The sequence below is a fragment of the Carassius auratus genome, unplaced genomic scaffold, assembly GCF_003368295.1.
Source record: "Carassius auratus strain Wakin unplaced genomic scaffold, ASM336829v1 scaf_tig00005214, whole genome shotgun sequence".
Lineage (NCBI taxonomy): Eukaryota > Metazoa > Chordata > Actinopteri > Cypriniformes > Cyprinidae > Carassius > Carassius auratus.
In genome coordinates, this window is record NW_020523638.1 from 2,516,145 (window position 1) to 2,584,869 (window position 68,725).

The 68,725-nt window shown below is 36.9% G+C and overlaps 4 protein-coding genes across 4 annotated transcripts in view; 3 read left to right on the plus strand and 1 right to left on the minus strand.

Annotated features, from left to right (window-relative positions):
- Positions 1-1,699: 1,699 nt before the first annotated feature.
- gck (glucokinase (hexokinase 4)) lies at positions 1,700-7,753 on the minus strand. Its single transcript, XM_026244194.1, has 10 exons — positions 7,590-7,753; positions 7,217-7,379; positions 6,331-6,485; positions 6,121-6,240; positions 5,842-5,937; positions 5,539-5,638; positions 5,167-5,350; positions 2,943-3,098; positions 2,567-2,800; positions 1,700-2,415 (listed from the first exon to the last, which is right to left on the minus strand). Exons 1-10 carry the CDS (start codon positions 7,662-7,664, stop codon positions 2,268-2,270), a joined length of 1,431 nt encoding a protein of 476 aa, XP_026099979.1. The 5' UTR covers positions 7,665-7,753; the 3' UTR covers positions 1,700-2,267.
- An 8,753-nt stretch (positions 7,754-16,506) lies between these two features.
- myl7 (myosin, light chain 7, regulatory) lies at positions 16,507-20,865 on the plus strand. The gene is made up of 7 exons (XM_026244195.1): positions 16,507-16,617; positions 16,887-16,988; positions 19,398-19,473; positions 19,574-19,678; positions 19,772-19,850; positions 19,932-19,980; positions 20,205-20,865. The coding sequence occupies exons 1-7, from the start codon at positions 16,615-16,617 to the stop codon at positions 20,307-20,309; spliced, it is 519 nt and encodes a 172-aa protein (XP_026099980.1). The 5' UTR covers positions 16,507-16,614; the 3' UTR covers positions 20,310-20,865.
- A 1,398-nt stretch (positions 20,866-22,263) lies between these two features.
- tbc1d10aa (TBC1 domain family, member 10Aa) lies at positions 22,264-36,457 on the plus strand. The gene is made up of 9 exons (XM_026244196.1): positions 22,264-23,160; positions 27,858-27,957; positions 32,253-32,360; positions 32,561-32,667; positions 32,766-32,880; positions 33,007-33,072; positions 33,590-33,779; positions 33,867-34,021; positions 35,077-36,457. Exons 1-9 carry the CDS (start codon positions 22,982-22,984, stop codon positions 35,854-35,856), a joined length of 1,800 nt encoding a protein of 599 aa, XP_026099981.1. The 5' UTR covers positions 22,264-22,981; the 3' UTR covers positions 35,857-36,457.
- Positions 36,458-66,614: 30,157 nt separating this feature from the next.
- Positions 66,615-68,725, plus strand: part of aplnra (apelin receptor a) — a 2,217-nt gene continuing 106 nt past the window's right edge. The window contains exon 1 of the mRNA XM_026244197.1: positions 66,615-68,725. This exon is cut by the window's right edge and continues 106 nt beyond it. Coding sequence (XP_026099982.1) covers positions 66,839-67,921 — 1,083 coding nt within the window. The 5' untranslated portion in view covers positions 66,615-66,838 and the 3' untranslated portion in view covers positions 67,922-68,725.

Consider the following 68,725-nt stretch of genomic DNA (forward strand, 5'->3'; position numbering starts at 1 on the left):
GACCAAGTGTGCATCAATCACATTGATTGTGTGTGTCCCTTCTCTTGCTAATGAAGTGTAGTGAAATAGTGTTTTTAGCTGATATGGTCACACTCAGGTGACCATAAAAAAAGGTACAAATCAGTCACTGGGGCAGAAGCCTATAAGATGCAAAAGCTATAAGGTACACCGTTCTACCTTATTTACCCCTAAAAGCCACATATTAGTAACCTATATTAGTAACCTAAAGGTACATAGTAGTTAAAAAGTACTAGTACCTTAATTATGCAAATGATTACCTGTTGAAATGTACCACTCCAGTGACAGTTTTGTACCTTTTTTCTAAGAGTGTTCTATTTTTCTTTAATAACCAGTGTTACAAGTATTACAGTGTTACAACGCATTACAAGTAATGTGAGTTACGTAATCAGATTACTTTTTTTCAAGTAGCTAGTAAAATGGTTTAGTATTCATCAAAATTAATTAAAACAGTGAAATGCAAACTCAGAATATGACGCAAACCTGCAATAATATGTTAAATAAAAAAAAATGTATCCAGTCCCATTTTATTAACTAATGTTTTTGCTGCTGACCTTTGATGTGCCAGTTCAACCATACTAAAATGCAAAAATGACTCTACATAAACTAACAATTATGCATATTTTATTTATTTTTTGAGCCAGAGGTTTATTCATTAGTCTTTTTAGTGTGAAAGAGCTTTTACATTTTCTAAAAGAAAAGAACTTCTTATATTAAACACAATAAAGCCCTGCGCAATTTAAAAAAGTAACGCGAAAGTAATGCAAAAGTAATGTAACACATTACTTTTCATTTAAAGTAACTATGAAACATAATTAGTTACTTTTTTAGGTAGTAACATAATATTGTAATGCATTCCTTTTAAAAGTAACTTTCCCCAACACTGCCTTTAACATGGTTCTTGCCTTTCAGCAGTGCATGACCACCCAGGATAAAATTAAATTAAGAGTCACTTAGCTTCTGCTACATAATTTCCACATACTCACAAGATGTGATGCAATATTACCAACACTGTCATTGTCTAGTGAAGATTTTCAAACTTTTGTTTGGTTAGAGCCACATCCGTAATGAACAACTGCCTGCTGCGACCACGAAAAAAACAAGCCCACTCTCTTGTACGGTACATGCACATGACTGGAATATTTCCAGAAGTTTGCATATCTCATTATTTCACTGCAGAAACAATATTTTTGTCTTGTTATCCATGATGTTTTTTTTTTGTTTTTGTTTTTTATGAATACAAAGTTTTAAAGTATAAAACGTATAGTTTGGCACATTGGATCCTTGCATCACAATGCAAATATTTGCATGTAAGAAGCAGCAGGTGGCAGTAACACATCAGGTCTCGTGTCATCCACCTGAACGCTGCTCCAAAACAGGACTTCATTGTGTAAATCATTAACATATATATGTATATGTAATAGAATGTTTATGACATTTTGTTTGACGTCAGTTTTAATCAAACACAATCATCCAGCAGAATTTGTGACTACTGCAAATAGTCCACAACAACTTTCTTACACTTTTGTCATGGTCCATCCTGACCCACGGGGTCTTGAGTATCCCTGAAATGTAAAGTCATTCTCATGGAGGAGGATGCAGTTTTTTTAATGTTTGAGTGTAATGTTAATTTAAAAACATTTTTTTATAGCAGACCTCTAAAAACAACAATTCCAGTCACTCAAATAGTACAGCAGCTTTATTTACAACAATGAATCACATGTGCAAAGAATATTCAGGATCTCGTTGCTCCTACATCAAATAATTTAACAGTTCTGATTACCACTGAATATAAACATAATTTAAAGTCAATAAATAAAACAAGCAATAAACAGTGCACAATCACCTTGCTGAACCTGACCAGTTCATATATTTACAACCACACCTATGTAGTTCCCTCCACGTCGCTCCTAACCTCCAAACAGTCATGAAGGTGCAAGTATGTGTAACACAACCTGAATGTGCTCAGGACAACAGCTAACAAGAAAAGATGTATGTTGTTTCTAAAAGCATATTTAACAGCAAACATCTGACTTTATGACATAAAATAATACATAGCTATGTTAAATATTTCAATGGGATGTATGCATGATGTTGCCAAATAACCCTGTAGCCGGCCACTTCACATATGCAATGCTGAAAAGGAGAGAAGCACTTTCACCATATGGAGAGGCTTTGAGAGGCCGCTCGATCATCGCGGGTCAGCTGTGATTCATGAGATCCACCTGACGAGGCCGGATCGGGGTTCATCACGGTGTCAGAATGCAGGCGGCCATCTTGCACGCCACAGCGGAAATGAGAGCCGCGCCCCGACCGCTCCCCTCTTCTGATTGGATGAAGGTAATCTCGCAGTGAGGGTTCATTTCCCACACAAGCTTATGGAACCGCTCCTTGAAACTGCATGGGAGAATTTGGAAAACACGTTATAATGGTGTTTATATCACATTGTTACTCATCCGTCAGCCTCCGTCTCTGTTTCCTTTTAATTTCCCCCCTCATTTCTCTTTGTTTGCCTTGCCATAACCCCTCTCACTCGTCTTATACTCACTGAGGGTGTAGTTTGTAGACAGAGCCATCGACTCCCACAGTGATCTTCAGCTGCTCCTGACAACGGCGTTCTCTCATTAGATTGATGACGCCAGCGAGGCCGGCCCCGCACATGTGAGCGGCTCGAGTGGACACGCTCTCGCAGACCAGACGCACGATGTCACAGTCCAGCTCCGATGGTAAGATACCCAGTGAGCTCAGGATGTTGTAGATCTGCTTTCTGTCCCCCGTGTCACTGAAATCGATCAAATAAACTGTATATTAATGTACACGCATACGTTTGTTTATCAATTCTGATTCTCTTAACCAAAACAATCCAAAACTAAACCAAAACAATCTACAGTAGATTTTCTCTTTTTTAAAATCCTCAGCCGTACCTCTCAATCTGGGAGACGAAGCGGGTTTCAAAAGCTCCTCGTGTTTTCAGCAGGTCTGAGGCGTCGCCATTAAACAGCAGATTTTCATTCACGAGCTTTAGCAGCACGAGACGCACAAGCTCCCCCATATACTTCCCACCGATCAGCTTCTCATACCTAGAGTCATCAGGAAAGAATATGTCGATGTTAGATCTCGCAAAGCTAAAACTGACATCGAGTCATCAATTTCAGCAGCACAAGAAAACATTTTAATGCTAGTAAAAGCCTGGGGATAATCATGAAAAACAAATGGCCTATAGTGACGTGGGAAGAGGAGCGGCCCATTGAGAATCTTCTAGCATACAGTACATTGTAAATACCCATTAGGCGAGCAGCTTTACTAATGACCTCCTTCCCTGGCCATTAATCCAGCCGTGTGTATTCCAGCACTGACGTGGCTACCGTCAGTATATACACATGTACAGAAAAACAACCCTTGTCACCTGGAGACCACATGAGAGCTCCAGGTTACCATATGAATAAGCTCTTCTCAAACTTAGAAGCATGTATGTAAGGACATCTGCGTTTCTGATTCACACTGCTGCGCCTAAAGTGTCTAATCTAGTTACAGATGTGATATAAATAAGGAAATTGTGCATGTATCTTCACATTTTAATCAGATTTATTGCCAAGTATGTCTGCACATACAAGGAATTTGATCTGGTGACAAAAACTTCAAGTACATAGAGACAAAAACAACACAGAGATGATAAAAAAGAAATGTATGTATGTATGTGTATACATATATAAACAAAAATTGTTGGTACAAGCAAGCTATAGATGGAATAGAATAGATTAAATATAGGGATAGACTAAGATGGGTAGTATCAAATAAATACAAGTGGTATTGCAATAAATTTATTGCACAATGGGGAAAGCATTTAACTTCATGACGAAAGATGGTCATAACTGTGACTGTTGTCTTGTATACATATTATGTGTCAAATACTGTACTTTCATAGATGAGGAGTTAAAATAATACAGTATATATTTTTTAAGTTGATATTATTACAAAATTCACTTTTTATAGTACATTTCATAAGTGTGCTTAAGTGTGTAAGGACTGAAGTGGTCTATATTTCACTTATGTGTTCTCTGCAAATTTTTTTTTTTTACTTAAAAGTACTTTTGAGATTTGAAGTACACAGAGTGCACATTCGATACAATTAAGTGCACTGATCATACTACAAAATAACGTGTCAAATATTTCTTTCATAGACGAGATACTGAAATAATATTTTCCAGTGATTGTTTTAGAAAGAAAATATCCTGAAAAAAAAAATCAAACTAAAATGCATATTTTTGTGAAGAATTCTTTAAAATAGGTTTAAATTAAACAAAATTAAAGAAAATGTCTTATTTGTTGTGCTGCTATAACATATCCAATATATATACCGTATTTTCCGGACTATAAGTCGCACTTTTTTCATAGTTTGGCTGGTCCTGCGACTTAGAGTCAGGTGCGACTTATTTATCAAAATTAATTTGACATGAACAGAGAGAAATTAACCAAGAGAAAACATTACCGTCTCTAGCCGCGAGAGGGCGCTCTATGCTGCACAGTTCTTCTGTAGTCTACACTGAAAACAGAGCGCCCTCTCGTGGCTGTAGACGGTAATGTTTTCTCTTGGTTCTTGGTTCTAAATAAATGCGACTTATAGTCCAGTGCGACTTATATATGTTTTTTTCCTCATCATGACGTATTTTTGGACTGATGCGACTTATACTCAGGTGCGACTTATAGTCCGAAAAATATGCTATATATATTTAGTTTAATAGTCAGAGATCACAAAAAAAAATTTATTTTACATTTTAATAATTTAGTAAATGTTTTCTTATGACATATTATGTCATAACATGTTCTAAAGTGCATCTTGTACTTGAATATAAGCAAATATATATATATATATATATATATAATTTAAATATTTTAGAAATATTTCTTATCAATTTATATTTATATTCTTATCAAAAAAAAAAAAAATATATATATATATAATTTAAATATTTTAGAAATATTTCTTATCAATTTTACCTAATTTTAACCTTCCTTTGTTTTATTTTTATTTTTTATTTCCAAATTTGAATATGACACCAGGATTATGAAGGTGGTCGCAGACTTCTGGACCAATTTTATTGATTGATTGATTGATTGAATGATTGATTTATTTTTGAGGTCACTCACAGCTGATGTCCAGGGTTTAGTGATGTCTCATCAATAACGCGATCGTACTCCAGCCTGAAGTCCTCCAGTTCCCCATTGTCCCCAAACGCTCCCCACTCTGTGTTCACACACATCCTCCCCTCCTCTCCCTCCACCAGCTCCACCTTACGCATCTCCTCCATATAACAGGCATTACAACCGGTCCCTGAGAGACCACGACAAATGAAAGAGAGACAACAAAAACATTCAGCTAAAAGCTTCAGGCCTATTGCTTTATTGCCATGATGTTTTTTTCCTGAATGGCCATTAAAATATTCCATCTTCCTGTTATAAAGTTTATGCCCGTGGTCTATCTATATTTATATGGGTCTGAGTGTATGCGGTCACTCTTACCTACTATCATGCCGACTTCACAGCTGTGGTCTTCATAGTAGCAGGAGATCATGGTGGCTACTGTGTCGTTCACCATGGCAACCACATCCATTTCAAAGTCCTGAACAAAGATTCATTCAATCACTTTTATAGGACAGCAGTTTTAACCTTTTATTGTAAGCTTTTAAGGTGTCTAATACACTACTGGTTTAAAAGCAGCTTTCCATTCTCCTTCCAAACATTTCCATTACCAGTTAGACAGGATTCAAGCACAGAATCCGTGCTGGAAATGTTTAGTATGAAAGGTAAGTCATGCATACTAACCCCTCTTCTTTTAATGGCGTCTCTCAATAGACCCACAACATTATTTCCCTCAGCGCCAGAGGCCTTGAAGCCTTTCGTCCAGTTAAGCAGAATGCCCTGCAACAAATTAAGCATTAAACAGTACGTCTGGTAATCTAAAACATTGAAAAAAGCACATCCATATTAAAGTGCATCTCGTCTTCACTTTGTAATTAAATGAGTTGCACACATCTGCCACGGCTTCAGTGTGATTAAACCTTAAAACGCTCATGTTTATACAGTATGCATACAGTCACTGACCTTGTCCAGATCCTCATGACGGACTGGAAAAGAGAAGGTGAACCCCAGTGGAAGCTTCTTATGTTTCAGATTATGTTTGTCCAGGAAGTCAGATATGCAGCCGGCAATGTAATCAAACAACTACATGTAGAGAAAAGGGGGTACAATGAGTCTAACATGTCATAATTTGTGTATGTACAGAGTGTTTGACCTTTTAATACAGTATCTTACCATTTCAGCTGTGCCAGTCATGGCGTCTTCAGGGATGGAGTACATGTGATGCTTCGTCTCCACCTTCCAGCCGCGCTCTTCATCCTCACTCACTTTCACCAGCATCACTCGAAAGTTTGTCCCTCCAAGATCCAGTGCCAGGAAATCACCGACCTCTGAGATGAGTCACAGGAATAAGCATCAGCATCATTATGAGTCAGAGGAATCAACATCTGATTCCAGAAAAAGAAAGCCCGTTAGGACTTTTTGTCTATGTACTCATCGTTATTTACATAAACTTACATAATAAGAGCTATCATTGATTCAACTCTGCAATATATTTACTATGTCACTTAAAGGAACAGTCTACCAGTCCATGCTATTCCAAACCTGTACAACATTCTTTATTCTGTAGAACACAAAAGATATTTTGAAAAATGCATGCTTTCTGTCCTTATAATGAAAGTCAGTGGAGTCCAGTATTGTTTTAGATTCCAATGACTTTCACTGCAAGGACAAAACAGTTCCAACATTCTTCAAATAACGGATGTTCCAGAGATGTAAGTCAGTTTTACAGTTTTGGAATGGCATGAGGATAAGGAAACAGATGAAAAACTATCCCTCACAATACACAATTATATGCTTCTTGGAGAAAATGTGTGTGATACTACATACAATGATGACATAAAATACAATCCTTGACAAAATTCTATTTTTATTTTAATTATACATTTATTTGCATTTAATTAATTTATTTAATTATACATTTATAAGCTATAAAATACAGCCTATAAGCTATACTCAACCAACCAAAAACTATGAAACACAAAAAAAATATTTTTATCTTATTTCCCTTTATATTAACATGTAGTTTTTCTGGGCATGCGGATCAGAGCAGAACTCTCACCAGAGCCTTCAGGTGTGGAGCGGACATAAGTGGGCAGCATTTTGATGCTGGCTTCATTGTGTGTCTCCACTCGCAGTCCCTTCTCCATCTCTCTGCGCATTCTCCTCATCACTTCCTCTAGATCTTCTTTACTCAGCAGAAACTCAGACAGAATTTGCTCCACCTGTAGAATATGCCAGAAAGAGAGAGATTCAAATTCAAATGTGAATAGTTTTAAACAGTCATAATTTGACATTTAAATATGGTATGCTCCAGATCATCTCAAATGTGTTTGTAACACTCACACTAGTGGCAATGAATCAAAAAATAGCCAAAAGGCATGTGTTATGATTCATGTCAGTCTGAACATAAGTATTATTGCTTTAGCTCTTACCAAGAGAAGTCTCTCCAGTACTGACTCTAAGTCACTCGGCATCCTCTGTCTACGAGCTGAAGTAAGACACGGCATCTTTGCAAATCTTTTCACAACAAGTGTATGATGAGCGTTGATTTGCTCAAATGTGATTGTGTGTGAGATGCATGGAGATGCTCAGCTGTTTTTATGCTCCAGTGAAGGAGGTGGGGAGGTGTGGTCAAAAAGATCATTGCCTTCTGTGTATACACACACACACACACACACACACACACACACACACACTTGATCAAACACACACGCACACACACACACACATATGCACATTTAATCTCACCAATCGCCTTGCAAACCTAGTTGTCAAGGCCACTCAACATGATCACGCGCTTCACAGCGAACATGACCTTTGCCTCCATGAGAAATTCAAAGGGATATTGAATGTAATCTTCGTAATATAAATAAATATATATTAAACAACAATGAACATATTATTTTGATGCAATGCAATACAAAAAAATTAACCACATTGTATGGGATATACCTAAGCTGGCATGTGGCTTTCTTTAAATGTTTGTTCTTGCAACTTAAATTGTGATTTGATATTTTGTTATATTGTACAATATTTTATTATATCGATTTATCTTATGTAATGCACTTTCTAGAATTCGATTTTGAAAAATGGGATTTAGGTTCAATTCAAAAATAGCTACTGAACTTAAACCCTTTCTAAATATAGATGACTTAGTTTGCACAGGGCAAACATTTTTCCAGAAATAGGTCTGCAGGAATGTGATGTGAGAGGAAGTCTAAACATCAGAAGTTTATTGCACTCTGAAGAGTTACCTAAGTGGTCAGACAGGGTAAAAAAAAAATAAAAAAAATCGCTAAATAAAAATCAAGATCATTCAATAAGGTCTGTTATAAAGTCAAAGCATAAAAATAATATTAAATAATACAAATAATAATAATAAAGATGTCCATCAATGGCAAGTTTATCTTGAACTTGATGGAAGTTCGAGAAAGAGTAAGATATTACAATGTATAATATGTATCTCGAAAAAAAAAATGTATAGCGAAAAGACATATATAATTGAATAGTAGAATTGCAGTTTAGAAATTAAACTCTGTTGAATCATGCTAAAATGCTGATAACATGAAGGCTGCTGGTTGCTGATTTTGTGCACTTAATGGACCAAATTTCTGGTTACACTTTTGGTTAGGGACCAATTCTGACTGAGTAGTTGCTTATTAGCATGCATAATACTTATAAAGCACATTAGCACATGGCCATATTTTATATCCCTTAATTCAAACCCACCTAAATGTAATAGCTACCTTACTAACGTTTAATAAGAAGAAAATTAGGAGGGTTTTTTTAGGCAAAAGTTGTAGTTAATCGTGAGAATTGGTCCAAGTGTGACCAAATATCCAAATATTGCATGTTGCCAATAGATAATGTTATCAAATTAGGTTTAGTTACATAAGTATTAAGTAACACATTTATACATTTAATTTCCTTATGACCATTTTCTATATATACTGTATATACTGTAATTATCTATTTGAGAATACTTGTATGCTCGTAAGTGAATTGTATTATGTTTCATAATACTTAAACTTTCCTTCCTAATAAAGCCTGTCACTTGTGTTTGTAAAGTGTTCTAGATTTATAGAACTGCACACAGAGGCCAGCCACTAGTCATATTCACTCAAAAAACACAAATCAAAAAATAAAACACCTTTTGACCAATGGATTTGCAGAAATAATTTTACTTACAAGGAGTGTTTTCACAGCAATGTCTTTGGAATTCATGGCTGCATTTCTCAAAAGCATTTGGAGCTAAGTTGCTTGTAGATCGTAGATTGGTTGCAATGGTTCTGTGATCTACTTAGGCTCACGATGCCTTTGGGAAATGCAGCCCATGTCATTTGGTATTTACATATAATGCAGGGATTCCCAAACTTTTTTGTCAGCCGAACCTATTTGACCTAATATGTTAACTGAAATAGCCCCTTTATATGTCACAAGATTATCCTATTCAAATCAGTGTGATAAACAAGTTTGATCAAAAGTAATTTTATACTAATCAGAAAGTAATCAGATTACAGTATATTACCAAAAATGTATAATGTAACATTACATACCTAACCAGAATTTTGATCATGTAATTTGCACTCACTAATAAACTATAATACACACACACACACACACACACACATTTTATTAAATGTGTGCTACATATTTAAACAATGCCTTTTTATGCGTATGTGTATCAAGACCTTAAAATGTCATGTGTCCTCGCAATCAGACATTGAACTCCCACGCCGAGATACGGTCACAATATACTAACATTGCAAAAGGTGCTTATCAGAGAAAACAGAACTTTATTTTTGGACACATTTATCATTTGGATCCAAGTAGTTCAACTTCAGAACTGACTACTCTCGAACACTGTAGAACTTCCCTACAGTACAATCTTTATCATACAAATCATTTGAATTTGTATCATAACATTAAAAAAACGCTACACTTAAACACATGAAATACAACTGATTGCAATGTAAATTATTCATTGTTATTAAACACACATTGCACTAGCCTGCATTATTATAAGAAGACCCATCCTCAGTTTAAAGTAATCAAGACAGAAAGCTATCAGTATCATAATATTTTTACAGCTGTGGCTTCTGTATGTTGCCTAGGCTTATCCAAAAAAAAATAAAAAAAATAGTATGTTACATTTTAATCATTTTATGAGAGGGTGTGATAACTCTAGCTAGAGTTTATCATTTATTATCAGCTTTTATAAACATGAGAACTGTTTATTGGTACACATTCAATGCACTGTTATATCATAAAAAGGCAGGCCAATGGACATTGGCAGGCCAACACATAATTGTGTAATCATGCCGTCTCTGAATTGAAGATGCAGCCAAACTGGCACAAATTGCACACCCATGGAGTTCGTCCAAGGTCATGAGCCGTAGATGACAGTCATAAGAGCAAACGCTCAATAAAGAAATCTAGTGTGGCATGAGGGGGAGGACCCAAGAAAGCTCAGATATTCGCAGGACATTGCAGCATGCTTTGATAGATGCTTCATTCCAGGCAATGTCTTGGACAGAAACCAGGAGCAATGAAGTATAGATAATAAAAAGATATCTGATCTAAGAATATACTCTTGTCAAAGTGGGTTACTTTGTAAATAATTAAATATCCAATTTATGATATAAAGATCAATAAATCTGTATAACTGAACATGAAAATATTCTACACTTACTAGTAAAATATGATATACTTTTGATATAAGAATGTGCATTCTATGTAGAGCTTCACAAACATCAATCCCATGCATATTTAAACAACACATGCTGACAAAAAATAGAGAATACATCTATTTTTAAAAGACTGTTCTTTACCTTATCCATGATATGAAGGTCCATGGTGTGTCTTCCTCACGGGTTCATCATTTTTAAGTTCAGTTTTTCCTTTGGTTCTTTGATTTCCGACTTAATACAAATGGCTCAAATGAAATGTAAAAAAAATATACGTAAATTGCCAATCAACTTATCCAACCTTCTTCATGGTCAGCTGTGGATATTCCAACAGTCAGTCAGTCACACTGGATGGTCTTTTGGGTGGTCCATGTTCAATCATCCAAGTGTCCCAAAACCAAAATCCAAATATTTCTGTAGCCTGAATATGTTATTGAGTATTTTCATTCCAGTTCACTCAAAGTTACCAATTCCTTTCCCAGTTGAAGAAGTGTACGAAGCTTGAGCAGCTTACCTTGCACCACTAAAGCTATCTTTTAACTTTTAACTCAAATAAACAGGATATTGTGATCCTTTGAAACTCTAATACTCTGTTGAGGAAAGCGGGTTTCTTTCATAATTTTCTTTTCCCCTGACACACTGTAACTAAGGCAACAAAATGACTATTTTCTCCTATTTTTGTAGAAAAAAATACCCACACCTGTCTCCTTCCATGCCAATTCTGACCGCCGGCCCTCCTTGTTGCTGTGGCAAACTCGTCACCTTGGATATCTGTGAAGACCACACACTACTGATATGGAAAACACTTTGCTTGCCTTTGGTTAAGTGCCCAAGGGGAAATTGTTAAATGAGGCAAAATTACTTAGGAAAACATTGGAGGAGTATGAGTCTTGTTTTGTGAAATTGAGTGACAGTCTATCTGTGTTCATTGAACTCTTACCTTCATAGACAGTAGGACAGTTCATATTGTAATAGGGAGTTACAGAGAAATTATTGTTTCTGTTGGTGCAATACTATATCGGCCAATGATTTTAAAATCAAAAGATATGGGATTAACTATGGGCCAAGTTGAAAAAATGCTCATGTGACGATGCAAAGCCTCCTTGAGATCGCCTTTTATAGCCACGAACAAAGGATTCATAGTTCACTGCTGCAACGCCTTATCAAATCAAATTTAAAGATAATACAGACACTAAAAGAAAGAATCTCTTCCTTATAAAAGGCCAGAGCCCTGTGATGACTGTGCTGGTCCTGCCCTAATTTGCACCCTATGACGATCACTTAGTACAATTATGTATCATAGCATTAAGGTTAAGTTATATTACGATTGCTATAATTAAAGGTGTTAATTACAAATAAACAGTAAATTACATTGACAGTGCCTGACTGTACTGGATTATTACCAAACTTGTGTAAACATATTGTGTTTTAGCAGTCTTTCATCTTTTTTTTTTTTTTTTTGCTACATTGCTTCAATTGGTTGTCGGCAAATACCCAAATACAAATACCCAGAAGCGAGCAACTATTGAAATAGTGTTAAATCAGTTTTGATGTGTCAATGCTAATTGCATTGAATTCATTTTATAAAGTGATATTGGTTGATTTATCACTTTTGCGCCCCAAGATAATGTTGAAACAATGTGGAAATTTCCACGATAAAATCAATGGTAATTGATGGTAACTGAATCAACATTACAAAATGATGCTGTTTCATCCTCACATTTGCGGACTCATTTAATCATTTGAATGATTCAATGCTGAAATTAACATAAATAACCAATGGCAATGTTGAAGAAATGTTAAAATGTGATGTTAATTCAACATCACATTTGTAACATCTTGAAAAAGTGTCGCTGAATCAGCATTACACTGCAATGCTGATTCCAAATCACATTCGTTAAAATGATGAAAACTAAAAGTGCTAGTTAAAACATCATTACGTTCAAATAGACTTCAGTGTCAACATTTTCCTGACCAAAGTGAAAACCACTTTCCATTTGAGTCATTGTGTATTATTTAAGAACAGTTTAACACGATCAGTGATAAAAAGAACTTATTTTGATTAAAAAAAAAAAAAAATTGGGACAAGCAGATCATTTGTTTCTGGAGTCTGATGTCCTGATTCAGTGGTTCAAGCTGTAAAAAGCTTGCTTACATCAGACTTCTGTCCCTTTTCCTTTCGGTTCTCTGAAATGAAAAAATAAGAACAATTGGTAATTAAAAGCAAGTCATTTCATTTGTGTACAGTCAGATACAGGAATAGTTAACAATACGATGGACTTTTTCAGTTTGCTCAACACAAAATTAGAACTATGGTTTTAGAATCATTAATGAATAATGACATGATAAAGAAGTAGTCAAGGAACAAGAGATAAGACACGGTTTAGCATCAATTCCCAGGTCAGATGATCATGCCGCTGATTACAAATCAATGTATTATCAGACTCGGGCTATGTATAAAGTCCTCACTTATGTCACTTGCGCTTCTGCCAAATGTTGGTGGAACTTTAATCAAGACATACCTAATACACACCTGAGTATGTAGTAAGTTTTATTCAAACACTTTAATAACCTTTAAATGCATTTAATTACAGTCACTAATAACACATAGCAAACACACACACACAAAACAGCACTGTAGGATGCATGTGTGTTTTATTTCTAATGAGGAATAATAATTAGACTTCTGAGTGTACATGCAGAACTACAGTTCTGATCAGTGGTTGTTTTCAAACAATGATGGGTGTTAGGGTTAGATTTACTGAAAGTCTTTCTAGACTTGCTAAAATCATGAAGGCATGAAATAATTTAGCACACCAGGGTAAGGAGCATGAAATTCTCCAGCCATCATGTCCTGTTCCACAGGATTATAAATAGGAGGAACACAAAGGACAAGTTCCCTAATCATCCATCACAAGGAGTAAAACCAAAAAAATATATATAGTTCTGATGTGCAGAACAAGATAGTTGAGCTTCACAAAATAGAAAGTGGCTGTAAGAAAACAGCTTAAGCATTTACAATCACTGTTTTCACAATCAGGGCAATAATGAACAAGTTCAACCAAATAAAGATATTACAAATCTGTTTGGAAGAGGACGTGTGTCTATATTGCCCTAATGCACGGAGAGGTGGAGAGTTCAACTGGACAAAGACTAAGCAATGGCATGCGAAAGTTTGGGAAACCCTTGCAGAATCAGTGAAAATTTGAACAGAATAAGAGAGATCATACAAAATACATGTTATTTTTTTATTCAGTACTGTCCTGAGTAAGATATTGTACATAAAAGATGTTTACATCTAGTCCACAAGAAAACAAAAATTGCTGAAAGTATTAAAATAACCCCATTCATAAGTTTGGGATCCCTTGGTTTCACACTGTGGACAATTGAAGACAAACACAACTATTAAAAAAGGTTCGAAAATTCACTGATGCTCCAGAAGGCAACACAAAGCATTAAGAGCGGGGGTGAAAACTTTTAAACAGGATGAAGGTGTCCAATTTTTTTCTATAACGTTGAGGCCCTATTTTTTGATGCAAAACAAACATCAAAATCAACACAAAAATGTGCACTTAGCACAAAAGGAAACTTCTGCAATGGCTACCCCAGTTCCCTGACCTGAACCCTATAAAAATGAGTTTGGTGAACTGAGTAGAAGCAGCACCTACATGGAGCTGGGAATCCGAAAGATCTGGAGAGATTGTATGTGAAGGTATATCTGATCTCCAAACTGATCAGACAATATAAGAGAAAAGGACGTTGCAACAACTGGGTGCCAATAATTGTGGCTAACATGAACAAGAGAAAAAAGCATTTATTTAATCATGAGATTCTTTCCATGGCTTTACCTTAATGAATTAAAAATTTTGTGATTTAAAAAAAGTGCTGAATCATTTTCACAGCTACATTTGCTCATATTTACCAAGGGTGCCAATATGAGGGCACTGTACTTGTGTGATCTAGTAAACATTTGCTGAAAATTATGAACCATATATAAAAAGAACTGACTCAAAATAGTTTAGTTCTTAATGACTCCATGCACAATGCTGTGGAGGCCCCGGTGCAGGTTGTACCAGTGGCCCTGTTTGAAATTGTTTAATTTATATGTTCATTCTATTTATTTATTTGTGATAATTGCACAATGTTTAAGTTGTTTCATGTTTCTAGGTGTCCAGGTACAGAAAACAAATAATTAAAAATAAAATAGCACTGGATAGTCTTCAATGTAAAAATTAAATTAACTGTCACCCCAAAATATATTCAGACACCTTCAACTTTAATTACATTATCACAGTTTATTTGCTCTAGTTTATAAAATGGTAATAAAATATGACAAGAACTCAAAGTTGAACTGTCAGAACAAATTCATCTTGATAATATCAGATAACTTTGATAGAAAGATATGTAATGGATAAGAATCAAACCAAACTTCAGACAACTGTTAGTATGGCAATATTTACACAACTATCGATGCTTTGTTGAACAGTTACCAAGCAATGCTTAATTCTGTTCAGTCTGTGGTGTGAAAAGGTTGCATTAGCAATTAAAGAAAAAAAAAAACATATAAGCAAAACATGAGGTCAGAGTGTCTGAATAATTTTTGGTCCCATTTTTTTTCTCTATCATTTTCACTAGTTGTCCATATTTTGGGGGGGTATAATATGTCACGGTTCGCTTTATTTTGCTATACTCACCTAAATTAATTATAGTGTCCTGCACCTACTATTAAAACTCTTTATATATGCAGTGGGTGATTTTCTTAATTTAATTTTCTTGGATTAACATAACAGCAGCTAGTAGCTAAATAGGGTGCGGTCACTTTAAGAGACAATGAATGCACCCAATATAATACACATACGTTTTTTTTTTTTTTCTCAACTGTTTACTTTCACATAACAGTTTTTTTGAACATACTTTCCAAGACGGGTATTTTGACATGTTTTGAATGTATTTGTCGGCACAAGAGCAAGAAGAGGCAAATTCTGTGTTCAAGTTGTTTGAGACGCCTTTCTCTGCGTGAGCGCTAAACGCCAGAACACCGCGAGTACTGAAATGGGCTTTTTCGCATCCTTTTCTGTTTGTTTAAACTGCTATTTGTATTTGTTCGTTCAGGTGCAGGGGGAACATAAAGGAGAACTTGCTCGGTTCAGTGTCGCTGTCTGTGAGACACGGCTCTAAGACTGTGAGATGCATGCAACCGAACACAGCGTGCGAGTAACCACTCAGTTCAGCTTTTCCGCGTCTTGTGTTTGAATGATTTAAACTTTTTTGAATGTTTAAATTGGAAAGTGAGCATGCTTAAAAACATATGAAAATTATAAGCGTTCGTTATGACACGCAGCAGCGTTCTGTCAACTGTCCTGATCATCGTTTTAGGCTAGCCTCAGCTATGTTATTCTCGAGGTCATGAGCCACCCAGACTCACATAAACTTACATACTACCACTTTCGCATGCCCTTGTTTCTTTCTTTTACATTCTCATTTCATTGCATCCATCCATTCTTTGCATCTCTTAAAAGTCCCCCATTTACTCTCCCCTCTCCATTCATCCAACACTTTATCTCATATTTCACCCCACTGGAATCTGAGTACTTGGGCAGTTATCAGGGCTCCTGTATTTAGGAGGCTCTGGGTGCCCATGTAGGGGACTAAGAGAAGCACTGCAGACCTTTATAGAGAAACAGGTGATAAGAGTCCTCATACTTAAAGACTCCATTAACAACAGCACTGATCCAGGAGCACACACAGAGCAAAGCAGGCGGCAGACAACATGGTGAGTGGACAGCTACTTTTGTTCTGGTTTTGAATATAACAACAATTCATTTGAAATGAAATTATAATAGTATACCTAGAAGCGCTATACACTCTTTAAAAAGTTTTTTTTTATTAATATTTTTATTTAATGTAAGTTAGTTAATGTAAAGTTAATGCAAGTTAGCCTTATTCTTTGACAAATATCAAAAAGTCATTTTAATGAATGTCATTATGTATATTTATTGCTGTGTGCTTCGAACTATTATTATTATTATTTTTTTATCAAAGGCAAGTAAGAAAGCTGCTGCTAAGAGGGGGAAAACTGCTCAAAGGGGCTCCTCCAATGTCTTCTCCATGTTTGAGCAATCACAAATACAGGAGTTTAAAGAGGTTAGTCTTTATATTGTATAAAAAACAATACACATTCATATATACACACACACACACCACATAAATACACACACTCCCTGGCCACCTCGCTAATACCAGGTTGGACCCCCTTTTTCCTTCAGAAGTGCCTTATATCTTCATGGCATAGATTCAACAAGGTGTTGTAAACATTCCTCTGAGATTTTGGAGGCCATTTGAGTAAAGTGAACTCATTGTCATGTTCAAGAAACCAGTCTGAGATGATTTGAGGTTTGTGACATGGTGTATTATCCTGCTGGAAGTGGCCATCACACCATTACACCACCAGCAGCCTGAACCGTTGAGGCAAGGCAGGATGGATCCATGCTTTCGTGTTCTTTACGCCAAATTCTGACCCTACCATCTGAATGTCACAGCAGAAATTGAGACTCATCAGAACAGGCAACATTTTTCCAATCTTCTATTGTCCAATTTTGGTGTGAATTGTAGCCTCTGTCTCCTGTTCTTAGCTGACAGGAGCTGCAAAAGGTGTGGTCTTCTGCTTCTGTAGCCCATCTGCTTCAGGGATCGAAGTGTTGTGTGTTCAGAGATGGTATTTTACATAACTTGGTTGTAACTAGTGATTATTTGAGTTACTGTTGCTTTCTATCATCTCTAACCAGTTTGCCCATTCTCCTCTGACCTCTGACATCAACAAGGCATTTTCGTACACAAAGCTGCGGCTCACTGGATATTTTCTCTTTTTCAGACCATTCTCTGTAAAGCCCAGAGATGGTTGTGTGTGAAAATCCCAGTGATCAAAATATGTTTTAAAAAAGTTATTTGGTAAAATACAGACATTTACATTTAGTCATTTTGCAGAATGACTAAATGTAGTAATTTTATCCAAATCGACTTACAACTGGGGAATTCATGGGAGAAGTCATGGCCTAGTGCTTAGAGAGTTTGACTCCTAACCCTAAGGTTGTGGGTTTGAGTCTCGGGCCTGCAATACCACGACTGAGGTGCCCTTGATCAAGGCACCGAACCCCCAACTTGTCCCTGGGCGCCACAGCATAAATGATGCCGACTGCTCCGGGTGTGTGTTCACTGTGTTTGTGTGTGTGCGTGTGTGTGTGTGTGCGCGCATTTTGGATGGGTTAAAAGCAGAGCACAAATTCTGAGTATGGGTCACCATACTTGGCTGTATGTCATGTCACTTTGAAACAGACACAGGAAATGCTTTGAGAAAACTAGTCAGAGAGACGACCAAGAGGCCTGCAGCAACTCTGAAGCAGTGGCAGCAATTTATGACAGAGTGGTCATTGTGTGCATGTGACAACAATATCACAAATTATCCACAAATGTGGCTGTATGGGAGGGTTGCAAGAATAAAACTACTTTTCAAGAAAGGCCACATGCAGTCACGGCTGAGATTTGCCAAAACACACCTTGAAGATTCTGAGGCAGATGACATTTAAATGTAATTATTTGGCCCTCAACACCAAATGATATGTCTGGTGGAAATCCAAATAACAGCAATCCTACAGTAAAGCATGGACGTGTAGTGGGTTTCTCTGCAGCAGGGACTGGAAAAATGGATGGGTCAAAATACCATCAAATTCTTGAGGCAAAGTGGTTGAAGGAGAAAGAGGTGAATGTGCTTGCTTGGTCTAGTCAGAGCCCAGACTCAAACGCCATTGAAAATCTGTGTAATGACATGAAGACTGCAGTCCACAAACACACCATCATATTTAACAAAACTTGAGCAGTTCTGCAAAGAAGAGTGGACAAATATTGCAAAGCCGAGATGTGCAGCGTTAGTAGACACGGAGTCATATCCCAACAGACTAAAGGCTATAATCAGTACCGTTGCAAGGGATGTGCCAAGTGTGCAACTGCAAGGCCCTTGCGCCTCTAGAGGGCCTCGCTCCTGCCTGCATTTTATGTCGTTTATGTCTAACAGACTCTTTGTATAAAAAAAAAGTTGTAAAGATGTTTGTTTTTAGGATAACAAGAAGTTTTAAAAGTTAAACTTTGGTCTGCTTCAGTGTTCCAACAGCGCTAGTCAAAATGTCAAAATGATCGATATGTCCAATCAAATCAAAGAAGGCGGGTCTTACAAAACACAACACAAGTCATAAATAAAAATATATAAAATATATAATATATATTATATTATTTATAAAGTTACATATATATAACTATATCCAAATTTATTTGCATACATACAGCATATTAATGAAACGTGATATGTACTCGAGCAAATTGATAAGGCATGATATTATAAACGATTAAAGGATATTATAAATCCTTTTTTGTAAAGCTGCTTTGAAACAATGTATATTTTGGTACCAGCAGCAGTTGATTTCCGGCTTGATTGAATAAATATAATATATAATCTAAGAATAAATCATGTAACATACATAATCTTCCTTTTTTTTTTTAAAGGCATTTGGCTGCATAGATCAGAACCGGGATGGAGTTATTAACAAATCTGATCTGAAGGAAACTTATGCACAGCTAGGTATATAAAATGCATTTGCTGGAGAGTTTCAGTATACTACCATTATACATCTGAAACATCAGCAGACAGCTTTTTAGATAAGCATACTATGTTTGTGCAGGAAAGCTGAATGTGAGCGATGAAGAGCTGGAGTCTATGTTAGCAGAGGGAAAAGGGCCCATCAACTTTACTGTCTTCCTCACTCTCTTCGGAGAAAAGCTCAATGGTATGACAACTAAACTTTCAAGATCTTAACACCTATAAGGGACTTGAATGAAGGATTTATCATACTTTGTGTAATATTCCTATCCCCAAACAGGCACAGACCCAGAAGAAACCATTCTTGCTGCTTTTAAACTGTTTGACCCAAATGCTACAGGAGTTGTCAATAAGGATGAGTAAGTGAATAAAAACTAATTGCGAAAACATTACTGTAGTTTTAAAGAACATTTAATGGATTTTCTTTCATTTGATTTCAGGTTCAGGAGGCTGCTAATGAACCAAGCTGATAAATTCACAGCAGAAGAGGTTAACATTTGCATTTATAAACATTGCATTTAAAATATATATGTATTCAGTCACATAAAATGCATGAAAAATCAATAGATAGAGATAATGTTCCCCATCTTTCTACTGCTATCACAAACAATGGGCTTTTGATAGCCTATATTATCAGGTGCTGTGATAAGAATGTGTACTTTTTACAGAATCATTGTTCTAATCATGTTCTAATCTACTTGATTCTCTTTCAGGTTGACCAGGCTTTTGCAGTGGCTCCAATTGATGTGGCTGGGAATATTGACTATAAATCACTTTGCTACATTATCACACACGGTGATGAAAAGGAGGAGTCTTAAATAAAAGCAAATCTTCCATTTCACTTGAACCTCCTCAGTTTAGTTCTGTCTGCAATTCTGTTCATGTCAACCCTCGGGCATATCAAGAGCTTTCGTTATTACACTGCATTTCACAACAAGATTTCTTGATCTGGTATTTCTAGATATAATATAGGCAAGGAGTGATGCATATCTATTGCTTGCTGTCACATGTATTGTACTGTTAGGAGCAGTGCAGTATAAGACAACACGGTTTCGTAACACAAACAGTGTTCTTTTATGTTTTTAACAGAAATATATATATATGAAGACCAGCTCACTGACTTCAGTTTTATAAAATTACATCTTTTATCATCGTGCAGAATGCATACATATTATTGGACTAATACCAAACATAACTAACTGAACTTTAGAAAAGGCCATAATGTTAGGATATTTGCTCACTTGTAAATTCTGTCTGTAATTGCTGCCCCCCACAGACAGTTTGTTGAACTGCAAATCGAAACTGGAACTTTGTGAGGCCCTTGAATTCTTGGCACATTTTCTCAAACCTCTAATAAACTTCATACTCAGTTGCTATGCTTTGTTTAATTATTTTACACATAGTGTAAAATAATATGTTGTGTGTAAGAGGGGAAAAAAATATGATAAATTCAAGAGAACCCAACCTTTTCAGAAATGGTCAAGAGACACCAGAGTGCCTTTCTTACTTCTATGGAAAATATTTATATAAAAATACATTTTTATCTGTATGTTCTTTAGAAATATTGACTTTTGTGTTCAGAAAGAAATGCATATAAGTTTTGAATGACTTTAGTGTGAGTTAAATGTTTTTTTTTTAAGAATACCGCTTTAAAGATCCCTAAAGATTCATTGTTCAAAAGAGTGACCACAGTGTAAAAAAATATTTGTTGCTCACACTTTATTTTTGAGGTCTCACTATTGACTATTAACAACGATTTTTGGCTTAATAAACTCTTAGCTTATTAATAGTTAGTAAGGCAGTTGTAAAGTTTAGGTATAGAGTAGGATTAAAGGATGTAAAATATGGTCATGCATAATATGTGCTTTATATGTACTAATAGCAGCCAAAATGCTAGGAAAATGCATGCTAACAATAAGCAACTTAAGTTAATAGTGAGAATGGGTGCCTACACTAAAGTGCTACCAATATTTCAAAATAAAAAAGTTGTAAAATAAAAACAAAAATTCTGGTTACACTTTATTTTAAGGACCAGTTCTCACTATTATCTACTTGCTAATTAGCAAGCATATTACTATTGGCTGTTTATTAGTATCTTATTCTTTATGACCATATTCTACAGTCCCTTAACCTGGCCCAATAGAAAAAAAAACCTTAACTATTAATAAGCAGCAAATTAGAAGATAACTGAGTAATGTTATTGGAGTACTTTTCACATTAAAATACCTTTTCAGTTTTTTTTTTTTTTTTTTACTTTAAACTAATTTTCATGTTTAATTAATTGTTACTTGCTGTTTCTTTGTAATTAAGTGAGAAATTTGCTAGCAATTTATCAGTGAAATTTGTTTCTACACGTTTTTTTTTTCAGAGAATTTAAAACTGACTGTTTTACTTCCAGTATTATATATACATTTCTACTGCTTACCATGGTATTATTAATATATAATTTTTATACAATTAAAGTGAGTGCTTACCATATTAATAGTCTTTTTGGCTATTTACATATTGGGAATTAAAATTATGTAAATACAAGTAAAATAAAGAGTTTCTTACCTATACTGAACACAAAAGAAGATATTTTGAAAAAAGTTTGGTTCTGCAAAAAAAGTTTGGAATAACATAATTTTCATCCATTTAATTCACACTGCTATTCACACTTCCTTTTTCTTTCCTAATGCTCGTCTTTCACATAAATATTAAAATAGTTAAAATTAAACTTCGACACAGCCTCAGAACTATGATATGCAAATAACCTGTGGATTCCGGAAGTGACACAGACGCGCATGTGCAGAACTGTCAAACGCAAGACTGGAAACTCAGCGCTAATGTCATCATCACCACCCTAACACTAAACAAGACTCGACTGACCTGTCAGTGACTTTATTACTTGCCTTTTAACCATGGAACCTCGACGTAAATTACGAGAACAGCGCTGCTGGTGCATCTCGACCGGGAATATACGCTGTTTTGCTCCTCGAAGCTCTGCGTGCTGAATGAAAACAGTCCGCTGGAGCCGTTGAGCGCGAAACCTGACAATCCATGGACTGGAAAAATGTGATTCAGGAAATTCAGGCGTAGTTTCGCTCGTCCGATTTTCTTCACATGTTTTTCGGACGACGTTTCTGCTTATGTAAATTACTTTTTCAGTGATTGCTGTTGTTTTGGGATCATACTGACTGGGTTGGGATAGTGACACGTTGCGCGCTAAGCTAATTTAGCATTCGGGAGATTTAAACACACAGTAATCCGTTTAAAACGCGTAGTGGCTTTAAAAGACGCACAAATATACATACAAAAGACGGGAAATACAGTTAAAGTACTAACATTTAAAACTAAAGTCGTGGTTGTGGGGACTGTGTAGTTTTGGATGGCCTGATTTGGGATCAATTAGAGCTTAAGCATCTCGTTAATTTCACGTTTTCTCTTGGGATGTTTACTGACGGGGTCAGGTGATGACCTGTAACGTTAAGTGATTTAGTAGAGGATCACGATGGCTCAGCAGGAGAACGGCCGTCTGTTTGAGGACACTCTGAGTGTGAGGACTCTGGGCAGTCAGTTTGACGAGGAGAGCTCTTTCGGATCCGACTCTGAACTCAACGGCTCCACCAGCTCGAGACAAACAGACAAGTACGGTTTCATCGGAGGAGCCCAGCAGTGTTCATCCGAATCGTAAGTGTGCCTGTGCCAGCCCATCAGATCCTGTTTGTGTTAGTTTCGGGTGATCGAGGTCACGTGATGAGGCGAGGAACAGAAAATACTGCATGTTTGGACTTTGATGGGTGTGTGAGGGGCAGGAAAGCATCTGAAAGTAACATAGTTTAGATTCTTGACACACTTAAACAGAAGCAAACAAAACAAAAGTCAGTGTGTGAATGAATTACTGTAGCTTAACCTATTTAATGCCATATTGTGTATGTAGTTATTATATATGTATGGAGCCCTATGTGTTATTAATTATATAGCCCCCCCCCCCCCCCAAAAAAAATAAAAATAAAAAAATAAATAAAATAAAAACAGCATCTCTTCAAAAAGTTAGTTAAATAATACTTTATTCCTGGTGACAGACATAGCCTTTTAATTAAAAACTTTAAATTTAATAATAAGAATAATAGTATTAATATACACACATACACACAATTTTTTTAAGGCTCTTTGTTTTCAAAGCATCTTATGCTCACAAATCCTCATTTATTTGATCCAAAAAATGCAGTAAAAAGTAATATTTTGATACAGTTAAAAAAAATCTATAATTAATATGTATTGTCTGTGTGTATATAGTGAATTAATTTTACAATTATTAGTACAACTGTTTACTATAGTCTGATTTGCTTGTGGAAAAATATGATTTTTTTTGTATACATTTCTAATATATATTGTATAATTTTCTAATAAAATATATAAAGATATTATAATTGTACAAGTAATTGTTTTCAGTTTTAATATCTGTTTTCTGTTGTATGTGCATCCATTTAAAGCTCATGTCATGTGACTGTTTGCACCAGCCATGGAAAATGTTTGCATGAAATTAGTAATTGAACTGTAATTTTGCTTAATGCCAAAGCACCACAATCCCTACCTTCAAAAAAAAAAAAAAATTAAAAGTGAAATAGGAAGTTGGCTGCTCAAACTAAAGTAAACAAAATCACAACAAAGCAAGCCAAAGTATCTTAAACTCGCCAAGATTGACCAATCTGGTTTCAGAGTTAATGGATCTGTTTTGTGCAACTCGTTGAACCCGTTTTGACGGATGTATGAAACTCAGTTTTCTTTTCATTTAAAGTGGGCTCAAAAAGTTCTGTTAGTTTTCATTGATGTGGTTTGAATGGATTGTCAGGGCGTTTCATCCTCATTTGCTTTGCAGCCAGTTTCAGTCCTGTTAAAGCTTCCTGTCTTTTATCAGAGAGGCATCTGCCCCAGGTTGGCGTCCTTAATAAACACTGTAATCTACAGAGAAGAACACATTCATGTTGTTTACCGATACGACTGGATTTAGGATTGTCACCACTCTATTGTGAAGGATGAATGGGTTTAAACAGTAGCCTGAGACGGCTGCAGGCCTGGCTATTCCTTGTGAATTGTTAAAGAGCATGGAATAGTTGAGTAAGTGATACTTGTCCCTCTGTACTGAGTGTACAGCTGCTTTCCGTTTCCTGTGGTTTATGGCAGTGCTGCTGCCCTGAGGTCACTCCGTCTCTGCCAACTACTGGAGAGAGAGTGCCCCCAAACCAAACACTCATGAAAACGGTTATAGTTTCCTCTGGTTTCGGTCAAAATTGTTCTAGAAAGTGAAAAGGAAGTAAAACCTGCATGTTTAATAGGAAAAATATTTAAAGAAACATTACTTTCAGATCAAATTTCTAGTGGTTAGGATCGGTATCTAAGTAAAGGGGAAGCTAGCTGGTGGTTGGTGTGCTGGCAAACTGATATTTAAATGTCTCGGCCACAAGCTAAATGGTTTAAATTTGAATAGGGGAATTATTCTTCCCCCTTTTTTCTTCTTTTTTTTTAAGATAATTAAGCTTTTTTCATTCTCTAAATGTTCTCCTTCATAAGTTTTATGTCCATAAGATTAAAGCTCTTATGCTCACCAAGGCTACATTTATTTGATTGAAATACATTAAAACCAGCAATACCTTGAAATATTATTACAATTTCAAATAAATATTTTTCTGTTTTAGTGTATTGCAAGTTGTAATTTATTCCTGTGATGAAGAGCTGAATTTTTCTCCAGTCTTGTGACAGTCAGTGTCATGTGATTCTTCAGAAATCATTCTAATATGATGATATGATGCTTAAGAAACATTTCTTATTATCAATGTTGAATTGATTTGACTTGGTTTGTAATAATCTTATTTGAGAAATATTATTAGTAGTGATCGACCGATATAGATTTTTTTATTACCAAAACAATACCAATTATTTGCACGTTTACGTGCCAGATAACCGATATGCAGAACCGATATTTATTAACTGTTATGAAGTAAATAAATGACTGAGTGAAGAAAGAACATACTTCACTTTGTTTTTTTCCTCTTTTCAGTCATCTTTTTTTAAGTATTGAAAATTAGAGTTTCATGTTATATTTAATCGTTATATTACAGCAATAAAAAACATTTTATTAATTAAAAACCATCAACAGAAACAACAATAATATTAACAATAAGCAAAATAAATTTAGTATGTCTAGTGTTTTCAAATGGAGAAAATAAAGGACAGGAGTCATATCAACTTGATTTTATTTCGATTTTTATTAGCAAAATAATGGTTATATTAGGGGTGTAATGGTACGCACAAATCACGGTTCAGTACGTACCTCGGTTTTAAAGTCACGGTTCGGTTCATTTTCGCTACAGTAAGGGAAAGAAATGCATTAAACTGCAGGTTGTTTATTACTATAAACTTTTTTTTTTTAATTTGTTTACACTTTTTAAAAGAATACTTTTTAATAAAATAAAAAATAAAATATCATTTATGATAAAATAAAAAAAGAATAAGAAATAAAATACTGCTGCAAAGTTCTCCACTAAATAAAATACTCTCAGTCTCAAACCAATATCATATAATAAAATATAATGAAAAATAAAAAATAAATAACTATGATTACAGTGCAGCATTACCAATCCCAGCTTGTAGGCCTTCTCATATTTAAAAAAATATATATATATAACTTTTCCAAAGTGTAAAGTGCAGCATCAACAGTTTCAGTTTTTAGACCTGCTCGGATTTCGTTATTGCGTTGGACCAATCGGAATTAAGAGCAAAGGTCTGTTTAAATGCCGACGAGAGCTGCGTTTGAATTACAATCGTTTTTTTTTCCTAGTTGTAGTGATGTTCACACTCGCGTGATGCCTTTTGAAAACATTAGGCCGGTGGCACACTGGCATATTGCACCTGTCAAACATAGTCTATTTTGCCCTCAATACTGTTGATGGTGTCCTTTATCAGTAGGCTTTATATTTATGCTCAACATGAAGTATAGATATTGTTGTCGTGAAGACAAGATCCTGGTCTGTCGGCGGTCTCCATCTAAGTCCCCTACAGCAGCAGCGCGCCAGCGCCGTGTCAGGCACGATTCTGCTGTGTAAAGACACAGAAAATGTGAAGCAACTGACATGCAGCAGAAACGCCCCCTTCACGCCATGAAGCCAGTGTGTCACACGTACCATTACACCCCTAGGTTATATAGTAAATGATAATACAATTTAGCGTGTCTCATTAGAAGATAATGTAGAGAGACAGGAAAAACGGACATCTCGTTGTTTTCATATGGATTACTTTATCAGAGAATATTTTTTTTGCGGCAATTGTTTAGTTTAAAAGTAGACATGTCAAGCTTTCTATAGATATCTCTCTCATGTCTCTTCATTGAGTATTCACGGACTTACAGTTAATTTAAACGACGTGTTTGTAAATGAAGATAAGCGCAGACAAAAGCTGCAGACAGCACACCTTGTTTTTTATCTTTATTTTATAAGTGCACAAAGTTTTGTTGTTACTATGTCTGTATCCAAAAAAAGTAGATCCTTTACAGATTCGATTGATGTATTGCTCTTATATGTACGATTAAAACTAAAAGTGTCATTTAAATTCTTTTCGGGGTTATGAGCATCAACCACATCAACCCACTGAGTGAACAGCAAATTTGATGGAGGAAATTTACAATAGAAAGAGAATTAAATTCAGCATTTATCTGTGAATCCGAGATTACGAAACTGTTACTGATTATGGTAAAATGCTTAATTATCGGGGAAAATATCGGTAAATCGATATATCGGTCAATCTCAAGTTATAAGCTACTTATAGCTATATAATTTTGTTGTTGTTGTTTGTAATCTTGATGTCCAATAAATGTCCCAATATCTATCTATCTATCTATCTATCTATCTATCTATCTATCTATCTTTCTTTCTTTCTTTCTTTTATTGTTGTTGTGATATTTAAGTATCTATATGAAAGACTTAAATGTGACTAGTGATATGTTCATGATGTTGTTCTCAAGAAGCTATTTCAGTTGTTGGTTTAGTAGATGTCAGGGAAAAAATCAGAGAACTCGTAGTTCTCTTTGAAGTTCTCTCTCTTTTTTATTGTTTTATAGTTGACCCAAAAATAAAAATGTTGTCGTCATTTACTCCCTGTCATATCCAAACCCTTATGACTTAATTTCTTTCTATCGTGGAACTCAAAAGGAGAAGTTAAGCAGAATGTTTACCCAGCTATTTTCCATACAGCAATAGTGTTAATATTAGAGAAGTATTCGGTTTTGAGATATGACGTGATGTAATCGAGAAAATTGTGAAAGCTTATAATATTTGGCATCTCCTTAGATAATAACAATTTACAATTCTCTTCTTTTCTCTCTTACACAGGGCTCAAGAAGTGTCTCTGGAAGTGTTAAGGCACAGGGAAGTCAAATGGTTGGATATGCTGAACCACTGGGACAAATGGATCAGTAAAAGGTTCAAGAAGGTAGGAGCCACCATCGACGTTCACTAGATTTTTCAGTCAGTTGTATTCTGTTCTTTTGCATGTTCCCAGGAACAGATCAGTGATGTCTTGCATGTAAGCACTAGGAGGCATGCATAGGTACACCAAATGGTGAAAACATGAGGGTTTTAATTATGAGCGTCATTTTCCCATTCCCTTTTTTCCTCTTGTTGACTTGCTCAGACAGACCCACTGCTGCTTGAATTAATTAAAAACCTGAGCAGAATGACACCAATATGCAATCATTCCAACGAGGCCCTGTCTGGACAAGCCTAATATCACATCAGCTCTCCTTATATGGTCTTCAGTGATGTGTGTATCTATTAGTCTGAGTGTTCACCTCTGTTTTTCTCTTAAGCTTTATAAAGCTTTCACTGGGAGTGAGGCGTCTTCAGGTAAAGACAAAAGAAGAGTTTTTGCCAAAGGATTTCTTAACAGTCTTTGATGGCCTTTATGTTTGCATGCCTGTGTAACTGTGTGTGCTCGTCCTTGTGTCACACAGAGTTTGAAAGCAATGACACGCCAAAGTGTGCTTTGAAGTTGAGAACCGGTTCTTACTGAAACCATATGAATTTCATGACATGGCAAATACAGAATAACGTTAACTTTTGGGTTAAATAATCAAGATTGTGGAGAAATAGACATTACTATATTATTTAATCTCTATCTATCTATCTATCTATCTATCTATAAAGCCGGTGTAATGGAATTTATTGCTGATTAGAGAACCGGCTTTACTGACGAGATGAGCATTAATTAATGGCCGATATTTATCAGGCACGCCTACTACCTACTAGAGATCGACCGATATGGGTTTTTCTATAGCCAATGCCGATGTTTAGAGGTCAGGGTCAGCCGATGGCCGATATGTGCTGCCGATTTTTAGGGCCGATATCTTGGAGTTTTCCCCTTGATTTGTGTGCTAAAATGTCACACTAATAATAAGTGGATGCACAACACATTTTTTCTAAACCTATCATAATTTATTGAGCACTGACTTGAACCATCTCTTCATTCATCTTAATTTAGTGCACTAAAATTAATAAACTGACCAAGTATTAAATATATAAAACAGGTAATATATATATATATATATATATATATATATATATATATATATATATATATATATATATATATATATATATATATGTGTGTGTCAATCATTTACATAAAAGTTTTAGAGCATTTACATTTATCAAGTAGAATTTTTCAAGTTTTTGGAACATAAATGTAAACTTAAATATACATTTAAATAAATACAATTTTAGAAATAAAAATCAATTAAACTGAAAAATATAAAAAAATAAATATATAAAAAATAAATAACAGTAGTGCTGCAAAGACACTAGCAACCAGCAACATTTGTGTTTGGTATAAATGACACAGAACACCTAAAGTGAATTCGAATTTCGAACTTACATCGCAGTCTATTCATTATTAAAATAAAGTAGAGTCAACCAAACATTTAAAAAGTTACACTGGTCAGTTTAAAAACACCCTATACCGGTCCTCTCTGCTATTATGCAAAGGACGTTTTTGCTCATGTGAAGAGGATGATTTTTCCGTCTAGTTTACATTAAAAAAAATATTATAGTTTAACATTCCGATACATTGCGAATATGGAAACATTTGGATATGTGCAGAACGAGACGTGAGCAATAACCTCCAAATACATCTAGTCAAACCCGCGCTCGCTCGTCCTCGTATGGACTTAGTGCACATGGCGTAATATCTTCTTTTTAACATAATAATAAGGACTTCTCATCTCCCAGTCTGCTGTGATGAAGTGAGCAGTTATCGTCACAGAGCTCTCCGTCCCCCTGGACGTCCACCCGTCTGTCGTGAGCGCAACAGAGGATGCTCGGGATAGCTCATCCACAACTTTTTTCTTCTCCTGTTCATAAAGATCTGGCACAATCTTTTCACTCTAACCTCTTTCCTTCATCATTATATCTGACAGGGAAGCCAAAATGCGCGGGGCGTTCAAGCTCCTCCGCTCGGCATTATCACTGAGTGTGGACTGAACATGCGCAACTTCTTTTTTTTTTCTTTTCATAAATCAATCCGCGGGTCACGCGTATGCCGAACTGAAGATATTGATCTGAACGGATCACGGATCAATGATGATCCGTTGCACCACTACTATAGTGTCATTCGAAAACATTGCAGTTGCGTTTCAAAATACAACAACGAGCACCACGAAACCATTTAAAGAGGCGCATTCAGCGGTCTCCTTAACAGAAAACAGAAAACATTCTGGGCAGCTCCAGTACGTCTGTCTCTCAGAGCGCGGTGCTGTCTGTGAGCGGGGCGGAGTAACGGAGCCCTCAATCACGCTGCAATGTTTGTAAGAGCTCTCAACTTCTCCACCCCATTTACAGAGTGAAATTCTCTGACTACCTTTATCTAGCAGGTCTGTTGTTGAATCTTCCAAAAGCTTTGCAGTGGCTGCAGCAGCACTTTCCACCGCGCCAATAACACGGGGCTGCCCGCCGACGTGCCTGACTTTAAATCGGCGCTACTAAACACGGATATCGGCCGATGCCGATATATAAAAAAATGACAAATATCGGCCCGATATATCGGCCGAGCGATGTCGACGCATTTCACGCACGTCGATGTATTTTGCAGCACTAATATATACACACATATATATACATAAAAGCTATGGCTTTTCCAAGCTTTATAATTGATGGATGCACATTATTTTGTTTCAAAATCTCGACCTCCATTAGATGCCATTATAAAGCTTGCAAGAGCAAGAAGTTTTTTTTGTTTTTTTTTTACTCCGATTGTATTCATCTGAAAGAATAAAGTAATGTACAGCTATGATGAGTTGAGGGTGAGTAAATCATGTGATAATTTTAATTTTTTTGGTGATACTATTAACTAATGCTTTTGAAATACTATTAACCTTCAAAGTAAAAAAAAAAATGTTTTATTAACACTATTAAATGTAATCTTTAGCAGAGCTTAAAGTTCTTCGGCACCGTGCCAGATTTCCGGCGTGCAGCGATTGGCTGCAAAAATTATCCTACATTAAAAAAAAACACTTGTATACAAGTGTTAACACAAATAAACATTTCTGCACATGGCCAAATATTAAAATGTTATGGATTTTAACATTGTTTAATCACACCATAAAGTGAAACGTCACCATGGCTGTTGGTGACCTCTGCAGGTATTGGTTTTAATACATAATGTGCTTAAGTTGGTTATGTTCATATGTATAGGCAATATGTATTTTAACAGGGTTGTTCAATACAATCGTGTAATTTACTGGTTTTGATATTTTATTTGAGCCAGTTATTATTGCCGCATCGTTAGTTTATATATAAATAGTCATACTAAAGCCTGTTTTTCACTTAGGTCTGTTGTTGTTACTAAAAAATATCAGACTGGCTCAGTTGTCAAAATAATCAGATTACTTGATTACCAAAATAATCATTTGTTACAGTTCTGGATTAGTTCAAATATTTCTAAATACAACTGCATTGTTTTACTTTTTGTAACAAATGAAAGTATTTTGTCATTGCAAATTTTGTAAAAATAGTATTAAAATATTGTCACGTTCTAGTGAACCAAGAATCTGTATTTTGTCTAATCTTGTGAGCTACGTGTATTGTCACACCCCCAGTGTTGATTTTCCAAGAGTATGACAACGCTTTAATTCTGCAGATCAACCATATATTCATGAAAAAGAAAATCAGTTTGAACAAAGAGAGCAATAACTTTGCCATTGTATCCTTTCAAATGTTAAAGTTGCCACAGATTGCATGCTTTGCATGTGATGCCCCGCCCCTTCCTGCCCCCGGAAAAAAGTTCAGGCTCAGGATTTGTTTGGTTTTTTTTGTTTAGTTTTTTGCTTTAACCCCTGCTTTAGCTTACATTCAAAACGAATGTCTTTTTTCCTATTTATATATCTTTACAAGTAATGCAAAGGAAATAAACAGAAAATGCATCTTTCTGTTGGTTCTTGCCTTTATTGGTCACATGTAACAACAAATCCAGTGCAGCCAGTGTGGTGTGATAAGAATCTTTAAGGAACCCAAATCATCAGGTAGAATCAGAACCACCATAGCTCAGATGTTAAAACATAAAGTAGCTTTTGTGTAAAAGGGAAACTGACATATTTGTGTAAAGTAACCATTGGAAAATGATGTCTGGATTACTTTTTTCTGTGTGTGTTGTAATCACTGTGAACGCATGCTGGTCCCTACTTAACTGAACAGTTCCCCTTTAGTGTGTGACGTTCAGACCTCTGTCACCCACAGGTGCGACTGCGATGTCAGAAAGGAATCCCACCTTCATTGCGAGGCAGAGCCTGGCTCTACCTGTCGGGCGGAAAAGTGAAAAGAGAACAAAACAGCGGGAAGTTCGAGGTGAGTCATGATTATAGCTGATTTGAAGAGGTCGTTGTATCATTATGCATTTCGTACTGTAAATCTTCTCAAACTTAAAGTTGCAGTGCCACTATTTTTATAAACTTGTTCATACATGTGTTAGACCTCTGTCCCTGTGCTTAAACTATTGCATGTTTGCATCTGCGAGATGAACCTGTGTTTGTGTGGTTGTTTAATAGGAGCTGGACAGCATGGCTGGAGACCCGAAGTGGGTTGATGTGATAGAGAGAGATCTACACAGACAGTTCCCCTTCCATGAGATGTTTGTGTCCCGAGGAGGTCATGGGTTAGTCAACACACTTTCATATACATATATTTGTACGGATATTTTTGATCTATTTTATTCCTGCCTGACTGATCTATTAAATTTGTTTGTTTGAGCAGGCAGCAGGACCTGTTCCGGGTGTTGAAGGCTTACACCCTGTACAGACCGGATGAGGGTTACTGCCAGGCTCAGGCTCCTATAGCAGCTGTGCTTCTGATGCACATGCCTGCTGAGGTACAGTGCATTATAAAGTAGTTTGCAATGCTTATTCTAGTGCACATTTTCATTTAAAAAAGCTGTAATGCTTACTTGATTTATTAAGTGATGATTGAAATGTTTTATTGGTGTATGTGTACTCAGGATGCATTTTGGGGGCTGGTTCAGATTTGTGAGAAGTACCTCCCTGGATATTACAGCGCAGGCCTGGTAAGATCTCTAAATGTAACTTGCTATGTAAGAAATAAATGTTACTACTTAACAAATATAATCCGAAAAGGTATTTATGAGATCTAGGTGTCATTATCTTTTGCGTGGTGATGACATTATGAAGGTCCCTCATTTTGCAACCATGTAATAAAACATTTGAATGATGAGCAGCTATTATGACCTTCGTAGTTTGAGGTAATTTAAAGCTCATCTGGGTTCCTCGCACACGTTCTCAGGTTTATAGTTTGCATTCCATTCATAGCATTGGTATCTGAAGTTCCCGTTTTCAAACTGCAAGCAGAGTCATGTTTCCTGAATATTCTGTAGGTGCTAGTAAAATTAAAACAAAGCTTCTTTTGTTTTTGCTCAAAGGTGATATAAGTGTCACGAACGTTGGGAGGTAAATTAAAAAGATGTTTGCAAAATGAATTTCGAGCTAACCGATGATCCTTCAGTGCCTTTCTAGTGTGCATGTGGAATTGCTGCTGTCCTCATGCCAGTGTTGTTTGTGTTGTAGGAGGCCATACAGTTGGATGGAGAGATCTTAAATGGGTTATTAAAGCGTGTGTGTCCTCCGGCGTACCGCCACCTTGAGAAACACAAGATCGAGCCCATCCTCTACATGACGGAGTGGTTCATGTGTGCATTTTCCAGAACTTTACCCTGGTCGTCTGTTCTCAGAGTGTGGGACATGTTCCTGTGTGACGGTGAGATTCACTTATACACATATTACCACACACACACGCAGGTTTCTCTCTTTCTTTCTGATTCTATGTTCTTTGCTGTTGCTATAGGAGTGAAGATAATGTTCCGTGTTGGACTGGTGTTGCTGAAATGCATGCTGGGATCTCGTGAGAAACTGAAGGCTTGTCCTGGTCAGTATGAGACTATGGAGCTTCTCAGGGCCCTGGAGCCGCGATACATGCAGGAGGGCTTTCTCGTACATCAGGTATCACACACTCGCATTCCATTGAACTGCATTTAGGTTTTCAATCGATTTGATTGACAAAGAGTGGTGTTTTTTAATATTATTTTTTATAATTCAAATAAAACTCCAGCATATTATTATTATTATTATTAAATTTTTCAATAATAACCATCATGCACGAAAGTTTGGGGTTATTATGATATTTTAAATACTTTTATTATGCTTATGCTGACCAAGGCTGCTTTTATTTAGATTGTAAATACAGTCTAATTTTTGTAGTTGTTTCAGTTTGAATATATTTTAAAATGTAATTTATTCCTATGATGATCAACTGAATTTTCATAATCTCCGGGCTTCAGTGTCAGAAATCTTCAGAAATCATTTTAATTTGCTGATATGCTGCTTAAGGAACATTTCTTATTATTTTCACTATAGGAAACCGATGTTGTATTAAGTAAGAATATAAGAATATTAAGTGTTGCTTAATATTTTTGTGGAAAATGTGATGAATAGAATTTAAAAAGACAAGCGTTTATTTGAAATAAAAATAGTTTTTGTAATATTAAAAATATTTTTACTGTCATTTTAATTAAAGTATCAATTTCTTTACAAAAAAGGAAAAAAAAAATATCTTACAGACCCCAAACCTTTCAACAAAAGTATGTATAAAATAATTTCAGTTTAAAAAATGAGATCACATAAATAGAAAGATCATTGTTAAACTAAAGGTTTACTGAATAATCCAATATTCATGCATTCATATAATGTCAAGAGTTTTACAGTTTTAAGTGGATTTTGTTTAAAAAAAATAAAAATAGCTGGATAGTTGATTGGAGCATAGCTGAGATTCACTAAACTCTAAATAGCCAGGTTTATGGCACTAATATTATAAATAGGTTACAAAGAATTAAAAAATCTTGCTGTTAAGTTGTAAATGCAAATCTACCTTTAGCATAATGTCTGAATTTTATTTGCATCATGTAGAAACATTGAGTATGACATTGCTGTTGAGTGTAGTGTTCAAAACAACAAAGATACACACTGCTGAGTATGAATCTTATCTTCTGCACACGCAGGTATTAGAGCTGCCCATTTCTGCTCGGGACGTCGAGAGAGAGCATCGCGTGCAGGTCAAGCGCTGGCGGAAAACTCACGGCGAGCTCAGCTACAAGTCCCCTCCCAGAATGCACGGCGCTCGGGCCATCATGTCTGTTGAGCCACACACCCGCCAAGACCTCCGTCAGAAGCCCACCATCGTCATCCAGTATCCCGTGCCCTCGGACACTAAATCCGAATTCGCTCGCGGCAAGAAGAGAAGCACTATCCGAAAAGCCTCCCATTCGAAATTGGACATCCCAAACCCATATCCCCTGCCAACAGACCCCAAACCAGCCTCTATTAACAATCACACACAAGAGACGACCTCAAACAATCAGTCCAACTCTCCTACTCCATCACTACAGCAATCCCACCTCACTACACCCGAAAAAAAGACACCAGCCTCTGTCATCCCACCCCCACCCCAACATTCACCTCAACCGCCCCAAACCCAACCATCTCCAAATCTCTCTCGCACACCACCACCTCCCCAACCCTCACCAAAACCCAAACCCGCACATCTGACTGAAATCCCTCGCTCCTCCAACCCTGCAGTCACCATCCAACCACTAACTCTGCCTAAAGACACCAGCAACACCAACAACTCGGCCCAGCTGAAAGATCCTCCGCCCACCACAGACTCCACTCCACTTCCTCCAGACGACACACCTGTGAATGGAAACTCCGGCGCTGCTCCCAGAGTTCCTGGTTTACGTAAATCATTTGAGAGCATGGGTTCAGAGGACACGTACATGTAGCTGTCCAGCTCAGCATTCAGGGAGAAAACAGTATTGGGAACCAGCATTATGCAACAGAACAAGATGGGAGTGTGAATGAATGTATTCAGATTTATTTGGGGGATAATTTTGGAAGAGACAAGGATCCTAGTCGTCAGTATCTTGCACCTGAAGAATTGAGGAATATAGAAAGCTTAATGACTCCTCCACAACTTCATTTTGGCTTTCATGCACACAGACCTTTTTTTCTCTGTGCTGGTCCATTATTGACTCCAGTCTTTTGTGTTACAGTGTTCAAAAAATCTGACTATTAGATCTTCCAATATTCCTCAGTCATAAGCAGAACAGACTTTATAATCAAATATGTTTGACTAGTAATTGTGTTATTCGCTGCTTACCAATATTAGGTCACTTTGCAAGAGAGTTCCTATATGACTCCACAATCTTAACAGTCCAACATTTACTTACAACTGCCGCTATTATACAAGTTGTTTTTCTTCCATTATATCATTTAATGTGTAACTGTCATAATAAGCGTAAATGAGCATTTCTTGTTTCAACATCACGTCTGTTAGCAGTAGCCATACTCAAATGTAAATGAAAAAAAAAAGGTTTTATTTTAAAAAATAATCCTGGTTAGAAGCAATTCAAGTGGAAGCATCCTTAAACTATATATATAAATATATATATATATATATATATATATATATATATATATATATATATATATATATATATATATATATATATATATTATAATTTTTTTTATTATTATTATTTTTTTTTTTACCTTTAGGTGTACAAAAGCTTGACACTGGGGTGCATATTAGTACCTGAGATAAAAATGTATCCAATTTCTCCTGTGACAATTTTCTTTTTCCTATTTCTTGTGTGTTAAAGTTGGAATCGCAAACGTAGATGTGATGTTGAAATGATGTTGGAGTGTCTCTTTAATGCATCTGATGTATTTATTTTGTTGCTAATATGAGAAACTGAAGATTGTAGACCTGTTTCATCTCCAGCCACCAGGTGGCGCACGCTCCATAGTAATGATTCAGTGAGTCTGCTCGAATGGCAGAGATGATAACCTGTTACATTGGGAATTGAGTTACTTGTACAGTCATCATCTGTGAAGAGAGGTTGGTTACAAAACAGCTAAAAGTGCTGTTTTTGGTCAGAAACATGATTGCATGTTATTGAGGGAGTCTTTTTTATTATTATTATTATTATTATTATTTGTGTTACATTTTAATAAAATCTGAGATATTCTAATCTGTTAGATTTTCAGATGCATTTTATAATTTGAGATTATGGGAGCACTGTGTGAATTTTTTTTTTTTTTTTTTTTTTAAATAAATGCTTACAAATTACTTTGGCAAAAACTTTGATTTCTATGTCTAGTATATAATCAAACCTCTAAAACTGACTTGTCACCTTTATGTAGATTTTGTACAAATAAAAGCACTTCTAATAAGACCCTGTGACTGTGTTCTTGTATTTTACGCGCCGTTTCCCACTGGGTCACAGGATGTGTCTGTTCTCTGTCACTGCTGTGCTTCAGTTACCGTAAGCAAAGCCATCAAAGAGGCTGGTGTAAACCGAGACCTTAATGCTCTGGGTCATCTGCGATGGCCTGTGCTCAGCAGCTAATTAGAGAGCGCCTTACTTTTTGTCTAAACCCATGTCTCTGGTCACGAATTACCAGTGACCACTGCTTGCCTGAGGTCAAACAGCTTTCTACAAACTGCTGCTTTAATGCTGACCATCAGTTTAACGCATACTCTCAAATTAGTCATTTATTCCTGTGATCAAAGCATTATTAAAAGAGACAAAACGCTCCCTGGAGATTGTAATTTACATTAGTTATCTACTGTATTCAGTTGTAAGCTTCTACTGATTTGGTGTTCTATAATATTCATTTAAAATGTAATCGCTTGCGTGAGGTGAGAAACAGACATTTTTTAAGCTATGTATCATGGTATGACACTTCTTTCTTCACCCTAAGGTGCTACAGGTTCCTACCTGTGAATAAGACACAAGCCTCAGGATAATACCACAGATTTTAGGGGTCTGACATTATCAGTTGGTCCTCATTTGCACAGGCGCCGAACAGCTCCATTCTTCATACTGGTGTGTTTGTCCTGCAGACAGAGAGCGGAGCAGAGCCCATGTGTGGCACAGGACGAGCAGATTTAACATAACAGAAAGAAGATTTCTGGGAGAATCTTTGCATGTATACATCAAACACATCACGAAAGGATTTCATATATCAACATGACTAACCATGATGAATTTGTTTAGAAACATCACTCTCAACATTACAATTTTAAACAATGAACAGTTCAGAAACATGATCATTTTTCAGCATTAGATGAATCTTCAGGAGGACTAGTACAATAAACTTTGGGGAATCACTGTAAAGTACCATGAAAACGAAGTTGTTCCTTTAGCTCCCTTGCCTATAAAAGTATGAAAAAGAAGCAGCATCATATGAGCAGCTCTGCTGGACAGAGGTGAAAACTGTATTTGGAGCTGGTGACTGAAGCGAATCATACTGCAGCAATGAAAATCAGTCTAGTATTGTGAAGACTGGTAATATTTGATGTGATCCTGAAAAAAAAAAAAGTCTGTCTTGTAATGGGTGGGCTTTTTGCCTGAGGTCACCAGAATAATGTAAGATATAGTCAGCATATAAAGTTATTATCTTTATTTCTGAAAGAAGGGGTGGTCTGCCCTCCGCAGCGGTGGTTTGGGGGGCTGCTGGTTTTGGCTTTATCCCCACACAAACACACCTGATCCAACTAATCAAACTCCCGCAGAGAGCAGGATAAGCACAATCAGATGCAAGAAAGCATCCAGAGAACTAAACCACCGAGTCTCCAGGAATCTGAGGAATGTCTTGATTGTATTTTCAAATTAATAGTTTACATATGAATGCCTGACTGGTTTAATCAGTTCTATGAAAGTTAATATAAATTAAAAAGATTCTATAAAATGTTAATAATAATAATATAATTGGAACACTTGGTAGGTGTTTTTTTTTTTTTTTTTGTTAAGAAATGAATTTAGGTGTCATGAACAAAGAATTAGCTTTTTTTTTTTTTTGCAATTATTTATATAGGTTATTAATAAATTAAATAAATAATACCATATGCTACATGTATGTTATACATAACTACTGTTAATGTATGCAACTTTTATTATTATTATTAAAGTTAACAAAATAAGGTCTCATTTGTTAACACTAGTTAATGTATTAACTAAGAGCGAGCAATGTATACAACACTTAACATTCCTTGTACATTTCAGCTTATAAAATAACAAATAATCATTGTTTGTTCATTTTAGTTCAGGGTGCAATAACTAAAATACTAATTTTGATTAAAAAATGTTTAAGTAAATGTTGAAATTGAATGCTATAAGTATTTGTACATCGATGTTAACTGATGTCAGCAAATGAACTTAATATTATAAGAATAATGTTGAGAAATTTCAGATAGTGTTGTTTATTCATTTCTTTTTAAATATATATATAAAAAAAATTTGTGTTAGTATTGCACCTCTGTTTGCCAAGAATATAGTTTTTAGTAGAACATCTACTAAAGTACTAGTAAATGTACTAGTAGTCTACAGCTGAGACTGTCCTTTCAGCTGTAACGTGTCTGACTTACTTTGAACTGAATATGAATCCCCATCGTGAAAAGCATGACTGTCTCAATCTTCAGCATGACACTGGATGCTTGAGTGTCACAGCATGGCAGCTCCTGGACTCTGACATCATGTCTGTCTGAGTCAGATAAGAGAACTGATAAACCGAGGAAGACTCCTGAATAATGCAATTCATCAGCACCAAAGGCTTCTAAAAACCTGTGCTGACATCTTCACGCCTCAGGGGAGTTATTTAAAGTTATGAGTCAATATATAGCCTGGAAATGAATTGATTTTAGCTGGAGAGTTTCACCTCCATCAACTTTTCTGTGTGTGTGTGTATGCATGTGTGGGTGCATGCTTCTGTGTGCTATAAGGTGATGAGTAACACACATATGGTAGATATCAGTGACACGAGGAGGAGCAGACACCCCTATGTGTGCTCACACACCCTGTCTCCCCATCCTGTCTCCACTCTCCCTCGGGGACTCCATGCAGTAACTCTATCCTGTACATGTTACCACTCAGAAATGCTGTGTTGGTTGGGGCGTTTATGTGTATTTTTGTGCAGTGTGTATTTTCCTATGTTTTATACACTTTAAGCATCATTGAAATTTATGGGAGGCACATCCTGCCAAGACAATTTTACACAACATTCAAAATATATAATATTGTTCAAATGTTTGGGGTTAGAAAGAGTTTTTTTATATATACTCTAAAACTTTCTATATATATTTACATTTAGTCATTTAGCAGATGCTTTTATCCAAAGTGATTTATAAATAAATAAATAAATATATTTCTGTCCATCAAATAATTCTGAAAAAAAAAATGTTAATGATTTCCAAAAATAAAAAATAAATAAATAAAAATAAAAACAAAACATAATATACATTATATTCATATTACACTTTAAAGGGGTGGGGGGGGGGTGAAATGCTCGTTTTCACTCAATATCCTGTTAATCTTGAGTACCTATAGTACTGCATCAATCATAACTCCAAAAAGTCTTTAGTTTTACTATATTCATAAGAGAAAGATAGTCTGTACCGATTTTTCCCGGAAAAACACGAGCGGCTGGAGGCGTGACGTGTGGGCGGAGCTAAAGAATCACGAGCGCCAGTAGGCTTTTGCGTTGAGAGCATGTGGAAACTGTGACATTACCGTGAAGGAAAAACCATCATCCAAAACAAACCATGGCTTACAGTCAGATTCAGCGGTTTATTTATGATCCAGAATCAGATCCAGAGGCTGAAACTGAACGAGAGCAGCAGCAGCAACGACTCGCTCCGAGCGGGGCTCGAACCCGGGTCTCCGGCATGGGAGGGAACGCACTAAAAAGGAAGCAGAGATATTTTAAGCAGTTTTACTCACCGCCTGCGGTTCCAACACACGATCGTGACCCTTTTTCGTTGGGATTGCATCATCCCTAAGAAATAAACGATACACAAATCCGTCGTCAAACTGGGCCTTGTTTGTAAAACAAGCATCTTCGATATACAGGGAACAAACAAAAACACTTGCACAACTCCGTTGATGCTCTGTAAAATTAAACTCCATCCACTGGTCCCTTAATGCTGTTTTTGTTTTTGTTTTTTGGTAATCTGTGCAGGGTTGTCTTGCCCTGGCAACCAAAAACACACTTCTTTTGTGACTTTTCACAACGCTCTCGCTCTGATTAGTGAATCGCTCTGATCAGTGAAATGTCTGTGCTGCTCAGCCTCGCTGTACGGGAGCGCGCGCTCTTCCGGCAGATGTGCCTCAGGACCCATATAAGGAAATTCCGCTCCATCTAACGTCACACAGAGCCATACTCGAAAAAAAAATTCCGAAACTTGTGACAAACCAGAAGGAGTATTTTGGGAACAGAAATACTCCTTCAAACGTACAACTTAATTTTTTAAACTTTGTCCATTTTTAGCATGGGAATCCAACTTTTTAACAGTGTAAAAAACTCAGTATGCATGAAATAGCATTTCACCCCCCCTTTAAAATATATTACAATAGAAAACCGTTAAGTTCTTGATCAAATTAAAGCAGCCTTGGTGAGCATAAGAGCATAAGCTTTTTTTTCCATACATACATCTCCCTGTGTGTGTGTGTGTGTGCGTGTGTGTGTGAAAACAATAATATAATATAATATGATATAGTTTAATGTTGACATTTTATGTTTTCATTTTGCAAATGATTATTATTTAATGTTAATAATGAATGCATACCTGTGGGATGAGATGTTTGTCAGGGTGCAGTGAAAGTGTACAAGTTCCATACACAAAAAAGCTGTGTCCTGTATTCCTTTCCTTTCCTGTTTTTTTTTTTTTTTTTTTTTGTTTGTTTTGTTTTGTTTTGTTTTTACCAGTGTGACACAAATTGTGCCGCTTTATCCTTTGCATTTGGTTGTGTGTGTGTGTGTGTGTGTGTGTGTGTGTGTTTGAAGAGTAGGAAGCTCCTAGTGTCCTGTGTGAAAACAAGCTGGCAGAGAGATGTCCTCCGGTCACATCAAAGTAAACACACACACAACAGAGGAAGTAAACTCAGACCCACTGGGGTCAAAGGTCACCGCAGTGCCATTGTTGGGAAGGCAGAGCGGATACTGAGTGGGCTGTCACATGTACGGAGAAGCTCTTGAGTGTGTCTGCATATGTATTAATAAATACAGTGGCCTGTGAGAATTGGAAATAAACTGTGCACTAAATACAGATGATCTAAATCTGACTGCTGTTATTGACATGCAGCCAAAGTGTCTCCTCCAAACTGACTCCTCTTCTTAAAGATGTTTTTGTTTAATAAATGGCACATGAATCAATGAAACATCCTGCGATTGTGTGTTTTGGGGAAGGTGTGTTGTGCATTTAATTTGGGTTGGTTTATAAGGGATATAAGCATCTTAATTAACAGGTGAGATTCCAAGAGACAGTCCTGATACATTGTTCACAGTTCCTGTTTTTTGCAAAGTACCAGGAGTTTAATTCATACTGAATACCAACAGTATGTGTCACTCAACTTGCTATGTTTTATAGATTCTGTGACAAGGACTTTACAGTATATACATTATATACAGTTGGGACACTTTACAAATTGTGAATAAAAAGGAATGGAATAATTTACAAATTTTATAAACTTATATATTTTTCACAATATAATATAGATAACATACCATATGTTGAAAGTGAGACATTTTGAAATGTCATGCCAAATATTGGCTCATTTTGGATTTCATGAGACACATTCCAAAAATTTGGGAAAAAGGTAACAATAAGAGGCCGGAAAAGTTAAATGTACATATAAGGAACAGCTGGAGGATCAATTTGCAACTTATTAGGTCTATTGGCAACATGACTGGGTATAAAAAGAGCCTCTCAGAGTGGCAGTGTCTCTCAGAAGTCAAGATGGGCAGAGGATCACCAATTCCCCCAATGCTGCAGCAAAAAATTGTGACGCAATACCAGGAGGGAGTTTCTCAGAGAAAAACTGCAAAGAGTTTGAAGTTATCATCATCTACAGTGTATAATATCATCCAAAGATTCAGAGAATCTGGAACAATCTCTGTGCGTAAGGGTCAAGGCTGGAAAACCATACTGGATGGCTGTGATCTTTGGGCCCTTAGATGACACTGCATCACATACAGGAATGCTACTGTAATGGAAATCACAACATGGAATGCTCAGGAATACTTCCAGAAGACACTGTGCCATTCACCGTTGCCAGCTAAAACTCTATAGGTCAAAAAAGAAGCCATATCTAAACTAGTCCATAAGCACAGGCGTTTTCTCTGGGCCAAGGCTCATTTAAAATGGACTGTGGCAAAATGGAAAACTGTTCTGTGGTCAGACGAATCAAAATTTGAAGTTATTTTTGGAGAACTGGAACGCAATGTCATCCGGACTAAAGAGGACAAGGACAACCCAAGTTGTTATCAGCGCTCAGTTCAGAAGCCTGCATCTCTGATGGTATGGGGTTGAGTGTGTGTGGCATGAGCAGCTTACACATCTGGAAAGGCACCATCAATGCTGAAAGGTATATCCAAGTTCTAGAACAACATATGCTCCCATCATGACGTCGTCACTTTCAGGGAAGACCTTGCATTTTCTAACATGAAAATGCCAGACCACATACTGCATCAGTTACAACATCATGGCTGCGTAGAAGAAGGATTCGGGTACTGAAATGACCAGCCTGCAGTCCAGATCTTTCACCCATAGAAAACATTTGGTGCATCATAAAGAGGAAGATGTGACAAAGAAGATCTAAGACAGTTGAGCAACTAGAAGCCTGTATTAGACAAGAATGGGACTACATTTCTATTCCTAAACTTGAGCAACTTGTCTCTGCAGTCCCCAGACGTTTGCAGACTGTTATAAAAAGAAGAGGGGATAGTGGTAAACATGGCCTTGTCCCAACTTTTTGAGATGTATTAATGCCATGAAATTTTAAATCAACTTATTTATCCTTTAAAATCATAAATTTTCTCAGTTTAAACATTTTATATGTCATCTATGTTTTATATCATTGCATTCTGTTTTTATTCAAAATTTGTACTGTGACCCAACTTTTTTGGAATCGGGTTTGTGTGTGTGTGTGTGTGTGTGTATATATATATATATATATATATATATATATATACATATATATATATATATATATATATATATTTTTTTTTTTTTTTTTTTTTTTTTTTTTTTTGCTCTATGCATATTTATGCTTATTGGTGTTTTGTGTTAATACCTTTGCATTGTCTGTCCAGAGTGTGTGAGTCCAGAGTGCTATATTTTAAAGTAAAATAAAAAATAAAGCACATTTAAATACAACAGAGGTTGAATGATGGTACACACACATATATACATGCACACACATATTTCATACAATAAATAATTATATTTCATGGAGAGTGTTCCAAATCAGTCACGATAGACATCGAAGCTGTTCACTATCTAGAACAGCTGCTGAATATTAAAAAAATAGAAGTCAATGGGAAGTTTTCACTATAATATAAAAACAAATGTGCATATGAGTACTTTAGAGCAAAGCAAGGTTTAATGGTTCAAAAGGTGTTTCCTACTAGCATCCTTCCCATATTCTCATAATATTTTTTGGCAGATGTGCTGATCCGGTCAGTCACCTAGTTTCATAATTTTATGGCAAAACATGTTGTGTCCACAGGTGCGCTCTGCCTCTCTTACTCTCTTTCCTTCCGTTATAATCAGATTGACTATAAAACCTGATACTCTTTATTTTCCCACTAATTATAGGCACATGCCACTGAAAACCTTGATGGAGCATGTGGGTCCAGTTTGTGCATATTTGACTGCTTTCAGGTCAATTGCGCATAAGATTTCATCACACACACAGACTGTCTAATCACATGACCATATTGAGACACATACCACAATGTCCAAATTGCAATCAGCAGAAAAATTGTCTTTGATGCCAATCAGTAAAGTGCCATTAGAGGTTAACTAAATGAATTGTACTACATGCATACACACAAGCACACACTTACACAAATACACACTCACACAGTTGTGTGTTATGTGATACTGGAGGGTTTCATCTCTGTCAGTTGGAGGTTTACCTTATGTGGCTTTTTTGCCCAGAAGAAAAAAATCCCATCACACACTTCAGCCTGCAGCTCAAACCATGAGGAGGGCAAAACATAATTGGCAACATAATTGACACAACCATTTGTGTGCGTGTGTGTGTGTGTGTGTGCGTGGCAGTGGCAGTGGGCCATTTCTGTGATGTCATCAGAGAGGTCCACACGTCATCTACTGAGATAAAACACATCGATTAGAAGGAAATGGAGGATAAGGACAAAAAAAAAGAGAAAATATCTGATAGCAGACATAAATTAATCATATAATATTATAAATGTTAAACATTGTTTAGTCATTGCACGTGTTCCCTGTTAGCATGTATGTATACACCTTTTCATGTACAAAATCTTGCATTTGCTTAGGTTTTCTGATAATGTTAAGGTCTGATAAGGTCTTTAATGTCTTGCAGAGTGTATATTAATTTAAAGGCAACTCGAACCTGCCTGCAGGGCTCCACTGGGCACTTTAATACTTCCAGGAGTCATTTGTAGTGGAATTGTAATACTAGTATGCAGTTAGTGCGCTTCTGAATGTGTATTTCCTATAATTAGGGTGTATGAGCTGTGTAATAGGAGAGTATTGGGGTGTAAGGGTGTGTACTTTGAGTGTAATGGTTCTCCTCCTAAAGGAAGTCAAGGGTTGAGTTATGACCACGGGAAAAAGGGATGAACGATAATGGAGAGAGAGCAACAAGGGTTCTTCCCATTCCCAATATATGGTTTACAAATGGTGCAATAAGAGTTTGACTGGAAGCTATTAACATTCAAGTACAGTGAGTCTCTGTTATGATAGACTTGATTTATTATGTAAACTCTTCATCTTTTACATCATTGCATGTTATTTTCTTCCAGTTAATGTCTTTTATTTAAACTTTATTTTCTAATTATTATACATTGTGAATGGATTTTTGTTCTTTTCCTTTCATTATTCGTATTTCAATACTTTGTTTGAGTTATTTTATGAACACTTGATCTACTTATTCATGTCACTTCTGTAAATCACTCTAAATGTGTGTGAAATGTGATTTATATATAAATAAATCTGCACAGGAAACATTGAGGCAAAAGGGGACGTAATTTGGAAATGACACAAAAATGTGACAATTTAATATCAATTAAGTATCTCAATTATCTTCCGTTCATGACAACTCTGCTTCTTTCTCTCACACATTCTCACGATTTTTTGTGTCCTTTTTGGACTTGTGCCAAACCTAAATCGGTCCCTTAAGCATAGCACAGGGGGCAGACGTGAAAGCAGTGGTAGCTCGTGTAATGTGTGCATGTGTGTGTGGAGAAACAGACGCACATGGTGTTGTGTGTTGACAGGCCTGTTCAGTTTTGACTCTGGCTCTGTGTGTGGTCATACAGCAACTGCAGAGGCCTGTCTATGCACTGATTTTCATTTTCCTAATCATCATTTCTATCATGTTTTCCAGTAAAAGCATCTAAACATATTCCTAAAATAAGGCCACTTTCCTTAAGAATATAAGTGTTTTTTTTTTGGTTTCTTTTTCATTATTTCTTGAGAGAACATTAACACATCATCAGCACCATCACCGTCACCATTTAGTCTAATAAGTCACTTGTGTCAGGCAATTTCTGCACACAAAGTCACTCAGAAGGAGAGCAACAGAGAGATGGCAGGTGTGTTGGGGCATGTCTTTGGGGCCACATTTTCTGACCTCCTGTTACAAATTGCCATAGAGGTGAGGGGTCAAATAAAACAGAAAAAATCCAGTGTGTGTGTTTGGGATGTTTTGATGACCCCATAAGCTGCAGGCATTGTGCCGTACACCAAACTGAACACTGTGACAAAGTTGAGGCCAATCTGCCCTCCAGCTCTCCGTCTAACTGAAAACTTTCATTATCCTCTGTCAAAAAGAGAAGTAGGGGGAGAATACATGTCATAACATGTCTGTCAAATAACCATATAATGGATTCAGTTCTCACTCTGAGATTGGGGTCAGTGAAGAAAAAAACAGTGTCTTGTTATCATTTAGGAAGATGCGTCTCTCTTCAATTGACCTCAGTTTGTCTTCTAGAAAAATAGCTTTAGACCAAGTGGAAAACATAAGATGCTAGTTTGCATTTTCAAGGGAGGACAGGGAGGAAATGAGAGCAGAGCAGTGATAAATTGCAATAAGTGAAAGTATTTTATCATGAGAGTGATTAATAGAATTAGGGTTAACTGTGACACACTCTCCCACACTCTCAGGCTTATCTACTGTCATTTACAACTTGCAAAAAAAGGCACAGCTTACACATACAGACAGAATTGTGATAAAGTATGTATCTTCAACATATTACATTTTTTTTTATTGGCATTTTAACAACTTTAATAGATGAGAAGGCAATATAATTGAATCATTTCACATTCTGCAATGATTTTACAGATTAAATAAACAAAAAAGGCAACTTTTCAAGATTCTTCACAGTGGTGTGTGAACATCAGACACACATAACGGAGTCACGTACACAAATGTATCAATCACCGCTCTCATTCTGACCACACTCTCTCTCTTTCTCTCGGTCACACACACACACACACACACACACACACACACACACACACACTGTAACTCTCTCATGCTGTTACTTCAATTAGTTCTCTCATCCTGCTATTGTTCCAACAAAGCCTAGAGGTGGGGCTCTGTCCTGTTTTCAGCACTGACCCCTAAACTCTACTTCTATATTTCATTCTGACCAATTGGTAGAAAAGAATGTGTACAAGTGACAAATTGTGTCATTTGTTGTGTGTGTGTAGGAAAGGTGTATGAGTTTATGGGCTTCTTCAAGTGTGGCTAAGTCTGGCCGGGTGGACTTTTGGGAAATAAATTAATAAATAAATGATGGTGGAAGCTCATACATCTACCGTTTATGTAGCCTAAATAGAATTAAATAATGATTTCTTGCCAAAAGGTTGACAGACTTACAAAATAACTAGTAGAATGTCTATTGGGTTACCACAAAAATAAAGTGTTGGCAGATATTAAAGTGTCCTTATTAAGCTATTTGAAAGCTTTATAATTAGATTTTATGAGTCCCCAGCAACAGGCTTACATGCATGTATTGTCCAAGAACACTTTCATTTTCTCAGAATATGCATGTACATTTTATTCCTCATTGACTCTCAAATGATTTGTTTGAAGATTGATCTTTCCCAACTCCTCCTTTGCGTGAGGCTACTATATTCTGATTGGTCAGAAGACCCAGTCTGTTGTGATTGGTCTACTGTATACAGCGCATTTTCGAAACGAAACTTCCATCACCATTACGCGAATCTTTATATCCTATTATAATAAAGATAGTGCTCCACTCTGTTCTAAAAATAAAGAATCAGAGGGGAAAAAGCTTTTTTACACTTATGTTAGCTAACCGGACACACAGCTTGGTAGCAAAGACCCAAACAATAAGGTTATACTCATGAGCCAAACACAGATAAAACAATGTAGTTTGTAAACCAACATATTGTGCCATTTTTTATCATGACTCTAAGTAATAAGAACAACTTTTCATTCGACACATACAGGTTGTGATTCGGAGGAGTAAGCTGGTCCAAACAAACTGGCCATTGACCCATCTTTTTAAAGACAACCGCTTTACGAATCCCAAGTTGAACTCGAGGAGATTGGGGAAGCAGTCGTCATTGAAATGGTGGAACACAGCAAAAGTTTGGGATTACACTGCTGTGGTATCAAAGATAGCAAAGACTAAGCTACAGAATGTGTTATCTCTTTTTGATGCAGAAAGCTAATTCATGAATTCACCTCTCGACTAGACCACTGTAAGGCACTACTAGCTGGTCGTCCTGCATCTTCAATATACAAGCTACAGTTAAGAGTTCTTACCAGGACAAAAAAATATGATCATATTACTCCAATGTTATCCTCTCTATATTTGCTGGTTAAGTATCATATTGATATCAAAATATTACTAACCTGGCACTAAATGGTTTAGCTCCTGTATATTTAACTGATCTTTTTGAGCCCTAAAATCCATCACAGTCTTTAAGGTCACAAAATTCTGGACTTTTAGAAGTACCTATATCTACAGTAAGTCCACTAAAGGAGGAAGATCATTTTCCCATCTGGCTCCTAAACTCTGGGATAGTCTTCTTGATGATATTCCTAATGTTCAGGGCTCAAATCTAGATTAAAGATTTTGTGTGTGTGTGTGTGTGTGTGTGTGTGTGTGTGTGTGTGTGTGTGTGTGTGTGTGTGTGTGTGTGTGTGTGTGTGTGTGTGTGTGTGTGCGCTCTCTTGTTTTTGTGACATATCAGGGCACAACTCTGTATAACTCCGCACAACTCTGTATAATGATTTTAGGGCTTTTTGAGCCCTAAAATCCATCACAGTCTTTAAGGTCACAAAATTCTGGACTTTTAGAAGTACCTATATCTACAGTAAGTCCACTAAAGGAGAAATATCATTTTCCCATCTGGCTCCTAAACTCTGGGATAGTCTTCTTGATGATATTCCTAATGTTCAGGGCTCAAATCTAGATTAAAGATTTTGTGTGTGTGTGTGTGTGTGTGTGTGTGTGTGTGCTCTTGTTTTTGTGACATATCAGGGCACAACTCTGTATAATGACATGGGTATGACACAGGTATTACAAGGAGAGGGTGACTTATGAGGACATAACCCATGTCCCCATTTTTCAATCATACAGAATGAGTTTTTTTTTTTTTTTTTAGAAAGTAAAAATGCACAAAGTTTCCTGTGAGGGTTAGGTTTAGGTGTAGGGTTGGTGAAGGGCGATAGAATATACAGTTTGTACGGTATAAAAACCATTACGCCTATGGGATGAACCCACTTTTCACAAAAAACAAACGTGTGTGTGTGTGTGTTTGCTTTGAGTATTCATTTATGAACAATAGTTGTGTTAGTAAGGATACTATTAGTAAGAGTGAGATCTCTTACAGTAGGCTGATAAATTTAGCTAACAATTAATGGACAGATATAAAAAATTGACTATTGTGTTGGTTTAAATATTTCTGTCTCTTATTGTTTAATGTTCAATATCTTGTCTCAAATGAGCCCTAAAAGCACTAGTTCTTCAGAGTGATGGGTGTGTGTGTGTGTGTGTGTGTTTCTGTGGTTATGATATGAAGGCGTAAAGGGGTTGTGGTCAGGGAGAGGAGTGGTTGCAGGGCTTGACCTTGTCCAGCAGACTCCCCCTCCCTGTCTGTCTCTCTCCTGCTCTTTAGCCTTTCTTTCAGATGGGAGATGTATGATGCCCAATCAGCAACTAGCACAGGAAACACCTTCCATCTTAAGATGCAGGAAAATAACATCTCAGAGTCGGGGGGGGGGGGGGGGGGGGGGGGGTGTTATCCTGTAATCATTTGCACATCTGCCTATCTTCTGAGTTCTAATATAAATCCATCATGAAGATCTGAGTGCAGTCAAAATACCAGCCAGGATATAGACAAGTTGGTTTCTTCATCTGAACAGATTTGGAGAAATGTAGCATTAGGGGAGACCGGGGATGGTTGTAACACGGGGAGAGTTGTAACACTACCAATTCCATGAATCAGGGGCAAGATAGGAGTCATGTGACAATTTCAGTTTCATCAGGCTTCCTTTACATTCCCACATGGAGGTTTTCCAGTCTGTGTTGCTATCTCTCCTTAAGCTACAGCAGAAAATCTAATTCTGAGGTCAGAAAGTAAAAAAAATTAACAAGATAATATTTTGTTTAGTACTTCTACCGTTGTAGATAATGTTGTATGAGTTATATCAGGTCAAACTGTAGTTTCTCTAGAAAAGAATGGTGTATCAACCTTCTGCCAATTTCAAAGGACCATGCTAATACAGCTTGCTAAACAATGGGTGACAGTGAAGGGGTAGGTTGTAACACGTGTTTTGAAAGTGTTACAACCATCCCCTTACATACAACCAAGAACATTTTTGTGATTTTAACAATTCTACAGAATTACTAGAACTTGTGACTGGTAAAGAATGCATTTCATTTGTTCATTCTCTGGAGTGGGGATAAACATACGTCTGTTAATTTGCTCACACACACACACAAACACACACACACACATTTTGTGAAAAGTGGGGACATCCCATAGGTGTATTGGTTTTTATACTGTGCAAACTATATATTCTATGGCCCTTCACCAACCCTACACCTAACCCTAAGCCTCACAGGAAACTTTGTGCATTTTTACTTTCTCAAAAAAACTCTTTCTGTGTGATTTATAAGTGTTTTGAAAAATGGGGACATGGGTTATGTCCTCATAAGTCACCCTCTCCTTGTAATACCTGTGTCATACCCATGTCATTATACAGAGTTGTGTCCTGATATGACACAAAAACAAGAACACACACACACACACACACACACACATGAATGTGCACGTACAGACATGCACACAAACAAAGGCACACATGCACAAAAACACACAATATGCTCATACACTCCCCATATTCACACATATTTATTGTTGCAGTCATTCATTTAAAATAAAACTGTTTTTGTGTCAAATCACTTGGAGTACCCTTAGTTTTTGTATATTTTGTCTACCTGTTACAACTTACCCCAGTATGTGTTACAACCTACCCCAGTAGTGGGGTAGGTTGTAACAAAGGACCACCTTGTATTTGTCATCATCTCACAAAGTCTGTGATATAGTTGAATACATTTAAATTGTTTCCATTTGTAGTATAAACATGTGGGTACTTTGCCTAGAAGTTTTAGACTTGTAGCCAAAAGAAAAAGGTAATTGTAGGCGTTGAAGAAAAAAGTGTTACAACCATCCCCGGTCTCCCCCTACATCACTTGCTCACCGATGGAAAAATGAGTCTAAAGAGCTGATAAAAACATCAGAATAATCCACAAGTAAACGCACAACTCCAGTCCTTCAATTAAAGTCTTGTGTGTTTGTATGTTTTTCCATAATTTTGAAAAGTCATCTTGTCTGAATCAGGAGAGAAACATGCAAAATTAGTTCTAAACATATATGTCTGTTGCTTTTGATTTGAGAGGACAAGAACTAAGTGTTATATTTTACAAACAACAACAGCTTTTAACTTCAAAAGATGTTAATTGATGGACTGTGTATTACTTATTGTGATATTTTTATCAGTTGTTTGGACTCTCATTCTGACGGCACCCATTCACTGCAGAAGATCCAATGGTAAGCAAGGAATGTAATGGCTGAATTTCTCCAAATCTGTTCAGATGAAAACACAAACTCATCTTTATCTTGGATGGGCTCATTTTCATTCTTTGGTTAACTATTCCTTTAAGGAAAAGGTTCTTGGTTCTCAGCAAAACTGTCTTCTTGAGCTGATCTGTGACTCTTTGAAGATGCTCTTGATGATGCATTCTATATTCTTAAGATCAGAACATACTTTGATAATGAATGAATAAACACATAAATATCAATTATTTGTCCTAAGCAGCAATGACATTAAATAGAGTGCAACTGGAGATATTTTTACTGAAGTTTCTTACTGTTCTTAGATCCCCCCCCCCCCCCAGACTTCAGTAATCTCACATATCATCTAGAGTTTCAGAACAGATCTCAGCGTCACACACTGCTCAGACCTGTACAGACTCTGCAAGATATTTCAGTTTTGAACCCTTTTTTGTGAAAAAAAATTGATCACCAGTGGACTACGCTTGATGCATTGGTTTCAGCTGAGTATTTTTACAGAATGTTAACAATCATCTCATATGTTGCTGTTTTTTTTTTTATTTCTAATAAGCAGGAAAAAACTCTACAAACTTTCAGTGAAAGGGCAACCTCTGAGCAAGGTGAAGAGGAAGGTGAAGCAGAAGCAGAGGCTGAGAGTTTCAGCAAGTCTGTTCTTGTTGTTTTCTGAGAGCTTTTTAAAGAGCTCCAGTCAGGTCTTCTTTCACTCACCTGTCACAGGGAATCTTTTACATCCATCAGTAAAGTCTTTTAGCACATTCAGTCTCCTTCCCTTATTCCTTCGTCTTTTGAGTTTTTGAGACCACCAGTCTTTTTTACGGACCATTAAATACTTAGCCTTCTTGAATTACAGGACATAAAGTAGAGTAACACAAGATCCATGCAGAAACTAATGCACGAAGGATGGTCCGAGGGAAATGATGTTATTTGCAGACCCTTGGTGAGAAACCATGCTTGGGACCTTGCAATTATGTTGGTTTTTTTTTTCAATCCCCTAAATCTAAACCTAGTTCTAACAGAAAACCCTCTGTATGTCTTCATTAACACATTATAGGCTAGTATGTTTAATAAGACTTTTTCACATACAAATAAGAGTCACATATCAATTGTTTTGAGATTTATACATCTGAAAGTTGAATAAATAATATTTCCATTGATGTATGGTTTATTAAGATCAAACCATATTTGGCAGAGATACAACTATTTGAAAATCTGGAATCTGAGGGTGCAAAATCATCAAAATACTGAGAAAATCACCTTTAAAGTTGTTCAAATGAATTCTTAGCAATGCATATTACTAATCAAAAATGTAGTTTTCATATATTTATGTTAGGAAATGTACAAAATGTCTTCATGGAACATGATCTTTACTTAATATCCTACTGATTTTTGGCATAAAAGAAAAATCGATAATTCTGACCCATACAATGTTTTTTTTTTTTTTTGACTAAAAAATATATCCCAGCGACTTAAAGGAACACTCCGACTTTTTGGGACTTTAGCTTATTCGCAGTATCCCCCAGAGTTAGATAAGTCCATACATACCTTTTTCATTTCTGTGCGTTCTGTAAGTGTTATTTGACGCACCCACCGCTAGCCTAACTTAGCACAAAGACTGGATGTAAATGGATACTGTTAGCATAGTAATCCCAATAAGTGACAAAATAATGCAAACATTTTCCTATTTAACTGTTGTGATCTGTATAGTCACAGCGTGTACAAATAACAAGGCTATATGAGACAATGCCCATTTTTAATCGTATAAATACTGGGAACTATATTCTCACTAGGCGTAGGAGCACAGCTAACGTTACTTGGGCGGAATGGCTACTTGGACGGAGTGATTAGTGCAGCACACGAGACACGCTGTTGATGGTTCCGTAAACAAACAAACGTGACCCGGTATTTATGTAAACTACTTTTATTTATTTTCCATTGCAACTTTAAACGGGTCTAAAGAGTTTGTTGTTTTCATGTAGCCTTGGCAACTAGCCTGAATAATATGCAGATGTAATGAAACTTGTCAACTCACCTCAACATGCCTTTTGCAATCATATAACCCGCCATGGGCAATGCTTGAGCAAGACTGTCATTATGTTTGACACCTATAAGACACTTTCTTTTACTGTCTATGATAAGACGGGTACACTTTCGTGTAGTCTGCCGTAAAATGCTACTAATACTTTTGCTAATTTTTGCTAAAATGCTAATACTTTTTTTTTTTTTGTCGCACTCTCCCTCTGCCATGGTGCTCCTGTTTCTAGATAGATATAACTGATTAATTTTGTTCGGGAGAAGAGATAAAAGCCCGCCCACACTGACAATTAATTGGTTTATTTTCAGAAACAGGCCAATCATGATGCTCTCTGTCTTACATGCGCTTCGCACACACGCACATTAGCAAACACACGCAAGGTCTCTCGCTCCCTCTCCCTCTCTGCCGTTCGCGCGCGACACGGTTTGAAACACAGTCACTGTTTCGCATGCGCGCTTTTGCTTGTTCGGTCTAGATTCCGGGAGATTTTAACTAATTTGCGGGTCTCAGGGAGCCGCTTTCAATATGCGGGAGACTCCCGGAACTTCCGGGAGACTTGGGATGTCTGTAAAGCAGATCTCAAAAGATTTCAGAAACTTAAACACACTTAGAAAGTATGAATTATGTAACTATTTGATCCCAAAGAGTATCACTAAAAGAGGTTTGTTTGATTTATGTATCCCAGAGTGCTCAAGTTTATTTAGTGAAACTCCTCACACTCCCAGTTAAGAAATAATCTGTTTACAATCAAACCAAAAGCCTCACAGAGGTCTGTGTGTTTGTGTGTGTGTGTTGATGGGTGTACTGCAGCTGCCAGCGTTTAGAAGATGGAGGTCAGCTGCTCGGCTATTAGTGTGTGTGTGTGTGTGTGTGTGTTTGTGTTTGTGTTTATGGAGACCTTTCCTTTCTGCTTCCCTGACTTCAAATCAGCATTTCTGGTGACATTTCTTCAGTTTGTTAACTCTGGCTTCTAGTGACCCCAAGCTGTAATGCTAATACTGACTGGTGGTCTGCGATATGTGTAAAGAAAGGAGCCAGTGCAAATATTTTCCCACAGCAACCAGGCTGCTTGTTATTTGTGTGCATTATGAGAGGCACACATGGCTTTGACACTGGCTTTGAGCCCATGTGCCATCGTTAAAGAGCAGTTTGTCAGTGCACACTAGCAACAGGCAGACGTAAACATGAGGGTCTGTCTAAAGTGCTCCAAAAGAGTAACCTCTGCCTGTTTTAGAGCGCCAAAGAGTCCAATAATAGCCTGTTACAGACCATAACTGCAGTGTGTCAGTGGCCTCAAGAAGTATTTGGCCAATTTAGACACTCTTAAAATATATGAATGTCATTGCTTTAAATAATGAAATATTAAAGCAAGTATTTATTTGCACTTTAAGCAAAACAGTGTCACATAAAGTCAAACGTGATATAAAACGTGATGTTGTGATGAAAAGGTTACCGTTTTAACCCTGCTGTATGAATCACAGGTGAATCGACATCATGGATCGATTTTCTGCTTCTGTTTTGCAATTCAAATCAGCGATAATATTGCAATGTTGCAACATGCTTGGATGAGTTTCAATATTGAATTTCTTTCTACCCCATTTAAATGTTGAAGGTCATCAGGCACCATCTGGATAAAGGATATTAAGTCACTTTCTAACATAGTACCAACTGTGAGTAAAAGCAAATTATGCAATTATGTGAAATAAAGTAGCATTTGTAAAATAAAGTCACAACTCAAGCTGTTGAGACGGAAATGCTAAAGAACTCTATCATCCCTTATAAAAAAAGAAGTAGTGCACTGAAACTCTTAAAAATATATTTTAAAATATACTTGCAAAAACGTAATTATGAAATTAAATATAAAGATGTACGATGATAAGTCTTATTTAAGTGGGTCAAAAAAACACTGTAACATTCAGATAACTGCATTTAACATATAAACATTTAATTGGAAATAACTGTGCACAAAGTTAAATATTTCTTAAAAGTATGCTAAAGTGTGCTTCAATTTCACAAAGGATGTTGTGTCCTTCGACTGCTAAAGAAGGAGAGAGCAAGACAATAAAGAGAAAGAGGGTTAGAAGAGGGTTTTAGAAGACTGGCAATTTTCTGAGAAAGGAAAGACCAGAGTGGAAAAGTGATTTGTGCCAGTTCTTGATTGGTTCTGGCTGCAGCGCTTGATTAAAAGACTGACATGAAGATAAGGAAGTTTAGAGTGAACATACACAAGCACGCGAGCACATATACATAAACACAGCTACCGGCTGGCAATGTCTGCAGGCTCTTACAGACTGTTTGTTGTGTTTTACTGACTGCCCACAGAGTGCTATGAACTCCAGGACACACACACACGTGCAAAGAGACGACATACTGCCAATAATAGTAGCACGTGTCTGTTCAACAATAAGAGCAGAAGCTATTGTGCTCTACAACAGGATGATGATTGTGCCTCTTACGGGAGAAAAACAGACGGCCATCAGAAGTACAACAATGCAGCCTTTAACAAAACATGCTCATTTATCATAGGACAGACAAGCCATAAATGATATTGCATTTATATACAGGATTGAGATTAAATCTCAAATTATTGTGGAAAAGGAAAAAAAGTTTTTTCCATGTATACAATTTATGTCAGTTGGGTCTAAAACAATGACGGACCACCACCAAAAAAAAATAAATACCAAAAAAAAAAAACCTGTGTTGCTGTTTTATCATATAATTCTCTGAATTGCAAGAAAAAAAAATCATTTTTCTTAATTGTGAGATATACCAGCTGAATTGTTAGAATAAAAGTCAGAACTGTGAGTTAAAAAGTCGCAATTACTATTTTTATCCCATTTTTATCCCATAGGCCTACTTTTGCTCTTTCTTTTATCTCTTCATCCATTCAGTCCAGATCATTTGGTCCATTTGGAGTGCAAGAGTTTGTCTTTAACATTCAGTGTGGTTTAAGTCTACAGTAAAACCTCTGGAATAGAAACACGTCTATGTAGTGAAACAGTACGCAGTGTTTAAAATCCACCTGTCACTCAAACTGTGACACCTCTGCCTCTCAGCGGGACGCCACTATGGGGGTCTGACAAAGCACATACACACAAGGACAGAATTAGTGGCTGCTCAATAACAGCCGCATTTGGTTGACTGTAAACCATATGGCAAAAGAGGTTTTGACAGAGTGTAAAAACAATCTCAGTCCTTCGGGGGCTCATGAATAGCACACACATACATATTTAGAAACTTTCGGTGGGAACAGTCCGAAGTTATGAAGCACCTCTCTCTCTCTGGGGAAGACTTGTCTGGCGAGTCAGAAATCTAGTCTACAAATACAAGAGAACGTTCTTGTTATTCTGTTTGAATAAGGGCCACAGTATATTTCTGCTTACGTTCTAATGAATGGCTAATTATAGTATGTCTTTTTGCTTGTGAAAACTAGTCTGAATTAGTTCACCGTTTACTCTTGTACTGTGTTCTATCTTTAAACATCCGTCTAGTGGGTGAAAACATTTTTTTTTTTGGGTCCAGATTCCTCTCAGGTCCCCGGGAAAGAGGGAACCAGATAGGCAGTAAGCTTTATCCTCACGTTTTAAATGTGCAGTGGTGTAGATGCTCATTTTGTGTGTGTGCGTGTGTGTGTGTGTGTGTCTGAGTATTTATGTGTTTCATTCTTCTCTAATCCTGCTCATTATCCATTCCTGCCTCTCATCACCTTTATCTTCTACCTCTGTTTTTCCTTCTCTCCTTGTTTTTCCTTCCCATGTTTTCCCGCCCTTTTCCTCCCTCTCTCCCTCCTTCCCCCCATCACCTCCTCTTCCTGATCCACAGCCCAAGGGCTCTCCACATAAATGCTGGTTATACAAATAATGATTAAAGAAGGCCCCTCATGTTAATTCAGAGATGGCTTGCTTAGCAACATCCGAAGAGTAAAAAACAGCAGCACCAGTTTGTTTCTGGTTCTCAAGATCTTTAACAGTCATAATTTGTTTGGGGTCTGAGAGACCTCAAGGCCATTTTAAATTGCTTTTAAATTTTACATCCTAGTCTGTACATTTTAATATTAGAAATTGTACTAATAGTATTATTTAGATGCCAGATATATTATGTATTATAAGCTATGACTCTGGATAAATGATTTTGATTTTGTGAGAGATAGTGATCTTTTAATGATTAATCATTCATACATACATAGCCTATATATTTTTGTATGCAATGTTTTTACCAGACTTCAAAAGTAACCCGGGCCCCGGCCCTCACAGTCCCTCTGCTTCCACGATCCATGATATGAGCTGACTTTGCAGATTTAATCACCAATGGTAGCTCGATTTATTGTAAAACTTTTTTTTTCAGTTCACTCATGTTACTTGTTCAGATTACATTTTCCGGTAAAACATGTTATTTTGTACATACTTCCAAGATGTAGTATTTGTAATTCAGAAGTACAGTGTATATCCAGGTGCGCTGACTGACAGCACACATACACCTCAAAACATCAGATTCATCCGCGCTGAGGAGCCGTGCCGATGCACAGCCCACATAAAGAAGATAATTCTACAAATGCGCTTGCAGGCTTCAAACATAAAGCACTGAGCAAACATTGACTTCTATTGTATATACTGTACAAAAATACAAAATATACTTCATAATATCTTTATTTGGGTCTGAACTATACCTTTAAATGTGCATGGGGAGGGGGTAATTTCTAAATTACTATACTAATATTATTCATACATGTTTAGTCTCTTGAATCCCAAAGAAAGAAGATTCAAATGAATCTCAGTAGAACATCTTGTTCGTGTGTGTGTGTGTGTGTGTGTGTGTGTGTGTGTGTGTGTGTGCGCGGTGGGATACATGTGGGCGTTTGTGATTTTAACCTTGCAGTGCACATGTAAGTTTGGACCAAAGACAACATTATTTTCTATTCAGCCCTTCAAAGACCTATATTTAGGCCTAATTTATCAACAAAACCCTCTATAACAACAACTTTAAATGTTATTTATGTTGAAGGAGACCCCACACAAGCACACACACACAGCATCTTCCATTATCATGAGCCCAGAGCACTTCCTGCTTTGCGTGCTGCTTTATCCATTCGGGGGATGAAGGACAAGGGAGATAGGCAGGGTCAGAGGTCACTAAGCCCTCGGTGCAAGTAGGGAAACACCTTGCAAACCCTCTTTGTTCCTGATTCAGATTTAGAGACAGTAAGGGAGAGAGAGCACATGTTTATGATGTATAGATGGTTTATAGATTATTCATTTGAAAAGATGAGATATAAGACAAATAGACATTTGCAGATGACAAGTTTATTGCTGTTTCATAACAGTTATTGGTTATGCTTAATTTAGCTACATTTTTTACATGTATGATTTGTTCGTGTAAAAGGGTCAGAAATGATGGGGGCTTGGGAATGAATTAATTTGTGTTGCCACCTCTGAGCTGCTTTAAACAGTCTGTTTGAATACATCTAAATGTAAGCCCAGATGCAGCTTCTGTGCCACCTCTGCAGTACAAAGATGGATTCTGTTGATACTGAATTTGATGGGATAATGCACACATTTAATAAAATTTGTCCTTACATGGGTAAAAAGAAAATACCATAAGGGGGGAAATATCTCCCTTTAATGGAAAGTTAATTTGTGCAACTAGTGTGTACTTGAGTATTATTTTGTATGTGTCCTATCCAGCCTCTCACATAAAACTTCCAGTACCACCCTGCTGCACCCTGCTATAACTGTACAATGCCAAATACAGTAGAAACAGGAACCTGCAATCATTGATTGCCTGATGCAATAGCTTCCTTCATAACAATGGTCTTATTTGATCCAGTGCTCCACATTCACACAGGTTTGTCTGTACTGTGTGCAGTCACTTGAGGACTGTCAGCTCTGTGTATGTGTTCAAGCACCAACATGTGCGTCCATTGAAGCTATTTATGAGCCACATGATTTATGGATGATTCTCAGGAAATAGTGCCATTTGTATCTTGTGTCCCTATTTCCTACTACTGAGATATTTATCTGGACACTGAACTCAGTCAGGTTATTTGAACTAATTTTTGTTTGTAAAAATATAAATTTGTCCCTGTTTTTTTTTTTCTTTTTTCTTTCTTTTCTTTTTTTTTACAGAAAAAAAAAATGGTGGTCAAAGAGTCACTGTGGTATAATGGAATAAAATGTGTGGTGCATAACTTGATTGTAACTAAATAATCATTAAAAAATAGCCTATAAGGAGAGTCCCATATGGCATTTTCATTATTGCCTAGATTAAAGGGCAAGAAACCAATATAAGAAACATCATTTTAAAAGTCCTTTTGGCTATGTCCAGGTGAGCGTGTGTTATCAGACTCATCAGCCAGGGCAGTCTCAGGGTAAAGAGTCAAAGAGTCGTGCTGCTGCCCACAGGCGCCACATTCAAACATGCCTTTAATAATGAGCTGGGCTGAACCGCCCCAGAGCTACAGAATGGCTACTTACTTAAGAGGTGAAAAAACACATTCATTGACAGAACAAGTTGTCGGTATCCTCCACTATGTGATTACTGAGTACACATAGGGAAAGCAAGGGGGTGAACAGACACGTTTGAGGTATTTCAAAAGTCTCTTTCACACTGTGTGTTGGACACGGAAAATGGTCAGAACATTGCCAGATTTCCTTCTCTGTGTGAACACAAACATGTCCTGGGATTGATTCCAGGATTGATCCCGGGTTGGGGACCTAGTAACATTGCCGGGTTCAGTCTCAGAACGAGCTCTGTGTGAACAAAAGCAAGAACCAATTCCATAAAGGGTGTGTTTTAGTGATGACGCATGTTATCGTGCGACTCTTTTACGGGGTGTTTTGAAGGCAGATCAACGTTTGCGACCAAAACATATGTGCAAACTGTAATGAAGTGAGATCAGGTAGTTCCTCATTGTCCGCACTGAAGCTGAGATCGTTCATCAGTTTAAATGAAAGTTAACGTGCCCAGCGTTTTCAACTCGAACATTACACGTCACATCCTGATTCAGGGACATTTAAGGGTTGTGTGTGAACGCATGCTCAGATTTCGGGTAATCACTGGCAACATGAATGAACCAAAATCCAATGATCCGGGAACATTTACCGGGACACATTACCTGTGTATTATCCGGAATCTCAGTGGGAAAGGAGCTAAAGGCTCACAGGACTATCTACATCAAATCAGAAGTTAATGCTAACCTGCTAAGCTAAAAGACAAACAAACACACATGATTGCCTTTTAAATCACAATGAATTAGTTCACAGGCCTAAATCAACAGAAAGTTGTGTGTGTGTGTGTGTGAGGACAGAAGTGAGGTGTTGAGAGGCACATGGGTGTGATATCGTCTGAGGAGATTTCTTGGTGTTTAGCATACTCATATGAACACTTGGGGCATTGCCTTTACAAGAGAGAGATCCAAACAACCAATACACAACATATTATCCATTATATATAGGGGACAGCCTCTTGAAACTCGCTCACCTTCCTCTTCATTGCCTGAAGCACATCTGGTGGCACACAAAAGCACAGAAACACACACACACCTCATGTGATTTGTGGGGTTTGAAGTTCCACAAATCAAGCTGTGAGATCAGATCTGACGTGTTAGGACCCTGACAGCTGTATACTTCAAACAATCCCCAAATTACAGCTTACACCCCTCTTTGTAGCTTCACTTCTGCAGGCTTCAGACCACTTGAACTGTATTTGAAAGTAAGTGTGTGTGTGTGTGTGGTTCAGGTATTACCTACATTATAGGGAAAACTTTGAGGATATTGAGGAAACAAGCTTATAAATCATACAGAATTAAGTTTTTTGAAAATCTATAAATGCAGAGTTGTGTTGTGATAGGGGTAGGTTTAGTGCTATAGGGTTAGGGGAAGGGTGTGTGTGTGTGTGTGTGTGTGTGTGTGTGTGTGTGTGTGTGTGTGTGTGTGTGTGTGTGTGTGTGTGTGTGTGTTTAAATGAAACATTGCAATTTGTGGAATGGGGGACCACTCTAACCTGCTATTTAGCAGCAGTCCTGTCAGCTGGACAATGCAAAAAACAACACAGCTGCTATGAGGTCTCACACATACACTCACTCACTCACAGGCAAAGTTGCAATTTCTTGTGCGGTCTTAACTCTTCACATATGATAGAAAAATAAAGGAATCACAAAAATGTTCATGACTTTTGCTAGAACAATAATATATATATATATATATATATATATATATATATATATATATATATATATATATATATATATATATATATATATATATATATATATATATATATATATATATATATATATATATATATATATATACATTAATGTTCTAGCAGAAATTCTAAATATATTTGTTTTTAACTGTTCTCAACAGTTACTAAAGAAGTATTCCTTAAGCACCAAATCATCATAATAATGTAATTATGATGAGTAATGATGCTTTGCATCAGTTTTTTAGTAAAACAGAAAATATTATTTTAGATTATTTTAAACTGCAATAAAATTTCAAAATATAACATTTTTTTACTGTATTTTTTAACAAAAACAATAATTCAGTCTTGGTAAACATATTAAAACTCAAAAACATAAAAACAATTCAGACCCAAACATTTAAACTGTATCTTATGGAAGCTTGTTTCCAGCACGGGATAATAAAAGGTTATTGCAACCTTTTATATCTCACAATTCTGGTTTTCATTCTTGCAAAATATTTAATGAAAAAGTTAATTGTGAAGACATAAAGTCAGAATTATAAAGTAGAATATCTGAGGAAAAAAAAGTAAGAGTAGTGGAATATAAAGTCTAAATTGAGATATTTAAAGGTATAAAAAAGGTCAGAATTGCCAGAATAAAAATCTGAATTGTAAAATAAAAAGTCCCAATTAGCTTATTTTTTTAATTATAATTTTTTCTTTATCCTGTGGCGAAAACAGGCTTCTATAGTATATACATGACACACTTAAATATCCAGGCTTTTAAAAGAGCAGAATCATATACGCTCATAAGCTTCACTTTTATATCAAATTCAACCTCGTCATTAACCTTTGACCTCTAACCCCACATTTACCCCCCTCTCTTGTTTGGCTTCACCAAATCATGAACGAGTACAGTATTATCAGTGTGATAAAATGTCCATGATCAAATTACACTCAAACAAAGCTTTCTCTAAAAAAAAGTTTGATTTGTTACAACAAAGGGCTTTTTGGTGAAGATCTCAAATTCATCTTCCTAATCTGGCAATTAGCGTGTATGTTGAGTGTTTGAAAATCGTTTGGCTAATCTGACCATCTGCTTCTTATCAGCATTTCTTTTATTTTTTAAATGTGTGGATTTATTTATTTATGTTAAGGATCTATTAGAGCAGCAGGCAGCCACATCTCTCCACAGTCAATCAGATAGCAGCCTACCAGCCTCTGCATATGTGTGTGTGTTGTCTGTTCACACTAAATCCAGTAGAGGGCGCAGTCTCATCTGAGGGCCTGCCAGCTTGATTTGAGCAGGAAACTGTCTGTTGTTTTTGTCAGGCTGTCTGCTGTGGGAGTGTGTGGAGTGTTTTAGTTTCTCCCGATATGAAGCATTGAGGTCCAACAAAAAAAAACATGCAGAGGAAGGGGTGAGGGGCACACTGGGGCAGGACAAACGATTATGGGGGCACGGAGAGCAACCCAGATGCATCATTTATTGCTATAAGTAATATTTCAACAAATATGACTGACGTGAGTAATAATGTCAAAATATGAATCATAACTTACAGTCTTTAAAGTCATTTTTCAGTGATGCATCATTTAACAGGAGTGTTTTGAGGAGTATTCAAGACACATCCCCAGAGGAATCTGATTTACTAACGTATGATCATAATTCTTAGGAGGCTATATACATTTTTAAAATAAATGTTTTCGCAGTGATGCCATAGAAAATACATTTTACTAAACGGCTCTTAAGAACTGAAATAAATAAAGAAATAATCTAAAATTGTTCCGCTATAAAGAACATTTTGTCTGGTGGAAAGTTTCCATAAATGTTAAAGTTTGTTCCTGGAACCATCAATGCCAAAAAATTAACCTGTTTGATATGTATCAACAAGTTTTGTTTATAATAACCAAGACCACCTGAAAGTGTTTGGATAGTATCATTTAAGTGCTGAGTGCTGAATTTAAAAAGCTGTGATGCCAAAACTGATGCCACAAGATTTTATTCTCTTGGGCATGTGCAGACAGAATCCTAAGAATGAAAGGTGAACATCCATTTATTCAAATGCATGCCATAATGGCACTATTCACACATTTTATTTGTCTGATGCATTTAAATAAATTGGTCAGAAAAATGCATTACCTGCCTGCCTTTACATTAGTCCTCAGTGTTAGTCATTTACTTCACACTGTCAGTAAATTGTTATATATACTAGTTTTAATCCTGTAAGCTTGAGCAGAAGATACTGGCTCATAAAGTGACTGAGAAGATCTGCAGATGATCTCATCAGTGTTGTGGAGTGTGACACAGGTTTTGATTAATGGATTTACACACTGATCCCCCTAAATGTGAGTGCACGTTCATTTAAGGACTGCAGCGTGTAACGAGATGTGTTTGTGTAAATGGTTATATGCAGATATACGAAACAACTGATTTAACAAAGATCTCAAGAGAACTTCTTTAAAGATAATCGTCGGTAGATCATCTCAAATGTATAAGGAAAAATATCTTGGGTGTAGCCTATAGTTTTCCTGTTTGTTTTGAATGTGAATTGCTCTCAATTCAGCCTTAGCTTTTCGCGTCAACTGCCTTTTTTCCAGGTGCTGCAAACTGGGTGTAACGCGTGAACTACGCGTCCTTAAGAAACTCGTTAATGTCAAATGCGTCGTTTCCTTTTGTTTTTTTGTTTCTTTTGCGAGTTTGTGTACGCTTTTATCATGCAAATAAATGAAAGAAAGAGAGAATTAAATTCACACATATCCAAATCCTTTGCTGACATGTGATCTAAGCACTAAAGACTCTCCGAGCGCTTTATAATGTACCGAGCAATGTGTTTTTATTAGACTCACTGAACTAGTTGGATTTTACGTTTAAAAGGGGAACGAAGTTAAGATATTTTTTGTGTTTGTTTGTTATTACGCATAAATCAGTCAGTTTCTCAGTAGTTCGCCATATTAGCTACAATAAAATTAAATACATCTAAATAAATAAATTAATTAATTACGTTACACCGACTATGTTCATTAATTTTATATTAAGCCTTATACAATGAATCAATACTTTTAATAAGGTCAGTATTTATAAAGGTTTGTTTTGTTTATTTGTTAGGGTTTAAATGCGCGTGAATCTCTTCTTCGTGTTGGAGAGGCTGCAGTGATGTGTTGTGTTTGAAGTGACTGAATGTCACCTTCATGTGATGTTTGACTGAGAGGAAATCACAGAGCAATCCCTCTTTTACATTATCATTTGGTCCCAGGCTCTGGTTTCACCGGGAACCTGTCTGAAACCTGTTCGGGCATGCATGTTTTGTTTAGCTAGGTTTAATTTAGTGCCATACAGTCAAAGCTACCAATTTGTAGGCAGTAAATTAATAAAAACATAGACTTGGAATGTAACCTCATTAATAAACAAATAAAATAAAGAAAAACAGTAGGCTAATTTATTAATCAAGAATACACACATTGCCAGTGCTGTTCATTTATTTTTACACGCATTTTTTTAAAGGAGGATTTTTCTCAAAAGTTTTAGGACTGCTTTACTGTAACAAATCTTTTCATTACTATAGCATATCTATTTCCATGAATTTAACTTCTGTCACAAACGACTTATTGAGTCATCTTAAATGTATTCTTCATTAGTAATTCAATTCAAATGTTTCGAAAAATTGCAAAGAAGTTTTACCTAAAACTTTCAGGAAGCGATTAAATAAGCTCATAGGCTAATTTTAGCAGACTGACAGGGGGAAAAAGCTGCTTAAAAATAAATGTAGCCTATTTTATTGTTATTATTATTATTATTTATCTGGCCAATATGTATACGTCTGGTGAATGAGATTATTGAACAAATGTTTACTCAAATGTTTACAAATGCATTTAAATTCTGCGACTTTGTTTCTTATTTTTATTTAAAGAGACGTGACGCAAAAACTTTTTTTTTTCTTTTTTTTTTTTTTTGTCAAACAAGTTAAGCTAAATCTAAGTTGAAAGACGAGCGGGGCTTTTCTTTTTCATTAAGAAGAAAAACAAAAGTTAACTTTGTTAACTTTGTGGACACACACTCGCTCCTGCCTACTGCGTGGCCTGGGGGTTGGTGTGTGTGTGTGTGTGTGTGTGTGTGAGTGTGGAGGGGATGGGGGTCCGATAAATGGGTCCAAAGGGAGGGGTGAGAAGTCTGGAGTTTAAAAAGACAGGGCGCGTCTCTCCGTCACACAGACGCGCTTCAGCTTCCAGTGAGGGAGACTTACATCAGGCTCTTGTTTCAGACAGAAGAATCCAAACACTGCCTGAACTATACTGAACTATATCAAAGTGTATAAAAGACCAGACATTCGGATAAAACTGCACAAGAAAACTGACAGACTCAAACTAAAGCGCCCCTCACCAAATGGAGCCAACGCAGGAATACGCTGACTCGTACGACTACTATGACGATAACGAGACTGTGTGCGACTACTCGGAGTGGGAGCCGTCTTATTCTCTCATTCCCGTGCTGTACATGCTCATTTTCATCCTCGGGCTCTCCGGGAACGGCGTGGTTATCTTCACTGTCTGGCGCGCGAAATCCAAGCGGCGCGCGGCAGACGTTTACATCGGCAACCTGGCGCTCGCGGACCTGACGTTCGTCATCACGCTGCCGCTGTGGGCTGTGTACACCGCGCTGGGTTACCACTGGCCGTTCGGCGTGGCTCTCTGCAAGATCAGCAGCTATGTTGTGCTCGTCAACATGTATGCAAGCGTCTTCTGCCTGACCTGCCTGAGTTTTGACCGCTACCTCGCCATCGTCCACTCTCTGTCCAGCGGGCGGCTCCGGTCCCGGGCCACCATGCTGGCGTCGCTGGGTGCCATCTGGTTCCTCTCGTGCCTGCTGGCCGTGCCAACTCTCCTGTTCCGCACTACGGTGAATGACGCGGGGAACAACCGCACCACCTGCGCGATGGACTTCAGTCTGGTGACTCTCAATCAGCATCACGAATCCCTTTGGATTGCGGGTCTGAGCCTTTCGTCCTCCGCTCTTGGTTTTCTCCTGCCTTTTTTGGCCATGACGGTCTGCTACTGTTTCATCGGCTGCACCGTCACCCGGCATTTCAGCCACCTGCGCAAGGAAGACCAGAAGAAGCGTCGTCTGCTGAAGATCATCACTACCTTGGTGGTGGTTTTTGCATTCTGCTGGACGCCTTTCCATGTGCTGAAGAGCATGGATGCGCTGTCATATCTAGACCTGGCGCCCACCTCGTGCGGCTTCTTAAACTTTCTGCTTCTGGCTCATCCGTACGCCACGTGCCTAGCGTACGTCAACAGCTGCCTCAACCCGTTCCTCTATGCCTTCTTTGACCTGCGCTTCCGCTCGCAGTGCCTGTGTCTGCTGAACCTGAAGAAGGCCATGCATGGGCACATGAGCTCCATGTCTTCAACCCTAAGTGCCCAGACTCAAAAGTCGGAGGTGCAGTCGCTGGCCACCAAAGTGTGAGGGAAAGAAATGAGAAGAACAGAAAACATGAAGAAAACAAACTTTGGGTTGAGGGGTCAAAAAGGTGGGAATCTATTGACGGCTGGTCCGTTCTGATGTGGTGAACTGATGGACTTTGGAGAAAATATTGCTCTATGTTTGTAAATAACACTCATAGTTTGGTGTACTCTACTGTATTCATGGATGGATCGCTGGAATGATGTGACTTTGTGTGTATGTATGTGTGAATTCATGTTCGCTGACATCTGTTCGTCAACTTTGACACGCTCAAAACACGCACACGCAGAACTATTCAAGCAAACAGGGTGTCAGTTTTTTCCGAAAAACATTCAAACTGACCACAATGATGCTGCACTGAGGATGAACCTGCTCGTGCTGCTGTAAGAGTGTGTGATTGTGTTGAAGCCTGTATACACTGGTGTAGAGATGCAAATTGTACAGTATTTTCATACTATTTTTTTCTGGCAATTTGCAATGTTCAGAAATGTTCACATTCAGTATTTGTAGCACTTGTTAAAAGGAGATATAAAAATTATAATTTTCGCTAAACTCCCTGATGTGAATATGTGTTTTTTTTTTTTTTTTGATGAGTGAATCTATGTGTCTCTCTCTCTGTGTGTGTGTGTGTGTGTGTGTGTGTGAGAGAGAGAGTTCCAGTTCCAGTGCAAAGGTGATGCTGCTTGATCAGTAGATAGTTTAAAGCACAGACAGAGAGTCAGGGTTTGGGGGGTGGGAAGACAGACAGATGGCTGCGTGGTGACAAATGTCTCTGGGAAAAAAGGAAGACAAGTGGAGGAAGGGAAC

What these genes read in the sequence shown, in the direction of transcription:
- gck (XM_026244194.1), bottom strand. Translation starts at nt 7,664, where the DNA reads ATGCCGTGTCTTACTTCAGCTCGTAGACAGAGGATGCCGAGTGACTTA. An exon ending in TGACTGGCACAGCTGAAATG is followed by an intron (nt 6,241 to 6,330) that starts GTAAGATACTGT and finishes CTCTACATGTAG; the next exon opens with TTGTTTGATTACATTGCCGG. An exon ending in TGAAGTCGGCATGATAGTAG is followed by an intron (nt 5,351 to 5,538) that starts GTAAGAGTGACC and finishes GTGGTCTCTCAG; the next exon opens with GGACCGGTTGTAATGCCTGT.
- myl7 (XM_026244195.1), top strand. An exon ending in AAATACAGGAGTTTAAAGAG is followed by an intron (nt 16,989 to 19,397) that starts GTTAGTCTTTAT and finishes TTTTTTTTAAAG; the next exon opens with GCATTTGGCTGCATAGATCA. An exon ending in GGAGTTGTCAATAAGGATGA is followed by an intron (nt 19,851 to 19,931) that starts GTAAGTGAATAA and finishes ATTTGATTTCAG; the next exon opens with GTTCAGGAGGCTGCTAATGA.
- tbc1d10aa (XM_026244196.1), top strand. Translation starts at nt 22,982, where the DNA reads ATGGCTCAGCAGGAGAACGGCCGTCTGTTTGAGGACACTCTGAGTGTG. An exon ending in CAGCAGTGTTCATCCGAATC is followed by an intron (nt 23,161 to 27,857) that starts GTAAGTGTGCCT and finishes TCTCTTACACAG; the next exon opens with GGCTCAAGAAGTGTCTCTGG. An exon ending in GGACATGTTCCTGTGTGACG is followed by an intron (nt 33,780 to 33,866) that starts GTGAGATTCACT and finishes CTGTTGCTATAG; the next exon opens with GAGTGAAGATAATGTTCCGT.